Source organism: Haemorhous mexicanus, chromosome 5, assembly GCF_027477595.1.
Source record: "Haemorhous mexicanus isolate bHaeMex1 chromosome 5, bHaeMex1.pri, whole genome shotgun sequence".
Classification (NCBI taxonomy): domain Eukaryota; kingdom Metazoa; phylum Chordata; class Aves; order Passeriformes; family Fringillidae; genus Haemorhous; species Haemorhous mexicanus.
This window is the reverse complement of record NC_082345.1, coordinates 54,559,693-54,631,781: the sequence shown is the minus strand read 5'-3', so window position 1 is coordinate 54,631,781 and position 72,089 is coordinate 54,559,693. Positions and strand designations below refer to the sequence as shown.

The window sequence follows — 72,089 nt, the reverse complement described above, 5'->3', positions numbered from 1 at the left end:
TTTTTTCCTACCTGCATTCTGAAACAATTTTGCATTCTTATAGTGCCAACAATTTATACAAGCTAAGTCATTGTGACAGTAATAGAATGAGACTATTGTCCTCCAGGGATCTGTGAAGGTTATTGCTGCAATCACAACAGGGTTAATATTACAGGGTCAGCCAGTACAAGCAATTCCTGGTTGTACAAGAATTTACCTGTTGACTATATAGTGCAAATGAGGTCTATCTATATATTCAGCATGTCTGCTTAGGCATTTATTATTTATTTGAAAAGTATGAACTATTTTACTTTATGAACACTGGAATAAAAATTGAAATGAGTAAAATCTCTGCAGATAGATAATCTGCAGAACAGATAATCTAAGAGGAGTGTTTTAACTTGGTTGCAGGTAAATGGGGAATCAAGAGGTGAGTATCAGTGGTGAGTGACAGCTTCTTCCTTTCTGAAAGTATAAAATTGCTTACTGTGTTTATTTGCTCCATCTTAGAAGTTGCTGCCCCCTTCAGGCATAATAAAGCTTCATGTAAATAATTCTATATAATGCTGTTGTTTGGTGAATTTGCTGTATTTAAAATATATATCTTTGGGTTCTCAGAACTTGGCAGACAGCTGTCATATTACAGCTTGGAGAGCCTTAAGGAAATGAATTGAAATATTTAAAAATGGAAAACATAAGGTGTTGAAGATAAGAAACCACAGGCAGAAAATAAGCCTTCCTCCTTTCCCTCCTCCTGCCTCTAATCTTACCTGATCCAGGATGTTACAGGCATTTTCAGTGCATCACATACTGAATGGTTTCCTTTTATGCTGGGTTTTGCTTTTGCGTTACTGTTCTGGGATGATAACAACGCTTTGAGGTATTCTTCAGGAATGTTGAAGTTTTGGATCTTATAAAATTTCCTACAAAACTCTAGAGGTATTTGAACTGGATCAGACTCTACAGAGAAGCCAGGAGTTGTTACAGGATATGCAAAGGCAGTAAACACAGTTTGATTTTACAGGCAGATTTCTCTAAAGCCATGTAGTCTCTATATCAGCAGCAAAAGTGTTAGGGGGTCAGATTCTGATACATGTACCAATCCACGTGCTGCTGTCATCACCATCCTGTGGCTTCTTCTGTGGGTGCTTTCACCCACTTGGAGGGTTGTGTTATAGAAAAGGAAAGGGAGAGTAAAGCAATGACTGTCAAGTTATTAATGTGTTCTCATCTGCCTTGAATGGCAAAAGGTGATACCACTGCAATATCCAGTGTAAAACCTGAAGTGCTAAATGTGACTGTCAGTCAAGTTTTATCTCAGTTTTGGAGGACTTCAAGCTTCTTTAGATTTTACTCATTTATGCAGGGAGAAGCAGTTATATTCTCAGCACTGAGTACTAGTGGTACCACAGTAAGATGCAGCCATTTCATCATATATTTCCACAGGAGCTAAATTCTTTTTCTTGCATACAGATTCTTTTTCTCCTACTCATCCTTGAGTTTGGAGTACAAATTGGCAGTCTGGATTTGATGTACGCACACATACTCTCACAGAACATCTGTATAATTTACATTCATTTCTAGGCCATCTTGCATGCATTGAAAATAGTTATAACCATCAATTCCCTAAAATGGAAACTGGGTTTTAGTGAATATTGAAAGAAAAGTCACTTATGTTGTTTCTTAAATATGAAAGCAGAAGTTTTGCTGGAAAGCATCTTGTAAAAAACACCCCAAATATCTGTATTTGCAGTATGGATGCAGGAGGAGACTGAGCGAATTAACAGAACTCTTACTGGAGCTAAAAGAAAGGCAGCACTTTATGCACTTCTGGAAGAGGAGACAGAGCTCATTGCTTGCATTGGGATGCACAAACTAAGTGCCAATCTGGAGAATCAACAAAAAGCAATACTGCGCTTTCTGGGTAAGGTCAGTAATTACTCTGATCATAAAGAATATCAAAGTACAGGAACAGACACACCTGCAAAGTACAAGAAGTACCTTTTGTAGTTTTTAACAGTTAATCATGTGAATGCAAATGTTAAAAATATCCGAATTATGTGGTTCATATCAATACAATTCAGTAAATTTCTTTTTTCCAAGCTGAGAATTTCATAGCTGCCAGACCAATTGAAGGCCGAACAGTGGATCATTGCTGCTGTTAACTATAAAAAATATAAACAATACATTTAATTAATTATAATAATATAAATATGTTATCTTTAAGGAAGTAAATTTGTCATTAATTTCCAAAATGAGTATAGGCCTCTGGTCATCATATGTCTGTCTTTAAAGAATCTGTTTCCCTGTATAAAGAAGAATTTGAATCTGATGTTGAATTCAGTTATTAAATCACTGACTTTGGTTCCATTAGAACTTTAACTAACTTAGTTCCATTAGAACTTTGAGATTTCATTCTTGTATAATCTTGGGGATGATATTTAAGGGAAGTGTTCTTCAGTCTTTATTAAAAAAAAAAAAAGAAAAATCTTTCTTTCACAAAGATGATTTAAAATGGTATTAAATTCAGTGGTATCTTAATGTAAAATACAAAAAACCCTTGTCCTTTTAGGTAGATGTCCAGCCATTGGAAAAAAGTAATAGTTTATTTTCAAAGTATATGACATGATTATGAAAAGAAATACTGCAACAGAAATTGGTTTTAAGTATCTAATTTTTTATTATTATTATTTTAAAATTTTGACTATTGAGGGCTCAAAAGTAAAAATGGTGGTTTTGTCTAGAAAGAGACTTTTTTCATTCTTTGTATTACTGATGCTGGGGAACTGTATGTGATTTGATAAAATGTATTACATTTCTTATTATGAACAAGTTGCTTATCTGAAATGCTGGTGGAACTATTACCACATTCATTGCTGTGGTATGACTGTTTTCTGTCTTACTGCTTTCAAGAATGAAAAAAAGCCAACCAGAAAACCAAATAATTAGGATTATTTTCAGAGCCTTGAATAATTTCTATGTTTAATGTTTGCTTCTTCTACTTACAATCTGTTCTGTTGCCTTCTTAGAAAAAGAAGCCTGGAACAGTCAAAGCAAATGTATTTCTCTTTTAACTGACTCTGTCATTACTTTTCCCATAAGGACTGATTTCCAGTGTCCTACCTGTACAGATTGCTTCCAGCACATATTCTGACAAGTTGTACAGTTTTCTTACATCTAGAATCAGAAGCAAAGCGTTCTTCAGCACAAGAACTCTCAGTGACAGTTGATGTTTGGAGAATCAGGAGACACATCAGAGACAACTGATATTTTGTATTTCCAAACAGAGAAAAGACAAGTGGAAAGACTGCTTTTCCTGAAGCAGTTACTAATAATTTATTTATTCCTACTTTAAATGTATAAATTATGCTTTTCATGAAAGGGACTGTAATCTTTTTAGTTTTAAAATTTATTGAGCTTCTGAACCAGTGCAGCATTTCATGCTTTTTATCATGTCAGCTGTAGGATTTTGAGTGTTGTTTTAAACTGTTGACATAGCTAGTTCTAACTCAGAGGGAGAAAAAGTAACAATTTTTGCATTTTAAAAAAAGATAAAATAATTTTGTAAATCTCAAAATTAGATGGATGGTTTGCTATGACTGTAATAGTGCAATTTAAGTACTTTAAATTACAGTATGAAATTTATTTTTGAGGGCTTGATTAGGGATTATTTGGTTTTTTCTTGAACTTCGAGCTGGTAATGTCGATCTGGACACTTGCCAGTTAAAGCTGCAATAATATCTTTCACATCTGAAGACTGCAAGCTGCAATAGCCAAAGTGGCATGAAAGTTGCTTCTCCATGGAAACCTTTGTTCCCTTCTTTGCTACTTTAAGCATGTACCTCCACAGGCATGTGTGCCCTTATGAAGGTTGCTACTGGTTGTGTGTGCCCTATGTTCTAGGGGGTTCTTTATGCTGAACTTGTTTTTCCTCAGCATTTGTACTTTGGAGAGGAAGCATTTGATTAAGCTTTTGTACAGCAATCATATTGACTTAATTTGTGTAACTATTAACTTTTGCTCAGTTCATACCTTTTATGCTTTGTACTATATCTGCACAGATCCTATGGAATTTTTTTTATTATACTTACCTTTTTCTCTCTATCTGTGGTGGTGTGTTTCTCTCCTCAGGCACTTTTTCTGCTTTCATGCATTGGCAGCAGAGTGTAGTTGTAGTAATACAGATAACAGGATTATTGTAAATTCCACAGCACTGCCAGCAGACTATAAGACAAGAGAAAGCTGGCAGAAGATCTCAAAGTTTTAGTTTTTCTCCTGTCAGTCTGGAGCACAGAAAAATAGTCCTGAAAGCAGAGAACTTGTGATTCTTTCTTTTTTCAGTAAAAAGCTGTATATTTTTTTTATATTTTAAAATTTTTTATGTAATATCCAGCTATGAAAAGGTAGTAAGAAAAAATATAGAAGTTACAGATTTATTTTTGAAGAATTAATTATAATAGAATTGGTCTGTATTAAGGGTCATTTGAAGAATGGGATAGCAAGACTACTTGCACATATTGGGTTTGCAAATTATCAGAAAAATCTAATTTTACTGACTATTTCTTAGCATTTACTCTGGCCATTGATTCATTCTAGTATTAGCAAATGACCTTTCTCTGTGATTGTGATTTCCTTGAGGAGGATCAAATGTAGGTACTGAATTAATTACTATATGGAAAAGAGTGATTTGTCCCAGTCTAACTTACAAAGGATTGTCAGCATGATAGACCTTCTAAGTTGGTCTGAATTTCATTGTTTGCCAAGTGTGGGGTTTTCGTTTTGTTTTAGAGTTTTTTTAAGAATTTCTAGTATTGTACAAAGACAGTGAAACAAAATGAACATACAGTAGAATGCTCCCTATATATGACAGAGAAAAAAATTGCCTTGCTCAAGTTTTGCAGAAATTCAAAGATTTCACCAAGTAATTAAGAGTTGGTTGGTTGTTTTGGCTTTTTTTAGCTAATGTCTGGTTTTGCTATTGCATTTCTTAGTTTTGGCTCTGAAATGTGACCCCTGGTTAACAATATCTCCTTTAATTAGATTTCTATCCCCACTGATAATGTAATTAATTGTCATTAATTTGATGTTAAATCCTTTTTAAAATTATTTTTTCTTTCTTTTCCTTACCTAACTATTTATTTAAAACTGAGGAAAAGTTTTGATTGTGGGGATAACTAATCATATCTCTTCTAGCTATCTAATATTCTTGATGTTTTTATTACTTATCACCATATCAAGTCTATTTCATCAAAATAATGGTTGTGTCAATGCTGGGGTCATGTCCAGAACACTACTAGACATGTGAATACTGCATAAAGTGTTCCTGTTGTTAGGTCACACTGAGACTGCAAGGTGAAGTTCGTGAGTGTTAGTGAGTACTTAAGTTCCAAATATAGTGAAAGAGAATAATTGAAACATAGAAAAAGGTTTCAAGTACCTCTCCCCATTAAGAAAAGGAAATGGAGTTAAGTAATGATGGGAGAGGCTTTTGAAAACTCTTTTTCTCTTGGAGTTGGACACCTGTCTCTTTATGTAACAGTGTTATTTGTAACCAAAACCCATCTTCTGGAAAGAAGAAAATGGTTGTACTTTTCAGACCTTGTGGGGCAGGTGACATTATGGAACTTCTTACTGTCTATAAAAGTTAAAGATGTACAAAGATAATTGAAGCATAAGGCATATGGCATGTGGTTAAGTTAGCAAACAAGAAGCTAGGTGAAGTGTCTGGTAAACTGTAAACACATACCTTGCCCTAGCTCTAACAAACTGTATTCCTTCTGTCCTTCTCTGCAACTTGTATAAATAGAACAGTTCCCTGGAAATATTTTTTACTGCAGTAGACTTTAAGGTCTTAAATTTTCAATCTTTACACAGTCAACAGACCTATTGATTTTTACTGATAGTTTGATGGGATTTATGACTGCAAAGTGAAATACAGAACAAGTGTACTCTAACACTACTGTCAGTAAATTCCCTTTAAAGAAGTAGAGCATATCCCTGTAGGAGAATATTATTTGCTTTTAATATCCTGTAAGTCAATTGTCATGACCTGCTGCTTTAAATAGAGTGTGCAATTGAGTGCTTGCTTTGGTGGACGAGGTGTTGTATCAATATCAGCTATAGAATTAGCCTTTTGCATTAGTCAGGCATTAATGTTAAGTCACTCTTTGCTAATGCAATTGTTCAGCTGGTGGTCAGATTTTAATAGCTCAAGTTCTACAAATTGTTTCTGAAGTGTGCACAACCAAGGAGGTGGAAAGCATTTGATGGAAAAATCACTGAAATGGATACACAGAACTCGCTCTGTGGCAAAGAACTACTAGAGATCTACCGCAGCATTAACACAAAGGACATCCCAAAAGATGAGAGAATATCTGTGCTGTTAACACTCAAATGGACAGTGAAGGTAAGGTTTGGTTTTCTATTTATGTTTAGCTTGAAGCTGTAATTTCCAAAGGTGCTGTCACTTAATTATGTTGACACATTAGCAGTGCTGCTGCTAGCAGACAAGTGCCGTGATGGTGAGCTAGAGACCCTCATGTACTACCTGGTGTGTGAGTGTAATTTAAATTCCAGATATACTCTAAATTCCTATTTCACTTTATCATGTGCATATTTGTCTTCAGGTTGTGTTAGAATTTTAACCCCGTGGTTTTAGACTTCTTTGTATATTAATACATAATACAATTTTAGTACAAAGTTTTGTTTCCTACTTGATATCAACCTTATGAGAACCATGGCAGGGATATATATGGCAGCTACCATTTATTTTTTCTTAGTTCTTTGAAAAATCTGTTTAGAACCTTATCTATCTATTGGTTTGGATTACCAATTTTATGGGTAGCAAATACTGATTTTTTTCTTCTTCTCTTTGCCCCCCACTCCCTGCTGCCACTGTTGCTGCTAGTGTTCCCAATGAATTAGAAGCTGGTTGCAATTTTTTTTTTTAGTCTTTCATATTGGTTTCATTTATTTATTCATGTACAAAAAGAATGAGTTTCAAGGTCCTTTCAGGGTGATACTGTTGACATCAGCCTAGAATAGAATGCTGCTTCCTGGTCTTATTAAAACAAACAAGCATCTTGCTGTTTGTTTTACTAGTGCTGGTATTTGATTTAAAGTCACTATGGCATTGAGAGCACTTCTGGTTTATGAACTCTTGCCCATCTTAACACAAGTCAATATTGCTGTAGTGAACAAGTGAGTTTCTGTAAATTAGCACTCTCTTTTACCTGAGAAATCACTGAACTCATTCACCTCCTGTGTCTCTCTCTGGAGAATCTCCTGCCAAGCACTGGAAATATTGAAATTCCAGGCGTACTGTCGAAGTCACCCATGCTTCTTGTGTGGTGGATTTTTGGGGTTTTCTTGTGGCATTTCTTTAAACCCATCCATATTACACCTCCAATCATAGCCAAAGGCAGGTTCTTAGGGAAATATTTCTTTGAACTTTTGAAGATTTAAAATTTTGCACTTGTTGAGTACCTCTGCTAAGAATCTTCTAGTGCTTCCAGGCTTACAGTTCCTCACAACTTTGGTATACATATACAGGCCCTATAAAACAGAATCTGTAAACATTCTCACTTTTGTAGTTCTACAGTTGTTTCACTGGAGATTTTTTTTTCCCTGAGAGACTAACGAGTTCTTCTATGAACATGTTCTTATATGAACATACAGAGGTATGAATGGTAATGTCCACAGATTCCATAGGTTGCTTTCATTTTGTTGAATGATTTTGTTTGTTTCCTTTATTGTTGTGTAGTTTATTTTCCTTTTTCTCTCTTTTTTTTTTTTTTCAGGAACATGAATGTAAATTAACACAGGAAATAGTGGCATTAATTGACCGGGAAATTGATCTTATATCAAGAGAGGTGAAAGAATGCAACTTGGAAGGACTGAGGAAAAGAATTTGTACATTATTTCTCCAGTATATCAAAACTCCAGAGTTTAACCCTCAAGTTGCTGGGTTAATTAAGGTATTATTCTTATTTTGCAGCCTGACATAGTGGCGACTGAACTAAGAGAAGGGGGATGGAAAATATTGAAAGCTTTTTTTATTTTATATTTTGCTGTAGAATTCGTGGAGGAGTCCCTCAGGAAGTAAAATGTAGCAAGTACATAGGTTTCACATAAATAAATTTATATTGTCCTATTAGGAAGCATGGGGCTTAGACATGGTCATAAGCACCTGACAAGTGGCTGGCAGCACTGAGAGAGCCCAGGAACTCTTGTGTCTGAAATAAAAAATCTGAAAGCTATAAATGGTAGATCTCATGGGATGGTATCAGTAAAATGTAGTAGCAAAGCAGTACCAATCTACTGAGAGAGGAAGTTGTGTTTTTTCTACTGGTCAAGAGGCAACATGCTGTGCATCCAAAAAGAAACAGCATAGCCTATGTCAATGTCTAGTGAGCTTGCACCTAAGCAAAAACTGTTCCAGGCTTCTGTTGCAGAATCAGTTGCTACTGTGTGTGAAGAAGATGTAGTTAGTTTTGTGTGAGTGTTTTTCTATTCTGACTACATATTACAAATAAAAATATGATTCACTATCATATGTTGCTGCTCTAAGTAGCAATGTCTGTTTTGCATCTATCAGAAGAGCATTCCTCATACAGTGGTCAGTGTTATCTCAGGAGTAGAGAATCTGTCAGATTTAGATGCAGATGTTAGATTTAGAACCAACTTACAGTTAATGTTAGACTAGGCTCATTAGCAAATGTACCATAGCAGAGACTGAAGATTACCAGATTACTCAAACTATCCAGTTACAGACTCAGTCCATCTGCACAGACTACACTGCATTCTTTTCAGAACCCATGAAGGAATATGAGAACTATGGGGATGAGAAGGTCACTGACAAGTTTAGTCTATTTTCTTCCCTGTGTTGTTTCTCGACATGTGGGTCTGATGAATTTGTATTCTTATGCCAAAATATTAATATGCCCATAATCTCAGGGTTTTATCTTTGCCATAAAGGGCAGATTCTACATGAAAAATCAAATGTGGAGAATTTAGTTTCTGTTTTCTCTGTGTTGTCATCTTTCCAGAATAACTGAAAATCTGCATACATAAAAGCATCAGGAAGAGCACTGCAACATAATTTTTAGGATCTTCATATAGCTTATGAATTGACTGATTTATATAACGGATTTTAGCAAATGCAGTAAGAAAATACAGTTACTCTTGGTATCCTATCCAAGAAAAATCACAACACTTTATTGGGTATTTTAAAATAGATACTTCTAGCTTTTACATATTAAAATACGTGCATGAAGATATGGAAGACTTATCCTGACAATGTTTGAGTAACAAACAGGTAATATACAAAAACACCCTGTAGTAAATAAACTTTTTTTTTTTTTTTTTAATTTTAGGTTCCACAAGATCCCTTAACGCTTTATAAAAACGTTTACTTCTGTCATAGCTGCGAAAAGTACTTAGCACCTACCGAGTTTCCCATTCCTGCAAGTTCCCACACCATTGGCAGATGTCGCTCGTGTTACCAGCTTGATAATGAGGCTCGGAAACGAGAAGCATATTTCAAGTACAGACTTATACTAGAAAATCTCAGGAAGTCTGAAGTTGATTATCAGGATGATAGTCAAATTGTTTTCTTAGTTCAGGTACTGTTGGAAAGAGCACTGCAACTCATAGAAAGCAGTGACTTTGACTATATGTCCTCTGTTTTGTGTATGTTGCAGACAGGTTGAGAAATGGGCTAAAAGCTACAGCAGCTTCCTGTGATATGTGATGTTCCACAGCATAAAGAAGCAGCCCTTAAGGTCTTGAAGCATAGGTGTGCTTTAAAAGGTGGTTTGCAAGCTATGCACTAAAAGAAGTCTAGCTAACAGGTCAAAGAATCAGATGTTCCAACAATTATGCAAAAAATATATATGTATATCAAGATGCTCCTTAACCAAGTGATCATATGACATGTGCATAGAAATATTTTTTAACCCAAAGCTTTATTTGGATTTTCACATGGGTGCAAGATTTGTAGAATGAAACATGCTTCTTCCTTTTTAACCCTGTTTTCTATTTCAGCTTCCAGACATGCAGTACTTGATTGAGAACATATGGAACTGCCAGTCAGCTCTCAGTGCCTGCAGTGACCTGTATGAGTTGGTTATGGTCAGGTGGGATAAGCAACATGAGTGGTCTCCATGGAACACTATTCTCCTCACTAAAGAAGAGGCAGATGCACATCTTAAGCTGTGTAACCTTCAGAAGGTAAATTTCAATGGGCTTTATTTATTTATGTTTTGTTTTAGTAGAATCCTGTGACTAATTATGTTGGGCCAAATTTAGTCATTACACTTGTCCATGTTTAAATTGGCTCATTGTGACTATTTAAAGGATTGAATCTGTACTATTAAACAGAATGGACAGTAATCCAGAAGGCATCTAGCATGTACAGCTCACTCCATGTACCTAAACTCTGTCTTGCCCCAAATTTCCCGCCTGAAATGCAAGAAGCCGAGTGGCCTCACCCATGCTGCCTGCTGAGAACAGTGCCATGCATGCTCTCTCTTCCTTCAGATCAGATCAGACGAGAGCTAGGCTGGATGAAAAGCATACTAAAGACTAACCATAAACACTGTGTCCATTGTGTGCCTGTGCTCTTGCATATGCTCTGGCCTCATTAGTTTCTGGTCTTCTAAATTTCTCATCAAAAAGAAGAATGGTTCCTTGTCTATAACTTGTCCATTTGTCACCATAAAATTTGTCACTACTTTCTTACATAAATATCAGCTAAGTATCCTTTACAATGTAACCTTATAGTTTGCATTTAAGCAATAGAAACATAATTTCTCTTCTGAATTAAAACCACTAAAACCATGTCTAAAATATGTTGAAATGTTTATAATGTCTTAAATATGAAGCAACACACATATTTTTAGATATCTTAATTGTATTTATGGTATTTGAATTTTTTTTTTCAGACTTACGAAGCTCCATTTATTTACAAAATAGAACAAAAGCATATCCGGGCAAAAAACTACTTTGCTCGAATTCCTGCAATGTCATCATTTTTGCACAGAAGTAAGAATCAGTCTAATGCAAATTCCTACCAGAAACATAGTTCCTTGAAGTTAAAGAAGTGAACTAAATTCCTACATTTTAAAGAAATAAACTTTTTCATCAATACCCTAATTGTATTAAACAGATCAAAATAAACTTCTAAGGATAAAATAAATTGATCTCAATCAGTTAATTTAACTGCATTTCCAGTTTTGTAACCTCATTTAAAAAAAAAATAAAATGTTGTTAAAGAGCTTTGTAAATTCTCAGTTTTTAGAGCAATGATTATTTTTCTGTGTATTCCTGCATTGCTTGGAACATTTTGTCTGTAGTGTAATATTCCTGTTGGGCAAATTCTGTTAATTCTCTGTCACCCTTTAATTAGAAAATTAATACTATAGCACTGTATTACATTTATTTTTCTTGTCTTAAGCACATAAGGCAGAAACCCCCCCAAGCCCTGGATTTTTACAGAACAATAGAATATATGTAGCTTTCCAGATATAACCACTTTGCTCTTCAAACATTTGTGCAAAAGAAGAACTTTACATTTTGGAGCTCATCTAGATGGTCATACTGGAACTGCCAGCATGTAATTATTGTATCCAAGATTATTGTATTTATTGTATTTATACACTGTAATTATTATAATTTGAATACTATAATTTAAATATCATAATTTGAAATTCACATTTCAGACTGTTTGAAATATGTTTAGTTTTGAGGAGTTTGTATTATTTGAAGAGGTAAATTCTCTCCATAATTAAAAAAGTTTATGTTTGATCACAGTTACAGAGAAAAACATATGGTGTAAATTCAAAAATCCAACACAGAGTTGCAAGGTTCTTCTTGAAACCTCTATTATAAGATGTGGATTTGACCCAGCCTTTTGTTTTAACAGATGAAACTACATAGGAAAAAGCAGTAGCATTTACAAAGAGAAATAAGCACAGATTTGGCAGCAAACAGCTGAAAACTGAATTGACTCCTTCAACAGAACATGAACTGTAGAACCAGTATCTGGCTGACAAGTACATTTTATCATCATTGGAAACTTTCCACTGATTTTACCATTGAATTCAGAATTTTAGTTTGTTTAAGTTCTGGATGGTAGTTCAGTACTGAACTAATTGTAGAATTGCAGCACATGAGCATTCCAGCTGGCTTATGTGCTTTCTGACATCTGAGCCTTAAGATAGGAATGGCTGCTAAGTCTGAATTTCCCCCAGAGTGATAAAAGGAGTTTTGAAGTAAATTATGGGTTGAATGGCAATGAGTCACATAGATAGGAATCTGCCTCTTTGTAAATTTTTTTCCTTCCTTCTTAAGCATATTTTAAAAAAGGTAATTTAAAACTCCAGAAGGATGATTAAAAAAAAAAGTAAGGAAATAGTTCAAACAAATGTGAAAAGCCAGTAGTCCCTTTATTTCAATGCCATGTGGTGTTGGAGGTTTCTGGAAGCCCAGAATCATTTAGGTTGCAAGGACCTTTAAGATCAAGTCCAACCATTAACCTGACACTGCCAACTCCACCATTAAACTGTGTCTCCAAGTTCTACATCTACATGGCTTTTAAATACCTCCAGGTGTGGTGACTCCACCGCTCCCCTGGGCAGCTACTTCCAAAGCTTGACTACCCTTTCAGTGAAGAATTTTTTCCTATAATCCAACATAAATCTCTTCTGGTGCAACTTAAGGCCATCTTCTCTTGTCTCTCTAGACTCTTCAGTAGCTTCACTGCCCTTCTGTGGACATGCTCCAGCACATGATTCTTTTTCATCATCCTTAGGCAACAGATCCCTCCTCCAGATCCTTGGTAGAGACATCAATCAGTACTGTGCCCTGGGGAGCACCACTGGTGACTGGCCACCAGATCAATGTGAACTCCATTCACCACCACCATTAGCTCTTGCCTGGCAGTGCCATTTAGTCACACTGTGAAAACTTTTGTGTAAATAGTTAAAAATTTGTGCTGGAAGTACAGTGAGTTGGATCTTGACTAATATTTGGAACATGCTTTTCCACAAAATAAGCGTCTTCTAACTAATGTCATCCTTCAAATCAGTGTCCAAAAAACTCACTATTTTTAGGAGTGAAGAAAAAAGGAGAAAATATATGCAGATATATTTGTGAGCTAAATTTACTTAGTGAAGCAAATTAAAATCCCACTCAATAGGCTCTTCTCGTTCCTTTTTTCCAAAACATTTTTCACTTCAGTCGTTCCCAAACTGTGGCTTGTGGCAACATATTAAAAAGGAAAAGTCAGTTTGCTTTCAGTTAAAAGTTTGTTCATAAGTGATATGGTAATCTGAGAGAAAACACTCTGGTTATGTTTCAAGAAGTTTTAAGACCGTTTCTGTAAGGCAGAATACAGAGTATACCCACCAACTGCACATCTCACTGGTGTGTGTTGGAAGCACACAGCAGTGAAGAGAGGGCAAAGCTCAGGATGTGAGGACGGGGCCAACAGCGATCGGAGCCCGTCTGGAACCCGGGCGGAGTCCTGTGGTTTGTGTCGCCAGGGCCATGGGGAGGAACAGGAAGTGAGGGTATAAACCATGTGGCTGTGTTCCACTTATTGCCCAGAAATGTTTTGTACAAACCAAGCACACCTCCTACCAGCAAATATTCCATAAAATGCAACTGCACAGAGTGGAAGGTTTGACCACAGCCCCACCAACAGCGCTTTGCACAGCAGTGGTTAATAAGGTATAAAATGTACCTCAATTTTGTACCTCAGTGGGGGTTGAGAATTTGACACAAAATTTTAAGGGACGGATTGACAGGCTTGTCTTTCTTGCCCTCCACAAAAAGAATGCCTTTTGGTGAGTCTTGGATTGTCGGTTATGCTGAGTATTGACACAGGAAATTAAATGTGTGATTGCAGTCATATTGTTAATGCAATATATTCTGCAGCAGCTGCTTTTGTCACCAGCAATCCCAAAGAAGCTACATTCAATAAACCATGGATTTGTGAACCCAGCTGGCTCTTATGAATGTTATCAGACTTGCAGACTATTTGTGCATCTGACGTAGGTCCTAGGGTAACAGTGTGTGAATTGGTTAGTGTGTCAAATATTGTCCTTCTGCAAAACTGAGTTCTGTTGAAAATTCAGCAATTCCTTTATTCTGTCTAGGTGCTTCTGTTTCTACCTCTGTCTTTGAGGTCTGGTTTGCTGTCTTACCTGTACACACCCTTAAACAGACAAACACACACTGGCTTGTTAAAGGGAACAGATGGGATTTCTAATATATCTCTGAGGATAAGGGGAAAAAGTACAGTTAAATTCTGCGTTATGTAAAGGTAACATGGAGAAGAAAAGGAACATGATAATGTTTTATTGCTACCCTTAAAATTATTTCTTTTCTGAGAAATCAGATTTCAGATTGAGTTGATTAACAAAATGCCTTATATTCGGCAACCGCACTATAACAATATACTGTTATTCAAGGCAAATGGATTTAACTGATCTGGCTACATGTGCTCAGATTTAGACATGCATGTCTTCTGACTTCTATTTTTGTTATCTTGTACAGTTTTCATTCTGCTTCCTTATTTTTCCCTTAACACAACTCATTTTAACATAACTTCTTTTGTATATGATCTCTAACATCCTGCTGTGATGATGAGGAGGCATTTGTGCCCAGAGCCAAACATGTGCCCAGGCTGCTGCTGCATAATGTAGTCACAAGGTGTAGAAACTGCTCAGTGTTTGGCAGGCAGAAAAAAGCATCCCAGAGCAATTTGCTTCTGGGCATGAAGGAATTCTCTAAGACTATTTTGTTCTTGCATGAGTCTTATGAAATACTGAAGTCCTGTCACATTCTGAAGTGATTATAATTTGCCCCTGACTTAAGATATTTTTGATTTCTGGGGCAGCATGGCTCCGTGCAAAAGATGGCTTAACAATTCTGTGTTTCAGTGGCTCTGAATGTGCCATTTTCTCTCTCCCTTCTTGCTGGAATCTGCAGTTTGTTGCGGATTTCAAACCTGTCAACACCCAAATGTGTGGCGCCAGATCTCAATACATGTGGAAAAATTAAGCTGAGGGACATGATAATATGTAGCAGGGGAAGAAGATAGAAGTTCTGCAGAATATATTTTGTGCGGTACAGAAAACTTTTCTGTAAACTCCATTTTGAAGTTACACAACTGTTATCAGCCTGCATAGGACAGGAGTTTGAACTTCACGACTCTCCCTTGCACTTGAAGGTTAAAGGAAACTGACAGTGCTTTCGCTGCAGTGTTTTACGAGCTGTTTAAATCACAAACCTGAAAGTATTAGAAATATGAGTAACTCCCAAGTTCAAGCGAAGGAAGTTCATGTTCTGAAATTCCCCCTGCTGCTGGAGAGCAGCGCCAGCCCTGAGCGCGGCTGGATCCGGCTGCAGCAGCCCGAGCGGGAAGTGCGGCTGTGCACACGCTCGGACCTTCGCTGTGCCGGAGCCATGGCTCGGCTGTGCCCCGCTGCTCCAGCCCTGCTGCTGGGCTCCCTTGCCCTGCTGCTCCAGACAGCTCTGGCCGTGCATCATGTGCCGATGCTGCTTTGGTCTACTCGGAGGTAAGAGATCGAATCGAAGTGTACCCCCCTGCTTATGCTCTTGCTCTGTGTGTGTCTGCACAGAATATAGTGTGCCATCGAATATGGTAAATCAGCTCTGGGCAGTAAAATTATCCAATAAATAAATTTGCACCTCGGCCATCAAACAAGCCAACAGATTATTTTACCCATTTTTATTTATAATTTTAATGTTCTGAGCTGAGCAGTAAGTAAATAAATTGTGCTTTATTCACTCTAAAGCATCTTTGAACTCTACTGTTAGAGATGTTATGGCTTAAATCCACAACATAAGGCAGTGACACAAAAAAGGAGCTGACCAACAACTCTGTTGTAGTTTTTTAAGCCTTAGATTTCCTAACTTCTGAACCTTGACTTTTCACTTTAATGTTCATTTAAATACCAGTTCATAAGTACATTGCTGTATGTATATGCATCAGATGTTAGAAACAACTGCAGTCTTGACAGATCCAGAGACACATGAAATTCAGGGGTTTGCATATACTTATAAAATAGGACTCTGAAGCTGTTTTGAAAGAACCAGGGATAGACCAGGTTCTTTTTGAAAGAACCATGAATAAAATTCCTGGTTCTTTCTAACCAGGAATTTTATTCATGATCACTTTAAGGATTAGTACCATTACTTTACCATTAGTACCATTAGTACCATTAGTACCATTACTTGGATTTCTAGAAATATGGCAGGCTGGGCAATTCAGTAGTTTCAGGTGGATACTGAATATGTAAAGTTGTAAGAAAAATTTATTAACCACTTATTAACCACCTTTGCTCTATGTTTACTCATCTTTTATGGATTTCCAAAATCGGAAATGTTGCGTATGGAAGTCTGCATGTTTTGAAAAAGTTTGATTTTGTAGCTTTCGCTTTGTTTTCTCGCCCTAAAAGAAAAAAAAGTTTCAATATCAAGGCAATTTTATATTCAAAATACTTAGTGATTCACCACTATACAAGACAGGCATTCATATGAGTGTGCTACCCCTGTGTAATACCCCTGTATTTAAAAGCAAAGTAAATGTTGGATAGCACTGTTTTTAGGTTAAAAGTGCTTTGAAACATCTAAGAAAAGATCAGTGCTTCCTTTGTCCTACTTCCTGGTTTATATAAAAAACATACCTGCTGTATATATAAACAAGATCTTATCACTTAATCCCATGTGGTCATAAAAGCAAACTTTCTATCAAGATGCAATTAGCAGCTTGTTCTACTGCAGATTTTTCTGGTTTATACAAATCCAGAGCTGAAAAATAGGATACTGGACTGGCTAAACAATTTCATGTCTCAGGAACACAGCCTTTTGTAGAAGTGTTCCTCCCACCATGATATTTGCATTTTGAAAAGTAAAGTTCTCGTGTGGCCAAAATTAGTTCTGGTGAAGGTCTATGAAGCAACTGAAAAGAAGTTTTTCGTTATTTCATAAAACAAAGTAACACTAACAACAACTTCCTGTTCCTAACCCCCAACTCTGTGCTTTATGTTTGGTACTTCCCAGTGATGCGAGGTTTGCAGTGTGTCTTCCACAGGCCTACGAAATTTGGAAATTACTATTAAGAGACTTAGGAAAGTTTACTGCAGAATTGCAGTAATTATGGATATCTATGGATATCTATTAATGCTCTAGGAACATGTCCCACCAGTATAAAAGTTGAGCGATTCATTAATCAACAGGAGTTGTGATTCATTGATCTATTCCATCACTCTTTCCCAGGTTATCTGTTAGGATTTGATACTGAATAGTTGAAGGATACTACATTTTGTTCTAATTTAGAACTAGCCAGTGTTTGCCAAGCCATGTCTCAGGACAGCTGTATTAGAGAATGTGACAGTCTCTTTTATGCATTATTACTATACTGTATTCATGCTATTAAAGATTATGTTAGATGCCAGATAGAGTTGAAACTTACAGCTGACAAACACATGGAGTGCACAAAGCAACAGGAAGTATGATACCAATTCTCACAGACACATTTGTAAATCAAATACCTCTTTTCCTCTAGAAAGTAAAATGCAGATCCCTATTTGGAGAAAAGTGTTTTTTTAAAAAACAACATTCTTTCTCAATTCAACTAGGGAATAACTCAGTATGTCACACTGTCCTGTTTTTCAAAAAAGAATATATCACTGGATGTTCTTCAAATAGCTTTGGTGTGGAAAATTTGACCTTTATTTTAAATCAGCCTTTAAACTAATATTCCCTGGTTGGGTTTTTGAAGCAGGGAAGGTTGAAAGGCTCTTCTTACATATGATACACTGAAAAAAATTGATTTAGCCATTTTGAACTAATATTCAGAAGAATTTCTTTCCCTCCACAGATAAAGAGAAGGAGTTTGAGCAAATAAATTCATTTAAAGTAGCTTTTGTAATTGTCCCCTCATGCGTTTGTTTTAGGAATGATTTTTGCCTACAGTCTTTTAAAATATATTACTTCCTTTTTGATGCTATGCTTATATAGGGAAAATAATCTTTTTCTGGCAAGCCCAGGTTATAGGTGACTTTGAGAAGGTCTTAATGCAAATTGGTACATTTGCACTGTTTCCTAAACTACAGGGACTTTACTAATAAATCTACTGAATGAAGGTGTAACATAGAAAGGAAAATTTTTTTTGTAGCTATAATTTTATTGGATGCCTATGGAGACACTGTGTGCCAGCATGAAAGCTATTTTACTTCTCCTGAACAGGGGAAAACATGATTTCTTACGTGGTAATCACAAGGTGACTGATAGAGACAACTGACAAGAATAACGTGTAGGAAAGAGTTCTGAAGCCAGCTACAAAGCAAAAATGTAATCTTGAGTTAGACTGCTAGAAGCCTTGTTTATCTTCCCATCAGCCCTTCTGGTGGGTCCAGATACAGGAAATCTTGAAATCTTTGCTTCCGTCAACCTAATTGCTCAAATTCCAGAAAGAATATTGTTCAAGAAAGACCATAGTGTTGTCATGTCAGAGCAGTGAGGTATAAGAAAGAAGCAAAATACCAAGCTGAGCTTGCTTTCCTCACTTTCTTTAGGGCATTGTTTGACTGTTGGAGGGAAGAGGGAGCAGTTGAGTTTTAAGTTTCCCCAAACTTAAAGGTTCCTTAGGATTCCTTAAAGCTGTGTGCTCCTGCACATGTGCATTAGCAGAGATGCTTGTCATTTGGAGCCCTGCTGGTGATGTGGCGGGGACTCCGCTGCGCTTGGCACGTGGATGGCTGGAGGAGGCTGTGTGTCTCTGGGCACAAGAGTTTGTGGGAGCAGTCAGCAAGAGCAATCAATAGGTGTGCTGGCCTGCTGCTGGTTCCACAGCAGCTTCTGTCTCTGAGGTGAGCAGTTCAGTGGGATGAGCTGCCTGGCTGCGATCAGGGAAGCTCATCCTCAGTGTATCCAGGAGCCCCTGGCACTCACAGATCTCCATTTCATCCTGCAGCTCCCAGTAAAGCACGCAGTAATGTCCTGACCAGGCAAGGAGGCTGGTAGGGGCTGGGGCACAAGTCTTGTGAGGAGTGGCTGAGGGACCTGGGGGTGTTTAGCCTGCAGAAAAGGGGGCTGAGGGGAGACCTTATTGCTCTCTGAAACTCTCCAAAAGGAGGCTGTAGCCAGGTGGGGGTTGGTCTCTTCTCCCAACTAACAAGTGATTGGATAAAAGGAAACAGCCTCCAGTTGCACCAGGGGAAGTTTGGGTTAGGTATTAGGAAAAATTTCTTCACTGCAAGTGTGGATAGGGATTGGAACAGGGAAGTGGTCCAGTCAGCTGGAAATGTTCTAAAAACACGTGGATGTTGCACTTAGGCACATGGTTTAGTGATGGACGTGACAGTGCTGGATTGACAGTTGGACTAGCTGATTTTAGAGGTCTTTTCCAGCCTAAATGTCTCTGAGGTTCTATTTCCTGTCTGAACCACACTAAGAATATTGTTGCACCAAGCAGACAGCAACAGCTCCCTCAGTGAAGGATGTAGCCTTCTCTACTGCCTTGCATACTGCTCAGCAAACTGTTAGAAAGCAGCAAAATAAATGCATGCATAATGTTGTAAATATAAATATTAGGCAAATGCTGCATTTTAAAAGAATTATTAATCCACTGATGTAGATTTTCTTTTTATGATGATGAAGTTACTAAAGTTGACTGCTTGAAAGTTAAAAAGTGTCACAAAAGGTGTTTTCAAGGTTAGATAGCTAACAAGAATGGCTTCAAGGAACAGGGAATTTCTTAGAAGCAAGTATGCTTTAAAAAAGGATCATTAAACTTCTGAGGTTTTGAGTTCACAGCAAAAGCCTTTATCATTGTGCTGCTGCAAATAATTTCATTTTGTTTGATGTGCTTTTGTTACCTTTTAGTCTTAATTGCAAGTCCCCAAAGCTCTCAAAAGCTTCATTTCTTTTTTCTGAGATTAAGTATGAAATGTATTTATTTAGGGTTTTTTTTTAATAAATATACCAAGATATACCAAGTGTCATTTTCTTTCACACAAGCCGTTTTTTATCATCTCTTAATTTGTTCTATCTGCTTTTTCTTTAATATCATTAGTATTTTGATGTGGCCATGCAAGGCACAAAGTCAATATGAAAGTCAGTTCCTGAAGAGTCATTCAGAATCTTTGGGACTTTCTTTGTTTTCAAATATATTCATTTAAAAGATTATACTTAATTTTTTTAAATTGAGAGGTTTGTCTTCTCTGAAAAGTTGAGGCATGCCTGTTGCAATTTCTCAGTTGTTTATGTTCATAAATATAAGTTAATGTGGGTTTCCAAATACAAATTACCAAAGTGAAGATGCTGAGTAAAACTAAAAAAATCAGATAATTTCAACCCACAAAAAACCATTTCCTTAATCCCAGCAAGACTTATTTCTAAAGCTTGTAAAGGGATGGGCAAAAGTTCTACTAGAATTTAATTTTCACATCTCCAGCACGTTGTCCTGAAGGAGTCTTCCACATACAGAGTCTGCTCTCATGCTTTCCCAAACCCCGGAGTCTGAAGCGAGATGGGGATCATCTGGTGCTGCAGGACTCTGCTGGTTTGACCTCTGCCATGGGTGCAATTTGACACTTTCAATTCACTTTCAATCCTGATTGGAATTACAGGGAGGACGTGGAATGCAATTTAGATTTTGTTATCCAAAAAACGGCATTGAACCCAACATATGTGTTCATTAACCCTGTTCTGCCTCTGTCTTAAAGGACTGCAGAGGTTGTTCTCATTCATAAAAGCTTGCTGTGCAATGGTCATTTGCAAACTGCTTTGGGTTAGAAAATGTGACTTTTATCTCAACTTGATCAAATTGCAATCAATAATAAATGATGTTAGGGCACACAACAATTGCCTATATTCGACTCATTGTAATTAGAACCAGATAGAGTGTCATCAATTGCTGAAACCTGTTTTCTCAGGTTTTAGCAGTTGATGTGTACCTGGGCAAAGATGGAAGATTATGCATCAAGTTCAATTTGTTTTTCCAAAGACAATTTTCATTAGTCAAAACACCTAGGATAAAAATGTTCATAAAAAGTTTCATCCCTATAGACCCATAGGGATGCATACTGTTAAAATCCCAATGAAGTGTTGAAAGAATAATGCCACCTCTTGATTTGCCTGTTTCCTGTAGCAGCAGAACTAAAATAGATGAGTTATTTCTCTGTCCAGTCCTCATAGTGACAGGTTGGCAAAAGAGTTGTAAGCTGGGTGCTTTGAGTCATTCCATTCAGAAGAGCTCCTGCTGCTGGAAAGGTGGCTCCTGCTTCTGTAGAATGGTGCCTTCATCATGAAAACCTTAGGAGAGAACCTGTGACACTTCTACTAACAAGAGTTCTATTAAAAAAACTAGTTTAAGACAACTTGTGATCTAGTCTGAGTTCTACTCCTCCTGACCTCCATCTGTCAGCACTGCAAAGTGTTTTGGGAGTTGGGATGCCATCTGGGAATTCTCTCTGAATGTTTTCAACATATTCTTCTTCATTGTACTTAGTAAGTAACTTTTTATGGAAAGATGCAACTCTGCTGTTGTACACAAACAAGAAAATAGAGAGAGACATTACCCCTATTCATTCTTACTCTAATACAGTCAATTTGATACAGGCATAAATGAGCAAATTCTTTTTCTCTTGAGTAGAATGAAAGTAAACTGAACAGCAAAGTTGATCTTAAACATGATGATTTCATTACCTCCAAGATGATGATTTCATTATCTGCTGCTGCATATTTAAATAAAGGTGTCATCATTGGCAGAAAATTCTACAGAAAAAGGAATTATTCCTTTGTAGATCACAGTGGGATCCAGACGTTGCCGTGCATGAAGGACAAATTGTCTCAGCACAGGAACTGACAGCACTCTTGCAACCTCTTTTTACCCAGAACTCCAGAAATCTTGTCTTGTTCCTGCAAGACAGGGTATGTAAACAATTTTTTTTCCTCACCAATACAAAAGTCTGTACCTAAATGAGATGCCGTGGCTCCTTTTCACTAACCTACTCTCTTTGTTTTTCAGCTTAGCATAGATGACTTCACATACTTCAGTGAGTCCTATGGCAACAAGAATCCATTTCAAAATGTTCAGGCAAGCATTTATCTCATTTATTTATGTGCAGTATTTAAAAAGAAAAAGAAAGATGTAAGAAAGGTGCATAGAGAAAATAACTGGGAAAAGGGCACTGAGTTGCAGAAGTTTTCCAGTTTAAATTATTGAGATTATTCAATTTTAAGCAGTTGTGTTAAAGGAAATAAACTGAGTTTGCAGATACATGCTTTGTAGCTATTATATTTTTAATGACTGAGTTTTCCCAATTCATCATAACTGACAAAATTGCTTTTAAATATGCTGCAATTTTCTATTGTAAAAAACAATATAAAGTTCCAGACCAACACATCAAAATTCTGTTTTGAAGCCATAGGAAGAAAAGGACTTATAGGAACTAATAATTTTTTTCTTATTTTCAGAATTCAATACCTATTTTGGTTTTACAGAAATTGAAGCTTATTCTGGGGGTTAACTCTTTTATATTAAGTAAATATATCACGTGATGCTATATTGCCTTAATCTTCATGAAAAAAATAATGCTAGCTGATGAACTTGAAATAAACTCTAGGCACAGAATTTAAGATGGAATATTCTGAGTCAGTCAACAGCTTCAAGTTCACTGAGAAGGTTTATAGAGCATCTATGGTTGTACTTACATGACAGTTTATTGAAATGTAATTAGACAAAATGTTCACTTGTGGAAGTCATAAAGACATTCCTGGAGGCAGTGCAGGATGAACAGAGCTATTAGTAATGTAAATGGTATCAGAGCACACAAGGAAATGTAAATTCCCAAGCACCACACAGCAAGCACTATATGTAATTAAATACATAAATATTCAGATAATACCTGTCTCTACATCTAAGAACCTCACATCTTCCTTGTATAAGTGGAACTGGAGATATTGATCTCTTTGTCATATAACAGCATTTTAACGCTGATGCTGGAAGAGAAACAATTATTCAGAGTATCTACATGGGTTTTCTGAGGAATGAATGGGAGTCATAAACATCTGTACTGTGGGGATCAGTGGCTGTGTCTGCAGGCAGATGCACCGGTTCTTCTCTGCTATGTCCTACCTTCTCAGGGTTTAACATCTCTGCAAGGCTGTGTCCAGAGGAAATTTTTGTTGCTGTCTGACTACAGAACTGGTTAAATTAGCTGTTTGACATGCATTGCAATGCATGACATTGAAAGTTCCTAATAATGTGGTGGGTCTTATTTAAGTAGGCCCTCCACGTTTAAGAGGCATATCAAAGTACTTAAAACATTCTTCTTTGCCTTGTAATCAGGACTCCATCAGCACTGTAGATAGAGATTAAAGGCTTTAAAGTCTAGAGATAAGGCCAGAGACTGATGGGTTTAGAAATCAGGTGGTATACAAGGGGATTGGGACCTAGTGAGGGCTGGGAAAGAGTTCCTTCTCTAAACAAAAGGTCATGTTTAAGTAAATCTTTGTCTGTATCTGGCAGGTCAAACACTTATACCCAAGTATTTAACAATCTGAATAAATGTCAGCAACTGTTTTTTTTCTGACGTTGCCTCTGTTCCCTCTCTGTCTTGGAGCTGAGAAATTTTTTCCGTACTACGGCTTCTTTAAAACTGGAAAGTTTATTTTTACAATTTGCTCACCTTAACTACAGCACTTCCTACATTTGTTCTGTTGGATTTGGCAATCTTAATGCTTTTCCAGTGTAGTTTGATGGAGGTGAGGTGAGTGAGTTTGTACATCTCATTTTCTTTCACGTGATGCCCTTCCTTCCTTTTCACCTGGATGCCCATAGAGAGAGTTTGTCAATATCTATTGCATAAGTTTTAGTTCTCAGGGCCAGAAAAGGAACTTTATAGTCATCCATATTGGGCATACCAGAGGCTACAAAAATTTGCTGGGTTGCTATCGTATTACTTGAACACCACTTGAGATACTTTGGGTAAGAAATCAATTCTTAATCCTGCTATGAAAGATTGCAATAATACTCACACAACACAGGACATAAGTGAAGGTCGAGTCTGAAATTAAAATCTTTGGTGTTCCATAATCAGAAGGTTTTTACCTACACAGTCTATATTACACAAGTGATCAGTGAAGCTATAATAAATGTTCCATTGCTCTCAAGCATCCTCCTTTATGAACCTCAGAAATGCAAACTTATTCATAAACCTAAGCTGGAGATTTCATTTAGAATGTATAAGAGCATGTAACAGCATGTGTTCTACAAGAAGAAAATGTTATTTGAAAAAGAGTTATAGACTTGTAAACCCCAGAAACATTTGCAGATATTTGATTTGTTCAGCTGCATTAGCAGCTGTTCTGAGATTTTGGTATCAATGGGTTTGCATGCAATAAAAGAATCTTATTCCAGTTAATACAAAGGAAATCTTATAGGTAGATAATTTATCTTGACCTTTCAAACAACTTCTAAATTAAATAATAAAATACAGAGATTAGCATTTGGGGAACTTCTTTCTCAAGAAGTCACCTACCCTACAGACTATTTTTCTTTAATATTAACTTTGGCTTTCCCTAGACAATCCTCAGCTCCTTAGAACGGCAGTGTATATTAACACACTCCAATTAGTGGCCAGCTGTGCATCTACATAATTATGATTATTGTAAGTCATTGCCACTTGTAGTCTGATAACTCCATCCTATCCTCACTCAGTGGTCATAGACTGAGCAGTACTATTTAGTCACGTGTGATACACAGGTTCTAATAAAATTTTGGCTGTCTTTATTTTCTTTCTTCTAGTTTTATTATATTATTTTTTGACAAGGGAACCTGCACAGAACTGCATAATAATCAAGATAAAAGTTCATCATAGTTTACTCAGTGGCATGATGATGTTTTGTTCTCTAGCCTTTTCTAAAATATTATTAATATTCGATTTTTTTTCCATCCTGATTACTATCAGTCTCTGAATTACCATTTTCAAAGAGCTGCTGAAACTCTCAAGATTTCATTACTGAAGGGTAACACTTAGTTCTGAGTCTAAGACCTATTATTGTGTATGTAAAATTAGGTTTGTTTTTCTATCACCCTGTACTGTGCTAAATCAATTTGCATTGAATCTTATCAGTTACTCAGTTGACCAAGAGGCTGTGCCAGAAGATGCTTCTGTAGTTCATCAGTCAGCCACTGCCTTTACTAACCTGAAAATAATCATCATAATGAGCAAGTTTCATTAGCTCAATATTTATCTTTTTATCAGATAGTTTAGGAACATATGGAACAGAAGAGACCCCAGTGCAGTAACAGGCATTTTTTATAACCCTTGCTTGCTAAATCTTTATCTATTCTTTAGCTACCTTCATGTGAAGACTGCCTCTCTCTCCAAAGCAGCTCAGTTTCTTTAGTAGTCCTTGCTTTAAGACTCTGCCAAATGCCTTGTGTGGGTCCAAGTAGACTGTACCATCCAGAGCTTCCTGGCTGCCCAATGACTCCTTCAGATATCTTCAGCAGAACTGTTTGGCAAAACTTGTTTGGGAAGGCCACATCAATCTTTTTGTTATTGTTGTAGTCTGTGTTTTATTCTTTGGAATGCTTCCTCCCATGCTTTGACTTCAGGTTTTCTTCTTGACAATCGCTTGGATCTGTCTGTAACCCTCAGGAAAAAAAAAAAAAGGTGTCATGTTTCCCACTAAACAGTACAGCATGGGGGTTTTTTCAACAATACTTCCTGTAGCTGCAACACACTTTATCACATAAAGTGCATCAGATCAATTTTCATTAAAATTATAACTTACAGGTTTATGCATACATTTGAAGGGCATGGCTACAGTGTGAAAGTTTGTGGGATAAATAATAATTGGAAAGTTAAAATTAAACCTTCCCCTTCTTCTTCTTTTCCCCTTCCTCTCTTTCCTTGTCCCTCTCCTGTTCCTAGCTACTGTGTGGTTTTCAGTGGCAGAATGCAAAATCACGTGTTTCTCAATATCCTCTTCATTCTCTGACCCCTTTTGGAGTTTTTGTGTTTTGAACAAGCACAGTAGCTGAAATCCTAAAATGTGCAAAGCACCGTCTGGGTATTGTAAAGAAAAGTGCACAATTGCCAGCTGGCAAGAAGGACAAAGAGGCATGGGATCAGATTGCCTACCTGAGGCTGTTGAGTTGATATCCAGCTGTGTCTACCCTTCAGATGAAAAGCAGCTGAATACCAGTGGCTGAAAGCTGAGACAGATGGCAGTGCAGCACTGGTTAGAAGCAGAGGCACAATTAAGATATTACTCAGTAATGATACATTTTATATCTTATTCTACATTAAATGAGTAATCTGCTTAATATCCTTGGTTGAAATGACTGCTACCATTCTGAATGCTGCTATGGGACAAGGGATTAAAATATTGAAAATAAAACAAAATCATTGAATTGCTCAGAATTTGAGGTCTAAATTCAAACCTGTAAATAAATCAAAATGAAATGTTTCATCTTTTTTTTCCAGTAGGTGCAAAAAGCACTACTCAAAGACCCATACACAAGATCAGTGCTTTCTGCTCTATTTTAATTTCTGCAGTTACTTTTCTCTTAGTCTGATTAGGTAAATCAGACAGTGCCACATAATCCTACCTTATGAGCATCTATAGAAATATGAAAGTACCTATAGCCTTTGCCTAGGAAGGAAGATGTGAGCAATTAGAAAGGATTAGAGAGCAGGTCAGAAGAGCAGTCAAGAACAGACAAAAAGGAAAAAATGAATAGTAGGAGAAAAGTGTTAGGAACACCACAACACTTGCATGGGAGGGAGACACAGAGTCTCTGGGCAGCAGAGCAGGCAGAGATTCGCCTGCAGCCCGTGGTGCAGCCCATGGTGGACAGCTGTGCCTCTGCAGCCCATGGAGGAACACAGGGGAGCAGAGATCCACCTGCAGCCCATGGAGCACCCAGTGCCAGGAGAGCTGGGTGCCTGAAGGAAGCTGTGACCCTGTGGGAAGGCTCCTGGCAGGACCTGTGGAGAGAGGAGCCCAGGCTGGAGCAGTCAGTTCCTGATGTACTGCACCCCATGGGAGGGACCCACCCTGGAGCAGTTCATGAAGAACTGCAGCCTGTGGGAAGGACTCTCCTTGGAGAAGTCCATGGAGGACTGATTCCCATAGGAGGGACCCCATGTGGGAGCAAGGGAAGAGTATGAGGAGTCCTCCCCCCAAATAGGAAGAGGCAGCAGAGACAATGTGGGATGAACTGACCACAGACCCCATTCTCTGTCCCCCTTCTCCACTGCAGGGCAGGAGGTAGAGAATCATGGGTAATGTTGTGCCTGGAAGAGAGGGGTGGGTGGAAGGTGGTTTTTTGTTTTATCTCTATTATCATACTCTGATTTGATTGTTAATAAGTTTAATTAATTTTCCCAAGTCAAGACTGGTTTTTTTGTGTGATTGGTTAGTGAACTCTCCCTGGCCCATGAACCTTTTGTTTTCTCTGCTTCATATAGTTGAAGAAGGAAATGATAGAGCAGCTTTGGTTAACCCAGGGTCAGGGTTAACCCACCACAACATTAAATATGGGCTGCATTAATTTTGATAATTTTCAAATCTTCGTCTTGCATTTTGTTTCCCCACATATTTCGGGTTAATTTTATTATCAAGAAAAAATCTTGGAAAGATGTTTTTTGACTATGCAGGTTTCAAATTTAAAGAATGAGAATGTTTTTCAATTAACTTTATTCAAGTATCTGTATCAGGAACTCAGCTATCAGATTTATAAATAAAGTGGATGATACCCTGATGCTTTATCTGAACCAGTTCAGCCTGAGCTTTATAATTTGTACTTTGAGTAAAAAGGTGGAAAGTATGACATGAATTTTGTTTGTATGAGTCTGGAGGCTCTGTAGATTGTGAAATCTGCAGCTTTTTTAAATTAACAATTACAAATTAGACATTTTTCTGTACCATGTGCTGTACCACCAGGATGTACACAAATGCAGGATGTTTTTTATGCAAAGTGTGACTTAACTGAATGGAGCTGCTGGAACTGGAGGTGTCTGACACTGATCTTTCTCACATCCAAGGGCATTTAGTTAGAGTCATTTGAGCTTTGCTTCTGGCAGTGCTCATAACAGCTACACTCTTAGCTTGAGAACGTCTACATTGTCTAGTTCTCCTCTTCCATACATCTGGAAAAGACAGAAAAAATTTGGTGTTACTGAGTGCTTTAAGCTTGCTGCAAGAAAGTTCAGGAGCAGCCTACATGCCACCATCAGTCAAACTGGTGAGAATTCACATGCTGGTTACTGTGGAGGTCCCTCACCTTGAATGCTAAATTAAGGATACATTATAAAAAATGTTGTGTTAATTATTAAGCAACTGAATATTAAGCAGGTAAATAAACATCTCATAAATTTTTTACAGGAAATTCTTCAGTCTTCTCCTTCATCTTTAGTTTTGCCAGCTGTTGACTGCGAGGCTACCAAGTATCTCCTGAATGTTCTTCAAGAATCAGGAGATTGGAAGTTAACAAATGTAACTAATCTCAGTGTCTCTCAGCTGGAAGTGAATGCGTCCAACCCAAACTTACTGGTGGTTCAGCTACAACCACTTGCCAGGTAGGGGCTTATCACGAACAGAGCTGACCCACATATGTGCATGATTTTTAGAGCTTTTGGAAATGTCAGTTGTATTCAGGAAATTTAAAAATAATAGACTGCAAGTTTGTAGGGCTATCAAAATTGTTTCTCTTACAAGGATAAATTCAGTGTTTCTCAAAGTCCCCTGATGTGCTTACCAGGTGTAATAGATGAATTATGTTGAGAAAGGCAGTCAGGCATTCCTATTTTGTCTGCCTCATTATACGAGAACAAAGGAGCAGCTAATAAAACTAAATGGCAACACACTTTTTAGCAGAAAGGCTCAATTATTTTACTCGACACATGCTTTACCTGCAGAATTAATTGCTAGAGGCATCTAGGGGTCAAAAATACTGGCAGGATAAATTAGCAAGCAAATAAACATACAGACAAACCTGAAGCTAATAAACAGCCTCCTTTTCCATTGCAATGGAAGGAAGGGGAGGGTTATAATTCTTCATGTTTCCAGCTCCATGAGGGCTGTGATCTAACAGAGAAAGGGAGAGACTGTTCCTTCAGGTGAATGTATATTTAGAAAATATAAGGTATGGTTGCTGAGCTCCTTCTGCTTACTCTTCTTCCCAGCTTGTTACTTGGGCATTTGTACATGTTGGTGTAAGGTGCAGATATCAACGTGTCCTACACAAATGCAATTCTAGCTGTCACATCACTACACAAAAAGAGGCATGATTACAATTTTAAAGAGCTCCTGAACAAATGTTAAACAAGGGACCAACACCAAAAGGAAAAAAGCTCCTCAGAGGCTGACCAAAATACTGTCAGTAGTATGGCTTCTCTGCTGCCTAGGAAATTTGAGGGGTTTAAGAATCAGCTGAAGATGTGGTCCTTACATTTTTAATGGCTTTGCAGAAGAAAAGGGTCATTAGGAGGAGATGAAAGAAAAACAGAGGGACTGACAGTAATCCTTTTATCAGTCAGTATCTTCATACATTTCTGATTCACATCATTCTTGCCTAGGAAAGATTTTTAATTATTTCTCTTCCCTCTTTTTCTCTAGTGATTTAAAAGACATTTCCACCCTGGAAGCAATTGCTGAAAATGGTAAGTAATAGTACCTAGACATAACTAATATTTCATCATTTGTGATTTCACCTGAGCAGGTTGCATTCTCTAGCTCGCAGGCTTTGCTTTGCTGCTACCATTTAAAGGCTTTTATCCCACTCCCTTTCTACAGTATTTATAAGCTCTGGTTGTCTTCGTTTTAATCAGACACTAGGTCTCTGTGACATGAAATGTGAGCTTGATAAATTCATGTCTGCTTTAGGCATGGACCTGTGCTCATTCTCTGAGCCCAAGCCCTGCATGTCTGTGCAGCTTGAGCTGCCTCCTTCCATCTCACCTTGCACACTGGCAGCTGGAGGTGCCAGGCTCATCTGGCAATTCCAAGGCTTTGGTTTCAACAAAGGGTGTCTGCATGAATAGGAAATGTTTTTTCTAATCTTTATAAAACAGTACTGGTGGCCTTCTTTGCCTTTGATATCAGTTTTTTATTGATTTTGCAGTGTATTAAACATTACTTGTCAAAGTTGAATCTCTCAATATAAATACTATAAAAAAAGTTTCTTGCCTAGCATCTGGTTGAAAAAGAGGTGCCATACATGAAAATGGCACTGACAGGCATCTCAATGCAGAGCTTTCACTTCCTACTCTAAATTAGAAATCAAATTGTAAAGTGTGCAAATCACTGAAGTGATAGTTTTGGAGGTTTACAGTGTAGTAAAGAAACAGTGTTCTTAGTGGCTATGACTGTGTCTGCTCAGAACTGGGGTTGTAAAATCAGCAGCAGATTTGAAAATCGGGGGAAAATACCTTAGCCGTGTATCCTTTTCTGTTTGTTTTTGTTCTAGTCCAAAATGAGTGGGTTTTATACTAAAACAAGCAGTTGGGTTTTCATCTCTGAATTGCAGAGGAGGTATTTTTCTATTTTCTTGTCCCCAGAGCATACTGGGTAGCTGAGCTTTGGCTTAATGTTGGTCTTGGCTAAATAGTGGCTTTGTCTTTGTGGGACATTTCTTTCATCAGCTGCATGGATTCAAGAATAAGCTTCCCAAGGCCTAGAATCATAGTATCATAGAATATGCTGAGTGGGAAGGGACCAGCTGGGATCACTGAGTCCATCCTAGCCCTGCACAGCACACCCCAAGAATCACATCATGTGCCTGACAGTGCTCTCCAAATGCTTCTTGAGCTCTGTCAGGTTTGGCCCTCTGCCACTTCTCTAGGGTGCTCTATTGCAGTGCTCTGGGTAGGAAACCTTTTCCTGATATCCACCCTAACCCTCCACTGACTCAGTTTCATGCCATTTCCTTGAGTCCTGTCACTGGTCACGAGTGGTGAGATCAGCAGTGTCCACCCTTCCTCTTCCCCTCATGAGGAAGCTGTGACTGCAGTGAGGTTTCCCCTCAGCCTCCTCTTCTCCAGGCTGAGCAGACTGAGTGACCTCAGCCACTCCTCGTAAGGCTCCCTTCCCCCTGCCCCCTTCACCCTGCTCGTTGCCCTCCTTTGGGCACTCTCATAGCTTTATATCCTTCTTACATTGTGGCCCCCAGAACTGCCCCCAGCACAGGAGGTGAGGCTGCCCCAGCTCAGAGCAGAGCAGGACAATCCCCTCCCTTGCCTGGCTGGCCATACTGTGCCTGATGCACCCCAGGGCAGGGCTGGCCCTCCTGGCTGCCAGGGCACACTGTAGTCTCAAGCAGCTGCTGTCCCAGGCCACTTTGTTTTGGGAAAGCAAAGTTAAGAGGTGGGAAGATGGAAGAAAAGACTATGCCAACTTTTTGATTGTTATCAACTAGATTTTAATCGGGAAGAAGGTGTGCGGGTTAGGGAAATGTGCCACTTTGCTTGGCCAAGTACAGAATCTGCGCTATTGATCCCAAGTAGGCACCTAACTGAGGTGCTCTAAAACATGGTGCACAGTCTGAGCTCTTTTCTTTGGAGAATTTGAAAATACTTCATAAGAAAGGTATAGTTCTGATCACAGGCAAACAAGAAATCTGTATCAATCCAGTTGTCATAAGGATGTTCACAGAAGCTTCTTTGGATGAAGGAGTTACCTCTAGAATCTTCCTGAAGGCAGGAGTTATAGACCTTACTGGTAACTATAGTTACATGTATCTCCCTTCTGAAGGGAAATGCAAATAACATGTTATAGCAGAAAGCTATTGGTTGCTTTATTGAAAGAAAACCCAAAGTCAATCTCTGCATTTTTATACATATTATTATTTTTTTGTTCTGCAAAGTTTTGCTAAGGCTGAAGAGAATTTCCAAAATCTGTGAATTCAGATTACAAAATCAATGTTATATAATGTCTTGGATCTCCACAACCAGTGTAATTATGGCAGTAGTTTTTAGGCAGTTGTTTTTCTGAGTAAGTACATTTCTTATAGTAGATTCACTTAGGAATAATTTTGAGAAGGAAAAATTCACATAGCTATGATTCTTTACTGTTAGGAGGAAATCAGTTCAGCTGAAACCCTACAGAAAAAAATCAATGCTTGAATTCTTACAAAAGCCAAATATTTTACTCAGCCAGGATACCATAATTACAGTAAATAGAAGTGGTTAAAGAGGATAATAATAATATAAACTCTTAATTTTAGCAAATTCAGATAAAACACAATTTCTGTTAAGTATCACCTCAAAATCTGAGTAGTTTGTATGTCCAGGTTATAAAATCTCCATCCACCAGACTGGTAGATGAATGAGAAGTGGGAAGGCACTGAAATAGTAAATGTGAGTCTGCTTGCTTGCTTCTCAAGCAGTCCCAATAACAACACTAATTATGGCTCATGAGTCACAACTATTGTGCTCCTTATAAGCAGATGTTTGTGTTTCTGCACAAATATTGAAAACATTTATCAGTTGTAAGCATTTGTTGCAACTGCCTGTGGTTTCAGAACTAGAAGAGGATCTTTTGTGGAGGCATCTTTGGACCTCTTTGAAATACCCCCTCTTTCTTACTTGACTTCTCCTTCCTTTTTCAGAAATACCCCACTGCATTTCTCCTTTGGCCTCCAATGTAATGAACAGGAAAATTTTCTGTGTCCTGTTGTGGGTGCAGAAGCAGGCTTTAAATCCACAGAAGGCAAAACAAATATTGCTACTAGTATTATACATATCATGCCCCACACTGAACACCATGGTTTGAGTGCTGTTTCTCAATGATAGTTACGTGTATTTTGTAATTCACAGAACAATACCACTTACATTTTAGTATTTATTTATTAACTGATCACTTGACTAACAGTATATGCATCCTGCATATACTCTTCTTAAAGAAAGAAAAGAAATCTCTGCAGTGATTTCTCCTGCTCCTGCTTTTAATTGCCCAAAGTTCAAACTTTTGGGTATATTTTCCATGGTTTTACTTTTCAGTTTCAAAATCACCCCTTTTTCTGAACAGTTGTATTTTCTTTTTAAATCATCTCACTGAAATTGTGCATTTTTCAAGACCCTGGGAGTGTCCTATCCCATTTGTACCTAGATAGAATGAGCACTTAAGTTGCTTAAACAAACTGAATAAGCTTAAGCATCTAGCTCGTTACTTCTTCAACTACTGTGGGATTTTAGCTTTCTCAGCTTACCAAGTTTGTTGAATTATACATGTTTCCATTTGCAGACAAAATAATTGGAAGAGTGACCATGGATCTGCAGGAACGAGGGATTCATTTTTCAGTCATTTATACTGCAGTGAGACCTTCAAGGGTGAGTAATCGTCAGTGCCTACAACTGTCAGATCTGTATCATCCAATAGCTTAATGTTTACAGGAGAAGTCTGTAGATGATTTTCAAGATTATACAGACAAGCAATCTATATTATATGAGGTTTTGACTAGAAATGATTGCATGAATTTTCATGGATGATAGCTGTATCACATAACTATTGAAGTTTTACTGTTCTGGGAGACTATAAATTTGCCTTTGTCCATAGAACTTATCACTATTTTTAAGAGCTGTAAGTTAATGTTTTTTTTTTCAGTTTAACTCTAGTGGTTTTGTAGTGAGTTCTATGTGGAATGTTATCAAACTTCCTAGTGTGGCTGGTTAGTATAGGCAGAGTACAATTAAATAACTGAAGGCTAGTAAAGTATCCATTTTAAAATTAATGGGTTTAATTTCTTTTAAGCAATACTTGGTATTTACAACTGCAAGGTTAAGTTTTCACCCTTGCTGATAGAATATAATTTTTAGATCACATCATATCACATTAAGTAACAATGGAGGATAGTTATTTATGCAGAGTTATCTTTTTGTATGACATACAGGTTGCAGTTGAAAAATATTAAATTTTTAATTTTAATGTGAATAAATGGAAGACAGTCTTGCCTTGAGAAAAAAAAAAGAGTTCCCATTAAGAAGAGAAACATTTGAAAGATGGGCTGAATCCTAAAAAATGCAACTTGAAAGAAACATGTCTGTTTCAGAGGTAACACAATCTGAGCTCCTAATATGATAATGGACTCAGAGAATCATCATGGCAATGGCCTTCTTGGCCACCTGGGCACTCACTGCATCATGTTCAGCTGCTGTCAACCAACACAGCCGCGTCCTTTGTGCTCACATGGACTCCTGAGTGTCCAAGTGGCACAGTGGGTCACTAACTGCTTCCTCTTGGATTGCAGGGCTTCTCTTCTGCTCCCAGACCCTTCTAACAGCTCAGCACGTTGCCCTGAGGATAAACCACTCTTGCTGTTAAAGACTGAGGCATAGAAAGTACAAGTACCTCAGCCTTTTCCTGGTACTTGGTTTCGATGTTCCCCCCTTCCCCACGTCCAAGGATAGAGAATTTACTTAGCTCTCCTTTTGCTGTTAATTTATTTATAAAAACACTTTTTATTATCTCTCACAGCAGTTGCCAGACTGAGCTCTAGCTGAGTTTTTAACTTTCTAATTTTCTCTCTACATGGCCTTACAACACCCTTCTACTCTCCCTGAGTTGCTTGCCCCTTCTTGGAAAGGTCATAAATTCTTTTTTTTTTTTTTTTTTTTTCTCTGATTTCCAGTGAGAGCTCCCTGTTCAGCCAGGCCGGTCTTCTTCCTGCATCAGTTCCTCTTCTGACACATGGGGATGGCCTGCTTCTGTGCTTTTAAGATTTCTTCCTTAAAGTGTGTCTAGGTCTCCTGGACTCCTTTGTTGTTAAGGACTGTCCAAGGCAGAGGTTTTGTTGACCCCATTCCTCACTTCACCAGGAATTGCAAACTCTACCATTTTGGGGTCGCTATGCCCAAGGCAGCCTCTGACCGCCCCATCTCCCACCAGCCCTTCTCTGTTCACAAGCAGCAGGTCTAGCAGGGCACTGTCCCTGGTAGGCTCTGTCACCAGGTGTGTCAGGAATTTATCTTCCTCGTGCTCCAGGAACCTCCAGGACTGCCTCTTCACAGTGTTGAGTTTCCAGCAGACATCTGGAAGGTTAAAGTCTCCCAGAAGAACAAGGGCTAGCAATCATGAAACATCAGCCAGTTGCTTATAGAAAATTTCACCTGCCTTCCCTTGGTTTAGGCAACATGAAAGACATTTGTGTGACTGTCTAGATCTAGCATGAGAAGTGCCAACAGGATCTTGAGAGGCTGGAAGGTTTTCAGGAGGCAGCACAATGAAAAATGCACTGCTATTCTTATTACAGGAATAAAACCTTGAAAACCTGTGTTCAGTGGGTGTGGAGGGAAGCCCCTTTATCTTATCCAAGAGAAGAGTAAGAGGCCACTTAAATGGACTTCATAAATGTTCTTTAAGTGGAGGAGCCCCTCAAAGGTGTTCTGTGTTCATTCAAAAATAGTATGGGGTTTTGCATGGAGGTAGGATCTTGAACCTCTGATTAATGCAGCGAGGTTACTGCAGGCTCTGGGGCAAAAGCTGATTCTACTGAAGAAAAGCAAGGACTTTCTTCAAAAATTCACCCTGGCAAATTAAATTCCAGAGACTGGATTTTGGAGACCAAACTTAGAAAAAAACCCAGTAGTATGAGGAGGCAAGCTTACATTGATATCTTGTGTACTGTGTTTATTTGTGGCAAAGGAGAAAATATTAGTCCAGAAATTGTGGTCTGCCTTTTCTTCTATTTCTTTTTCCAACAAAGATCAAAAATAAAAATAAAATTGACTTTGTTATTGTGGCTCTTTACTGTTTGAAATCAAAGGCACATGGGCATTCTTAGCTGAAAATTGCATTTAGAACAATTGGAATGAAAAATATTTTTAATTAATGAAAAATTGGAATTAAGAGAAGGAATTTTTTGATCAATTTTAAAAAGATTTTAAACCTATGCATATTTCAACAGGCTTTCCAAATTAAAGTAACTAAGTTTGAGCAGCTGAAGCACTTTCAAATAATTAAAACAATGTATTTTAAGATATTCTAAATTTTTAAAATAAAAGCAATTTAAACTTTTCTCAATTTTATAAATTTAATACTTTATAAAACCATTTGAAGCATTTTTTGGCCCCTCACAATAAGTTATTTCAGTGTATTCAAGGTTATCAGCTTCTGCACAGAGCTAGACAAGCCAAAGCAGAATGTACTTTTGAGGGTTCATCACTCTGTGTATTTGCATATAACCTCTCCTTGGTATGTATTACATATCTTTTGCTGTGCTTGAACTGCAGAAGGTATGAACTGTTTGGTAACTGTACATGAAAATACTGACTCCCTTTGCTTAAACTATAAAGACTATAGTTCATGATGTAGAAGTTACAGGATCACTCCCCAATTATAGCCAAGATCAATATATATAAGAAGTAGAAGGCTTTAATCACAGTGAGAGTGATTTTCAGATGCACTATGTAAACTGTGTAGCTTTCATTCACTATGGAAGATTTTGTATTCACTAGTGGCCTTATTCTCAGTGATGAAGGAAATTAGCTTTAGGTATTACACTTTAAAAAGAAAAGATAATCTCCTTCTATATAGGTAAATTAATTTTATACAATAAAGCTCCCAAAAAAAGGTGGTTTTGTGATGCTTCTCTTCTGAAAGCTCTACCTCCTTGCTCTTGGGCTGTTTATGGCTTAATAACACCACTGTGTCATATTCGTTAGTTCTTCCACTGCCTCAGGCAGAAAAAAATAGATGTGAGAAATGCATATATTAAAAAAGGTTCCAAACTGGTGTTGGCTTCACAGAAAGTGAATTAATGAGCAGAACTCACCTATGATTGAGCATCTTTTCTGATTTGATGAGCAAGAGCTATTTGGTTTAGTCAGTGCAGACACAGATGCCTTTAGGCTATTATAATTATCAGTTCATTACCCAGTGCAGGATGGAGATTTGCTCAGACTGGTTCTTGTTCTGTTCCAGTTTCAGCTGATTGGAGGGCTAGAGCACCTCTTCTACGAGTAAGGGCTAAGGGAATCAGGATTGCTCAGCCTGGGCAAGAGAAAGCTTCAAGGTGAACTAATTGCTGGCTTTCCAGTACCTGAAGGGAACCTACAGGAAAGCTGGAGAGAGGCTTTCTTATGAGAGTGTGAATTTATAGGGAAAAGGGGAATGGTTTTAAACTGGGAGAGAGTAGCTTTAGATTTGATATTAGCAAGAAATTCTTTACTGTGAGGGTGGTGAGGCCCAGAAACAGGCCAATGCCCCATCCCTGGAAGTGTTCAAGGCCAGGCTGGATGAGACCTTTTGCAACCTGCTCTAGAGAAAGGTGTCCCTGCAAGGAGCTTGGAACTAGATGATCTTTAATGTGCCTTTTAATTGAAGTCATTCTATGATTCTATGATTTGAAGCTCGAAGACAGAATTAAGACACTGAAAGAGACACCACTTGGTGACCTATTTGAAATGATTTCACTAACCAGTTGATGATTCCTCCCACCATAAAGGAGCTGCCTTCCTCCAACAAGGCAGCTGCTGAGTCTTGTGGCTCATGTTTTGAAATGCTTTGCCTCGTAGGTCTGGCTGAGTTGGGATGAGTTGGGATCTCTCTGGCTGAGTGATTTGTATCACCTAATTCTGGGCAAGTGAGGTCTATGTCTATATCTGAAGTCATTAACTAGGGTTCTCTTTACAATCAAGGGGTTTAGGTTATGATCCTTCGGACTGTTTTGTAGCAGACGGCTGCAGGATGAGATGGAACTCACCCTTAAAGGAAGCCATCATACCTAGGTTAGATCTTGACATGTACATATAGTCAGACAACCCTCACTCAGTATTTCTCTTTTTTTTTTCCATTAAAAACCAGAAACTTATCTCAAGTATGAGGACTGTCTAGCCAAGACTTTCTTTCCCTTTGAAAATAATTTGATATCTTATTTTTCTTTATGAGAACCAAACCCCTCTGCAGTCCTTGTTCTACGTTTTCATCAGGAGTTCTCATGCATATATGAATTTCTGTGTTCTTGAGGAGTTTGATCATGGTCACCTCTTTACTTTGCTTTCTTCTGGTTAGCTTTTTGGCTTATGGTTGTAATGCATAATTTTACCTTGCTGCTGTAATTGGAGAGGTTAAAAAGGATGCAATGATTTAAAGACAGATACGCTTCAAATCATAAATCCTGTCAAGTTCCCCATCCTTCTGATACTCATAGGTGTTCCTGTAACATTTTACTAGTTTTCATCTGAAACTGCAAGACAGCTTTATAGTTGTTATCTCTTCTCAGTGAGATTGAATGCTGAGGGACCACATACTGCTAAAAGGAAATTTATGGCTACATTCCAGCTGATACTCATTTTGTTGACTCCACTTTTTACAGATGCATTGTGAAATGCTGTTTAAATTTTCTGTACTGCCTCCACATTTTCAGAGAGCTTCGGTTACCATCAGCTTTGGACTCCATTCTGCAAGCTGTCGGCTCTAGCTGGTGTTTCTGTGTGCTGAGTCTTTGATACCGCTCAGAGCCAAGCAAGAGTTACAGAAACTTTTTACAGTCAGAAGTAACATTGGAATCTGTCACACAACTGGTTGCTTTTGACACTTAAGAAGTGTCTCTTGGAGATATCTTCAGGTGCTATTGTTGTGCACCGCAGCTGAAAGGAATCTGATAAATTTTCATCTGCTTTGACAAGTGCTTGTTCTTATGTTTTCTTTGTTTCTGCCTTCCATCTAACACGTTTTAAAATGCATCATATTTTGCTCTGCTGCACCTTCCACTTACATCCAGCTCCCCTGTTTTGTTGACTGTTCAGTTTACCACTCTGAGGAGGCTAAATGCTGCAACAGCCACCCCACTGACTTCACAGCTTCTGGCTAATGGAATGCTTTTGGCCATTTAATATACTCAAACATTACATAACATGAGCTTTCCCATGAATAAACATTAGAAAGATGCCTGTAATGCCATTTGAGGAGCTGCGGTGTAGATTAAATATCCTCACATATCCTTGAATACAGGAATTGCCTTATTCATTTAGTCTTCTATTTTTACATTTGAAGGAGCAACTGTAGTTTGGCACAGTATAATAAAGCATTGGTGTTTCCAGCCTAAAAGAAGAAGAAAAAAAAGGAATTCCTTATCCTTTGGTCCTCTCCTCTTCTCACTTAATGAATGCCATTATAATAAAACACAAACTTGTGGGTGAAGAATGTACATTTGATTATTTTCTAGCAAAGTCAGTTTTGAGATTTTTTTGTTTTCTGACAGAGGTAGAGTATTTTCAAATAACTACAAAAGAACTGCTTGAGGCAGGTTGAAGCCAGTTAGTTGTCACTCTAGATGAACAAACATTTAGCCAAATTAGTTTCAAAAATGAGTGATGAAAATGTGAGAGATTCTTGTTAGCAATTCTGTATGATTCATTCGATGTGTTAGTGGGGAATTCAGAGAAATAAGTAGTGTTTTGCCTTTAACTCTAGACTTTGCAACAGAGCGAGTTGATTCACTTACTTTAAAGATTTTTACAACTTTATCTTAAATTTTATATTATATTTGTATATATATATATATATATGTTTATGCACTTCACTGCTAAATGAGGGGCAGCATGGAACTAAGCTATTATTTTTATCTGATCAGAACAGTTTTTTTATTTTCAGATGCTAAGTTTTTAAGGCATAGATGAAACCTGTACAGATGTTCCCTATAGATCAAATCAGAAAGTTGTATTTATTTTGCTTTTAAAACTAAGCACCAAGACAACTGGGGTGGAGAAGGTATGGGGGAGAAGGATACATGTAAGGATGAATTGTGTCTTAGGACTAAAATTTACCATAAATTGGTAAAATGCAGGCATAAAAATTGCGATGAGTATTCTAAAAGACACAGCCATATATAAGCAGAAGTCATATACATAATAATGCAGAATGAAATTAAGGTATAAGGGTAAAATAGGATAGATTAAATGGAATATGTAACTGTAAACAAGCATATTTACATGACATGTTGGTAGGCATACTAAACACTTTCTAGAAGGAGAATGCCTAGGTAAAAAAAGTATTGGAGTGACAGAATAGAGCTGTAAAGGACTGATGCTGTGTCTTAAAGTAATTTTGGATTCCAGGGGACAAAGATAAATATTCTGAGAATCCTGGAGACCTAGTCTAAGAACAGTCTTTGAAGACCGAGGTTGAATGCAATATCCAAGTGAAATGTCTTTAAAATAAGAATTAAAATAATCCATCTATCTGTGATTTGATAAATTGCCCAATAATCTCCATTAATTATGTTAATTGACACTGCTTATATCTGGAACACAAACTGCTTCAACACAACATATTAAAAGATCAAATTATATGTCAAAAAAAGCATTTTTCCCCTGACTCCCCTCCCTACATGGAAACATCCCAAACTGAGTCATAATTAACAGACTCAAAGAGGTGAGGCTATTAAAAGTAATAGTCACACTTCAAAAAGCATAGTTCTGTATGAAACAGAAAATTAAAAGAAATATATATTCTTGCAAATTTAGTGCAGCATCATATGGCAGACCTAAAGAGATTCAGAGGAATAATGTGCACAAGACCCAAAAACTATTCATAAAAACACATTGGACAGGAATTCTTTCAGAGAGTACTGGATCTAATAAAAAAGAGGAGTGCAGAAAAGTAAGCAACAATGCAAAGCCAAATGGCCTTTGTGTTGATCATTGCTATGGTAGAACATAAAGGAGTTCTCACTTCAAACATTTTTCAATAGTCATTGAACCTCAAAACATTTCGCTGCTACTCCATTAGCAATAGAAGATATTTCAGAATAAATAAATAAATAAAATTAATTGTGTCATATCATCAAGGTTATATATTATTCACCTAAGTTTAAACTAGAATAAGAAATTGCCAAACTGTCACCATGATTCCTAATTTACAATTTTTGAATTACAATTTTTATAATGTATATGAAAACTAAAAAATAGTTTAGCCTTCTTCGCAAGTGCGACATGGTGCTTGAAAAGAGGCTCCATATGTCTGGAGAAATACTTCCAGGAAACCTACCTTCCATATTGACAAAAATGGTTGAAACTGTACTCATAAATATGTGGATCTATGAAGAAAATACAATGTGGTTTCAGTGTTCTCTAAGAGGCATGGGATGTGCAAGTAAAAGTGACTTTGTTGCTAAAATAAAAAGGGTAAAAAAGTAAAATCCTTAGAGGTTAGCAGAAGTAAAATCTTTAAAGGTAGGAAACAAAGGATAAAAAGAAAGGATTCATGTTCTCAGTGGGGAGTATCTGCCAGTGGAACTCTGTGGGGATTGATGTTGATGCCTGTGCTGTTCAGCAGAGTCATTAGTGTGGAAAGGGGGCTGAAATCCAAAGGTGCCAAAGTTTGTTGATGTACTGACAGGCTGGAGGAACCACTCACAGCACTGCATTACTGAGTGGTAAAAAGACAGATACAATCCAGTCTGAAGAAAAGTAACATGTAGGAAAACCTTAAATATGCATATTACACTGTAGTGAGTGGCTGCTATTTCTCAGAAGAGGAATTGCAGTACAAACATGGGTAGATCTCTTGGAACATCCCAGCAGTCAGCAGTAGGATGAATCGCAGGCAGAGTGTTGGAAAGGAGGAGGGCAAAGCAGCCTCAGTTCACTAAGCCCTTACTGAGTATAAGTCTGCCAGTGGAATAGTGCATGTGGTTCTGGCCACCCCATCTCCAAAGGGTACAGTAAAACTACAGGATTAAAATATTTCAGCTGGGAAAAGTGAGGGCAATTCAAGAGGGAAGTAATAAATAAAACTGCCAGTTGTGTGGACAGGCTGAACAGGAAATATTACTGGTCTTTGAAAAATATTTATGACAATCACCACACAGATTGTAACATGGAATTCAGGGGCACCAAAGCCCTTTAAGGAGAAAAAGTGAACTATTTTTGGATGACAAAATCTCACAGATTTCAGTGATTACATAAACTAATGGAAGAAAGATAGGAAGGATGGGTGGAAAGAAGGTCCTATTTACATGTATTCATTTAAATACAATCTTCAGCCCTGAAGATTTCTAACCCATAGATTACAGAACTCAAAGAGGGCATCCTAGGACAAGTATTGTTTTTATTTACCCTTTCCTTCTCTCAGCTGCCAGTTACTACCAGGAGCTCTGGCTGTGAGCTAGGTGGACCTTTGCCCTCGCACAGTTTAGCTGGTCTCATGTCTTGGCAGTGGAAGCTTGGGATATTGACATAGCATTTCTCTGGAACAGGAGTGTGAAAAGTAATATGTAACTTATTTAACTAGAGGCCAAGAGCCAGAAGAAGCAGCCAACAGAATAGGCAAAGCTCCACTATAAGAAGCTCATGGACTTTCCTCCTCATGCTTGCCTATTAGGTTGTTGTAGAACTGCCACTTCTGAAAATGAAAATAATTGCCACATCATTAAAAAAAAAAAAAAGCCTACTGCATGTAAATAATTGTTCTGCTGTCAACCAGGAAATCCATAAGGAGAAGTGACTGTGTCAGCTGAAAATCGGGTAGGTGGCAGCTCAGGCTTGGTGCAGTCTTCCCTACTTTCAGTACAGTGATACAGGCTGGATCCTTGTGATTAAGCAAATTGCCTCTGGGAGCTCTGAATCTTTTCCCTGTTCATTGCTACTGGTGAGCACAGAGACTTGTGTCCTCAATGCCTTCTCCTGACACCAAAGCCCGCTGGCATGATGATCTTTTTGACATGTATCTCCATACATGTTCCCATTTTAGGGAAGCACAGGGTTAGAAGGGGGAAAGGATTACATCTACCCAGAGGATGACCACTTATGTGAATCCCCCCGTGAGACACCTGGGGCTGAAGAGCCAGGAGCTGAGAGATGTGTGGCTGTGTGGTTGGGTGACCTCTGCATGGGATCAGAGCAAGTCTTACCCTAAATATCTGCCTGCAGTATTTCTTGTCTTCCTTCCCTCCATAGGAAATTAAACTAAAGCTTGTAAAAGAAAAAGCTGGCGCAATCATAGGAGTGCCCTGTGCACTGAAAAAAACATTTGTATCCTGTATTGTTTGTTTTTGTACTGCAGCCTCTGTTGTCTATGCTAGAGAAGTAGCTGTTAGAGGAACAAAGATACACTTTACTATCAAGGACATAAAAATTTGCTCTTAATCAGTAAAATTCAGATCACATGTTCTGGGAAGTGTGAGATCTGATGGCAGAATAACAAAGCCCTAAGTTTCAATGCATCCAGTCTGTAATACAGTTCGGACTAGTTAGAAGAAACCTGGATTATTTAATTTTAGTTTCAAGTGAAATTTCTTTTTCTGTCTTTCTTTTCACTTTATAAAAATTTCTGAAAAAAATATTTTTTCTATGTGTAGTGCCACCAAAAATTTTGATTTTGGAAGTCAGTGTTTTGTGGTAGGAAGACATTTTGTTGTGAAGTTCTGGATCTGCTATATTTGTGCATGTAGCAGCTGTGTTTTTCTCTAATTTTGAACTCTTACCCTGAATGTTATTCCCTGAAGTATTAGACTGTTCAAAGCCATCAACTAGTGATTTTCTGCCATTTGGAAAGGTAAAGAGGGGCCATCATTATTCATACATAGTCACTGTGTATACAAAACAATAGAATCATTAAGGTTGGAAAAGACCTCTGAGATCACTGAGTCCAACTGCCAAACTATGCAGCCATTTAAACTCCAAAGTGCAGCATGCATTTCTCTAAAGTTAGGATAAAGAATGATAATTTCTTAATGAAATTTTCAAACATATTTATGAGTTTAGCTGAGGAATATATCTTTCCTTTAAGGATGGGTATTGAAATGTTCTCTCTAAAAGTTACTTTTATTAAATCCTAAAGGCTTTTCCATAAAAATCTCGAACCTGGAATTGCATGCAAGTCTCTTTTCAAAGTTTGTACATTAGAGTGCTAAGCCTACAAAGCTAAGGAATAGCCAGGGTGTTAATAAAAGGTTAAAAGAATGTTAATGCAGTGTTTTAGTATTGAAACACAGAGCTTATTAGTTTCTAGGGACTGTTTTACCCATTCCTGCTAGATGACAACTTTAAATTGAAACCGATTTCAGTCTTCTAATACATTATATCTTTCTTTTTACACAGCTGTCTAATTAGAAAATAGACTGATTAAAGAAAGGTGTGGCACTAATATACTTTTAGGAAATAGTTCTGCATGGTCAGACCCCTGTACAGTCACCTGTGCTAGCAGCATTGAAAGCACAGCAGAGCTGGAGGCAGTGTTGGGAGAGCTCTGGGACTTGCCAGTGTCCCCCTGGACTGTTTACGGGGGAAACTGGAAGAGAAGAGGCAAATTTGCCCTGCATGAGGTTGACAAGACATTGCTTCTTCTGGGATTCCACCTAGTATCACAGCACTGTTCTGACCCTTGCAGGCCTGTAACTCCCTCCAGCCTTGCACCAGAGTCTCTGGAACTGAGTTCCTGCATTACATATGTCCTTAGTGGCACTGGTAGATGAGAAAAAAAGGCAAGAAACTAATCCCTTTCCTGAAAAAATGTCACAGACATATTTTTTAATTTGTTGATGGAAGAATTACCTTGAAAGCTGTACATAAAATGATGCCTGACATCAAATTTGATATTACATGGCATATTTTGTTCTTGTTCTGTCTTTTCTGTTTTATGAAAACCTCAATGTTTACAATTTTATTGAAACACTGCAGCTATTATTCTATGATTTGATTTTTTATTTAGACGAAGTGATTGAGTGATTTCCTAGGTTGATATTTAATGAATCAGAAGAAGCACATTTTACTTTTTAGTGCACTACAGTATGGAAGTTAAACCTCAGTTATTTTAACAGCCTGATTTCTCTTCTTTTGGGACTTTCAGCCAAATCACTTGGAATCAGCCAAATCACTTGGAAAATTCTGCAACAGAGCAGAGTGTTTCTTGCCTTATGTTGAGCAGAACTATTGGAAGGTCAATGTTGGATTCTGCTGTGCTTTATTGCTGTTAAAAACTCCTTCCTTCTCCCCAATACATTTCCTTATGAACCTAAAAATATTCCTTGTTCCTGATCCTCAGTTCTCAGGATCTGAACTTCCAGAAGGAGTAACTGACTGTGGTTGAACAAATCCTCAGCCAGGCTTGCCATTACCTGGCATTGAATCCTGGATATGGTGTAAGAACAGCAATAGGCATCAAGCTGCTAAAGCAATCCCACAAGAATGGTGGAAGGAAGTTGCTGTTTGTTTTCTGACAAGCCTCACCTTATAAATTTCCATTTTCCAAAGTTTCATATCAAAGCATCCTGACAAGGACCCATAACTAGCAGACACAGAGGTGGTAGTTCCACCTAACTGCTGGGAAAGATTGCATGCTTTGGTCTCATTTTGGTTTATTTGATGTGCTAGAGACTGGTGGGAGATAAAGGAAATTATGAAATTGTGGTTGATGACATTGGCTGGAATATTTAACTAGGTTTTGGTGGAAACACGTCTGTTTTGAGAAAAAACTTGGAAAAGGAAGAAAGGTTTGTCAAGAGAAAAGCATGGAAATCTTAAAAAAAAGCATGGATATTATTTCTAAGATTAGCTTTGTCTAGACTTTCTGATGTGGATTTCATTTATATATACATATACCTTCCAGCTTCCATATCCTACTGTCAGAAAAATTATATGCATATTAAGTGCAAGAAAGCAGAGTAGAAATTAAAAACCTTTTAATAGATTTTCTCTGAAAAAATGCTTGTTTTAACTTCCCTGTCAAAAGATCCAATTTGCTAGATTTATTGGCCAGTTTTGCAGATTAGTCCTCCAAAGTCCTGCAGGATCCAAATATTAAGTAGAGAAAGGGAACATTTTAAGGTTCTTCAGATTTTTAATTTCCCTGTGACTAGCCTACATCTGGGACAAACAGTGCTGGCAAGTCTCCCAGCACTGTGAGTAACACACTTTGGCTCCTGTCTGCATTTTTCAATTAAGTAACCCACCAGACCCCTGTGTAACCTCTGTCCAACTCTCACTGCATATCTGTTCCATTTTATTGCAGCAGACACTGCTCCATCCTTTTTCACATCTCCCATAGCAACTTGAATTTTACATATGGACATAAGAAAGGGGGGAAAGCAAACAGTTGGAAGTGGGTATTCCCCTAGCAGTCTAAAAATTATGCAAAATCTGTAGCTTCTTTTATCTCTATGGCAGAATTGCCTGAAACAGGGCCCAAAATCTAATGCTCAGCCTGGGGACATTGGCATCAGCAAATAGTTCTTGAATGATACATCTGGTAGATTCCTTTCAGGAATAATTTTGTTTTACAAGGCAATTTCTCAATATATTTTTTCTCTCTTTTGTATATTGCTTGCAAAATATGATCACTAAAAAGGAGTAAGTAAGTTCTAACGCTTTTGAGGATGACCAATGCATTGTTTTCATTGAATTAATTGTGTTTGGGTTATTTGTCCTAACTGAAATTTAAGGTGACAAATGTAGTAGCTCCTTCCAGCTGCTATTCCAGCTTATACATGTTCTGTTGTTCTTTCAGAAATCAGGATATTTTTGTAGAAAATGACAATTTCTTAGGGTAGATGAGAAAGTTTGGCATAAAAATCCATTGAAAACTGTAGCAAGAAAATAACAGGAAATATACATTTCTTCAGAAAATGGGGACTGCATTTACAGACGTTCTTGTGTGTACCATACGCTGTCTGATTTTAAAGCCTTTCAAGTGGAATTGAATTGAAGTTTTAACAAGTGCTCTGCTCTGGGCTCTGTTGCTTGTGTGGTCCCTGCTCACTCGTGTCTCTGCAGTGTTGGTGGCACAGAGTAGTTCCATTCCCTGTAAATGACAGTCAAGAGATCTTTTATCTATTCCAGTGCTGCTACAGGACAGGCCTGTGAAGAAGCAGATCTAGCCATGAGTATGTGAGCTGATGCTGCAGGTCGTGTTTATGCATGGATGGGTTTGGCCACTGAACTGAGCAGCGTAGCAAATACCATGGTTTTGTTGTCTCTTCTAACAGAAGGTCTTGAAGTGCTTGCTCATGACTTGGGTAATCTCCACAAGTCACAGCCGTTCTATCAATAATAAAAGAGAACATTATGTTCTACACTGAGATCATTATCTCTTACTGTAAGACATGCATTTTGACTTTTAACATTGATGTCCTGGCCTTGTTTTTGTGAAAAACTCTGAGTGATGCATGCACAAGCTGAGTGTCACAGTTGCCAGGCCATTTGGCTTGCTGCTAGAAGTGTGCATGGTTCAAGAGGGAAGCCATCAGATACTAATGTGAGACAGTCAGGTTGGTCATATATGCAAGGCACTGCAATAACCATAATCACTGTTAATAAATGAATGCACATTTCTGTGCATTCTTTTTTACCTGCTTCATCAGAGTAATAGTAGAGATGGGAAATAGAGGTCAAGGATTCCTCTGGGAAAGTTAACAATTTGCTATTGAAATTAATTCTGATGTCTTGTTTAGGCTTACAGTACAAATACGTAAAATAGGGTTGGAAGGGATCCTAAAGATCGTCCAGTTCCAATCCCTGTGCCATGAGCAGAGACACCTCCAAGTAGACCAGGTTGCTCTAAGCCCCGTCCAACCTGGCCTTAAACACTTCCAGGTCTGAGGCAGCCACGAGTCAGCCTAGAGAGGAATTAAGAAACAAAATCCCAAAATGTTAGAAATCATAAAAAATGTAGACAGTTAAAACTTTCAGAAATAGAGATAATTGGTAACTCTGCTTAATGTTCTAGATTTTGACAGCTTAAAACACTGTTATGCTGCAGTCTTCTACTGACAGGTGGAAGAATGAAGTCCAATCAAATATATTTCTGTTTGCTGCATGTGTGATTTTGTAAACTTGACACCATAAAGAACAGTTTTACAGTTATACCAAATTCTAATGCTTGCCTTTGAAATTGCTGACCTTTAGCAGTGAGATTGCCTGCATCACAGATTCGTGATGCACTATCCTTCAGGAAAATTATGTATTAGCAGAAGTGGTGGTGATGCTATCCATAGTGAGACCATGAGGCCATATCAAAAAGAAAGCATGGAGGAAAACTGATCTGTTTGTGTGGGAAGGAATATTGAAATGATAATTTCAGAAAAAGCACATTTGATATGTGCTGATACTTGGCTGGGATGTGTATGCTGAGTGGCTTCTGGTATGCCACAGCCAAACCCTAGAGAGAGGCATGATCTGCCATTTTGCAGTACCCCTCCACTGAGCACATGTCAGCCTCCTAGTGTCTTTTTTTTTAAAGGACATCTTGCAAAAAATAAATTTTGTTGGTCCCTGTTAAAGCAAATGGAGAAAATGCAAGCATACAGTTCTTTTCGTGGAAAGAATTACAGTTGGTACATGATATGTAGATTCAGCTTCATCTACCAAACCCCAAATCCAGTTCAGATAAAAGGTATCTGTCTTTGTGGTATTATTGTAGCAGTTGCAGCACCTGCCCTTCCTTCCTTGGGCTTTGCCCTTCATGATTTTGGGCATCATCTGTGATCCAAAAAGATTCTTTGTCCTCATTTTTACGACGTATTTTGAACTTGTCTCTACATGTATTCCCTAAATATTTTCAGGTTTTTTTCTTCATTTTTGCCATGCTATGCAATGCTAATAAGCAAAATCTGGCTCTAATACTGCACGTTTTTGTTTTTTTCTTAGTAGAAGGTAGGATTCTTATGTAGTTTTGCAATACTAACAACTGGCTTAATCAGGTTATGACTAAAATTGGAAAAAATGTCATTTGCCATCCAAGTCAGATATATACAGAGAAGACACTGTAGTGCACAAAATAGTATGGATGTATGGAGTAAACTAAGATTTAGCCTAAAAAGAGAAAAGGAATGGACAAGGGAATGGACCCTTCTGCCTACTCATCTCCCTCCTTGAAAGTACAGAAATACCTTTCCAATAAGAGCAGCAATCCCACAGAGAGGATGTGGTCATAAATCTATGCTCTTAGAAATGAAAAGGAGCAGCAAGCACCAGCAGAACAGTTTTCTTATTCTTGGTGTGCACACTTTAATGCAGCAGTAAGAAGTCAAAGACCAAAAGATTGTAACAGAAGACACAAGTGTCTGTTGAACTGATATTCAAAAATCCCATGTTGTAACCAGTTTAAAATATCTGTTTCTGTTGTTCATTACCATTCATCATTTAAGCAAATGAAAGTTTCATTTTCACAGCATTTTGTATGATTTTCAAATGTGTTTACAACTGTTTGATTTATATTTGTTCTCAAGTGTCATTTCAAATGTATAAAATGGCCCCAAATCTTTTTTCTTGTCTCTAGCCACTCTGTGTTGGAAGAGCAAACAAAATTGTGGCAACAACAACAAAACAAGTAATTTTGGATGTAAGGTCTGTTTGCTTGGAAAAAGATTTGTATGTTGGTGTATCAAAATGTTCCCAGACCTGCTTCCTTTCTTGTTTTCAAGAGAAATGATTCTGAATTGGGAGGCTTGAAAAACAGATCAAAGGGAAGAAGTTTTTCAGGCTACCTCTGTTGCAGGTTCAGTTAGTAATTGCAACATTCCATTGTGGTCTAGGAAAATGTAATTTCTTTGTTTTTCTTTTCTGTACATTATTTAATCAGGTCTAGCTGTTGTTCACTGCATGACTGAGATCAAAAATGCCATTGATAAATTCAGAGAATAAGACAGTGATTCACACATCCCTCAGTTCAGACTACCTGAAGGAGAAGAGCACATAGAACAAAGAATTAAATATGGTGTAATGATTGGCAACACTTCCACAATACATTGTTCCTAAATAATCTAATTTGATTTACAGTAATGCAGTGTAAATATAATCCATTTGTCAAGGAAGTGTCCTGTAATTTATAGCTTAGCATGAAATATATGACATTGGAGGATGATTTTGATTCAGTAAGCTCATGTTTGTGCAGGAACAAAAGAAAAAGAAAATGTTCCTTAAACAGAGAAACAGGGGCATAGTGGGGAAGCTCTCAGCTTCCTGGATGGAGCAACTGCTGTCCTCAGGTCTCCAGTGGGTCCCAGGCTGGGCTGTTTCCTTCCTCCTTCCAGCCTGAAGACTGAATTTTTAAATATCTCTCTCTGATTTCAAGCATGCCTGATTCACAGAATATCTGACTTGGAAGCAGATCGAGGGATCCCGTTAATGCTCGTTTCCCCAAGTTTTGGCACCATCTCATTGCTCATCACTGGACAGCCAGGTTTTGTTCCTTTCCCCCTTCCAAGCTCATTTAAATCTTTGTCATCAAGCCCCCTGGTCTAGAGCTCTTCTTGCCCTCTGAGACAGGTGCATCCTGTCAGGTGTCACTGGAGCACATGTTGAGTAGATAATCCCATGGTCAACAAATGCAAAATTTTTCCACTGACACTGACCTTGGAGCCATGCATTGATCTGATGGATCTGCCTATGCCTATCAAACTAGTGAATCTCTTTTCCTCTGAAAGCCCTTATTTCCAGGTTTACACTCTTTTGGTTCATATGCTTTCTGAGAGAGGCAAGGAAATGTGTATGTAAGAGCCTCATGGCAAAGTACTGCTCAGAGAGCAATAGAAATAAAGCTGTAGTATGATTATATTTTAATAGATTTCTTTTTATTTTGAGGTACTTCGACCTAATCCCCAAAGTTATTCCAGTCACAGTATCCAATGTAGCATTGTTTTCAGCTCTTAGCAGGTGGTTTTTAAAGCCCTCTTTAGATGATACATGGGGCCCACATAGTAAAGTCAATAGTTAGACAGGATATAATTTAGACTTCAGCTTTTCCTCTTAGTTTGAAATAAAATGATTACATTTCAGGAAAGTCTAAGGAAAGATTTAAAGTTTTATATCAAAAGTTGAATATTTTCTTTTGTTGTACCCTCTTCTTTTAAAGAGCATGGTATTCATTTAAAATAATACTTGTTCTGATGTATTTGAAAAGGCACTGTTCTGAATTAAAAAGAAATTCATAAAGTATGCATGTATGGGAGGGGAAGACTGCATTCTTCACTAGAGCATTTAGTCAGAGGGTTTTTGTGCAGCCCATTCTGCTTACTTGATAGAATGAGGTACCTGCAAAGACAAGCTGTAAATAACAGATGGCCAGTAGTGTTTACAGAGCAGCCGTTCAGGTGACAAAATCTTCTGGGGCTCTTCTCCACCGGCAGGTGATAAAGTGATATTATAGTCTCTGTTTCAGACTGGGAAATTACTGACTGTCATTAAACCTGTCATTTTATACTGGTTACAACATTGACAGTCTTTAAACCCATGAAAGGTAGTTCCAGGCAATAGCTCCACATCATTACAGTTCTAGTAATCCTTGTACCCTTTGTGATGCCTTTCATTTCTTGTACCCTAAAGTCATACAAGGGTAGAGGCCACTTGTAGCATACAAGGTTGTAAAGCTGACATGGGAATCAAAAATAGGTGGAATATTCCAGATACGAATAGGGTAAGAAGTGAGGAGTAAGATAAGAACAGAATAAATTTGTTGTGTGGTAAGGTAAGTTTGCTTTAACTGTTGATACCTGTTTTATCTGGGCTGCTTTACCTGCATTTTTTAAAAGCATTACCTACTAAGTGGAATTCCTGGAGATATCCAAAATATTCATGCAAATACCCTAAATTCCTGGAAATACCTTAAAAGCAGATGTGTCTCTTGTAGGCTGATGTTCACTACATCAGCCAAATGAGTGAAGGTCTTCTTTTTCCAGAAGCCACCAGAAGAGTCTAAAAATAAGCTTGCTGTAGCTAAGTAGACTGCTCTCACGCTTGTTAAAATGAAGACTGCAAAAACAGTTACTGCTGCTTAAGTGGAGAGTGTCCCTGAACTAGCAAGATGAAATTTTCTCATGATATTATTGCAGAAAAAAGAGGAGCTAATTTCTTTTAGTATTTTCTTCTGGGAAAAAAAAATTCTTCTACCTGCCAGCACAAATGAATGCTACTATCTTAAGGCAACACTACCAAAATTTTTTTACATTTGTTTGCCTAGTGTCAGTGGTGCTTATTTTCACATGTGGAGAGCTGGCCTTGGGAGCCTCATTAGCCTCAACACCACCAGTTAAACAGACAGACAGTAACAAATACTGAGGTTGAGTGAGGATTTAAGAACAGGTGCTCATGGTACAGGATGGTGAAGGTCTGTTTTCAACTGAAAAGACTGTTACAAAGGGATGAATTGTTAATGTGTTGGTGTTCCAGATTTCTAGAAAAACTGATGTGGTGGCGGAATTAAGACGACAATTAATGGCTGCTGAGGAAGAAGAAAGTTCATCATATCCTCCTCTGAATGTAACCATTGGAAATGATACATGCATCCTTTTTTATGCTAGTAATTTCAGCCTCAAAGCCAACAGTTCAGTTTTAATAGATTTGACAAATGCAACATTTTTAACACAGAGTGTGGATACTTCTGCCTCTGAGTGCTCTGACAGCAACACAACGTGAGTAGCTCAAGAAATTTCATATCATAATACATTTAATTCCAAAAAATTTCAGAAATAACATGTAAAATCAGTGCTATTTTAATTGTCTTCTTCTAAAGCATCCAAAACTTTAAAAAAATGTATTCTTAGAAGAAAGAAGTTAAGTCAAGACCACAAAAACTGTTCAGATGAGGCCTGTTATTTTCACAATTTTTTTGTCTTATGTTCCCCGCTTCCTTGTTTGTTTGTATTTGGTCCAAACAGGTTTCCCTGTGCTCCATCTCACAATCACAAAAGTGTCCACTGGCATTAATGACACCATCATTTCATTCCCTTAAAGGGGAGTATTGCCAGTTACGAGGTAGTAACTCAGCTAGAAGTACATTAATGAAACATGATCTCTGTTTTCCTTTACTCTGAAGCACCTGCCCTTGGGTGAATAAAACCCTAGAAATATTTAGTCATATTTTTCTATGTACTGAACCTTTGCTATATGACTTTTGTAATTGCCTACTGATTTACAATATATCCCTCAAATTGAAATGTCATAATGATCTAATTAAAGCTGAATACTCTAACATTAAAAATCTGTTTCTTATTCTTAGACTGTCATTAAAATACACAAGACCAGTGAATGGAATCAGCAGCCTAGAGATAAGGTAACTTATGATTTATTTAAATAGATCTTTTGTGGTTTACAATGCTTGTTAATAAAGTAGGAACAAAAATAGGGGAGAAGTTAAATGAAAATATTTTTTAAATTATTATTTGCTTTCTCTTCTGAGGAGTCATGATGCAGGAAAACAACAGTGCAGTCTTTATATAGGAAATATATTATTATTCTCAGGTAAAGTTCTGAAAAAATATTGTAGGCAAACATCCATACTGTAAGGTACTGGTATATGCAGCTTCCTGTTTTACTAACAGGATTGTTCTACAGTTCTCTCAGGTAAATCCAACTGTGATTTGTAAAAACTTTGAGGTGTTGAAGTCTACCTGCATGGCCAGGGCTGTATTGAGTCCTAATGTGGATTGCCAGTGCACTCTGTTAGTGCTAGCTTGTAACCACAAGGGGTGCAAAAAGTTTTAGTCTTTACTGGTCCATGGATGGTGACAAGACCATAATTCTCCTACCATGGCAAGAGGGAAGAATAGCTAGGGAATTGGAAGACATGGGAAGAAAAATCAAAGGGAGAATCATAGAATTGTTTACATTGAAAAATATCTCTGTGATCATTGAATCCAATATTTAACCCAGACCTGCCAAGTCCACCACTAAACCATGTCCTAAGTGCAACATCTTCTAAATATCTTCAAGGGTGGAGACTCAGCCACTTGCCTGGGGAACCTCTTCCAAGGCCTGGCAACCCTTTAACTGAAGAAATTTCTCCTAAAATCCAACCTAAACCTCCCTGGTGCAATTTGAGTCCATTTTGTCTTGTTGTTTTCTTACTAGGAAGAGGAAACTAAACCCCACCTCCCTAAATCCTCCTGTCCCATTGTTGTAGAGAGTGATAAGGTCACCCCGGAGCTTCCTCACCTCCAGGCTAAATATCTCCAGCTCCCTCAGCTACTCCTTGTGGACAGGACTTGTGCTCCAGCCCCTTCAACAGTTTTTTTGCCCTTCCCTGGACACGCTCTGGTACCTCAATGTCTTTCTGCTGGTGAGGGGTCCAGAACTGAACACCAGATTCAAGGTGTGACCTCACCAGTGCTGAGTACAGGGGGACAATCACTGCCTGGTTGCACTATTGCTGATACTGGCCAGGATGGCATCAGTCTTCTTGGCCACCTGGGCACTGGCAGGGTCATGTTCAGCTGCTGTTGACCAGCACCTCCAGGTCCTTTTCCGCCAGGCATCTTTGCAGCCATTCTGTGCCCAGCCTGTGGTGCTGCCTGGGGTTGTTATGACCCAAGTGCAGGACTTGGCATTGTTGAACCTCATACCATTGGCCCTGGTACATCAATCCAGCCTGCCCAGATGAATGCTCAAATGAATAGATACCATTATTTACACTGAGACAGAAAGACATTCTGTGTTAAGGTAAAAGGATCCCAGAAGAACTTGTCTTGAGGAGAGTCAGCAATGTGTTTGGAGTGGTATTCAGAGTGCATAGAGACACTTGTATTCAGTATCAGAGATGATGACAGGTGGCAAAAAGCCAGACATACATCTCCCTTCTCCCTCAACCAGCTAGAGCTTTGCAAGAGAACATACTGTACAGATAAGATTGCTGTTAGTACAGTATTTTTACTTTTTTGACTTTAAACTTTTGACTTTTTGAAGTTAGCTGTGTATAGGATCCCTGGGACTTATCCTTGGTGATGGTGTCAAGCATGCCTTGGTCTCAGTCATGTAAATTATCAAAGAGACACGTATTTCCCTAAACACTATGGGGAATTAAGAAAATATTTTCCTTGGATCCCATTTAAAAGATACTGATCTCAAACCAAGACTCGACCCAAGTTGTATTTTTCCTTTTACTACAAGTCCCAAAATACCACCTTCTCTGGTGCTGTCCTGATGCTCTTCTGTCTGCTCTTTATGCTCCTATCCCACTCTGATAGAGACAGGCCCTCCAAAACACTGCTCTGATTCTCATTCTTCATCTTTGCTCATCCTAGCACAAGTCTTAGCTGGTCTGCTGTAATCTCTTTCTGTCTGAATGAATGTGGTTGTTTCCTACATTTGTCCTGAATGCAATTATGCTCCGCATAATATCATCTTTTTTTAGTAAAATTACAGTTCCAAAAAAACAGTACAAATCACAAAGCATCCTCTGGAGCGTGACACTGTGCTTCAAAATGAGTTCACAGCTAGATCTTAAAGGTGTTGTTTCCTTTAGTAGTCAACAGGCTTCACTTAACTGTGCAATGGCAAATTGCAAACCTTGAGACAGTACTATAGAAACAAAATTCTTTGGCAGTTGAAACATTTATCTTAGATTTTGTTTTTTGCAGCTGGCAGAAGATTAAATGTGATGTTAGTGCACACATGGATTTAGTGAAGGTTATTTAGAATTATATTTAGTAATCTGTTTGTTAAAAAACTTACAATTTTAATTAATTATTGGATGAAAAAATTAATGCGGTCATGAATCTGAGTTGCATCTGGAGAGAAGAAATTTGAAGGAACTCTGCAGACAAACTGTAATTTAAATGAAATTCCAGTACAAAAGGTGAATGGTTCATGTTTTCTTTCTTTTTCAGGAAAAAAAAATTATATCCTTTGAGTCTGTTGTAGTAGAGGCAGAAATATTCACAAAGTCTTTCTTGACCTGTGCCTCTACTTGAACACATTATAGCTAAATACAAAATGCATAAACAGCCCTTGAAGCTGGAATAAGAAACTCAGGCTCCACAATAGGTGAGGACTTGAAAAGATAGCTCAGGTAAGGTCCTGGATGTTTTCATGCCAAGCAAATAAGAGTAGCATTGGCTGGCTGTGTTTTGCAGGAGAATTTGTTTTATTCCATTGGGCCATGTGTGATACACGTTTTAAATAGACCTTCAGGGCGAATAAACACAAATATATCTAAATAGATCAATTTTTATTTATGACACAGGTGCTTAGAAATATAAAATTCAATAGAGGAAGAATGTAAGGAGTAGCTTCCATGGTAACCGTTTCTTGGACCTTCACTATGCCTTGGCCTGTATGTGGGAGATAGGGACTGACTGTCTCTGTACTGCTTTTTTCCCCTCTCCCCTTAACCTCTTAAGCTGTTTCCATCTGGACCTACAAGTTTCCTCATTTTTTGCTCTTTCTATTCTCCCTCTTGTCCTGTTGCACATGGGGAGTGAGCAAACAGCTAAATGTGTGCTTGGCTGCTGGCTGGTATCAACCCATAGCACCTCACTTTACAAATTAACAATAGTTCTAAAGACTCACTTGATTATTTTTAGTTTTCTGTTGGATTGCCACTTGGTGGGACAATGCTGTCATTTTAGGCCTCTGTTAGCTACCATAATATAGCAGTGCATGCTATGGAATGCAAATAATAAGATACATGGAACAGAACCAGAACAAGCCATTGACTTTTTTCATGATTCATTCACACTTTATTCACCTTGTGTATCTCAGCATGTCTCTTGTCAGAGCTTCTAAAATCCATAGAGATATGTTGCAACCTCTGTTTTCCCCTCTGGTTCATTTTGATTTTGATTTCTTTTTCAAGATTACACTTCACTAAGATCATGGTCTGCCTTAACAAACAGGACACAAGCCAGGCAGAGAGGTGGAAAGAACAGAGCTGAGAGCCATGACTGCACTTTTTGCCTTTGTAAAGGCCTTTTACTTAAGTGTAGGATAGCATATCTTGAAAGTGACTCCAGAGAGGACCATGTTCATTCAAGTAGCTCAGTTTATTCTTCAGTAAAGTAGGTTCTAAATTCAGCAGCATGAGCAGGATCCAGAGGCTGCCCCCCTTACCAACACCAGTCTATGCCCACGTACAGAGCAGCTGGTCACATCCCACCTCCACTGACAGCTGCAACTGCTGCTTCATCCTGTGCACACACACAGCTGGCACCTCCCTCTCACTCTCTCTAGCAAGAGCCACAGTCTCACTCATCCTCCTGCACTTGTACTGGGAGATGAGCTGTAAGGGAGTGGCTGTGGAGTGTTGTGATAGTGTTAGGAAAGCAAGCTACTGCTTGCAGGAGTGGGAGCAGTGGGCAGTAGTCCTTTGCTGGAAGAAACACCATCTCAGTTCTCTCATGAGCTGATCCAACTGTTCAAGCACTTGTCTGTCATTTTCTCTGGGAAAAAGTGTCGAAGTGAATGGGAGTGCACAACATTAGTGTTCCAAATTTACATTGGTACATACTTGACTGCTGTTGTCAGAACAGAACAGAGCTGACCCAAAAACCGTGTTTTAAAGTCTTTTGCTTAACAGTTGTGTTTCTCTTTGAATATTTGAAACAGTAATTCTAGCTGCCTTCCTCTTCAGAAATACCTCTGCTTGTAATGATTAGCCACATGAGTCACGATCAGTGGTGGTGGCAATCAGAGTTCATACAGTTATCTGGCACAAAGGCAGCCTGGCCCATGACCAGGAATTTTTTGTGCCACTATACATAAAGTACCTAATGTCCCCAATGTACATAATTGTCTCTAATGTTTAACATGAACGTAACATTTCCTTAAGAAGCCAAGGTACTTTCAGTTCTGCAGATAAAACCTTTGTTTTCTCTCTGCTCTGTATCATTAATTTGCTATAATGTGCTCTATTTGCTGTCTACTCATTTGAGAAAATGTTAAACTAAATTAAGTAATTCTATAGATTTTTGTTGTTTGAATGCCTTTTTTTCTTGTAGTTTAATGAACTCTATTTACATCCATTATCAGTTAAGCGTGTGCCTGTTGGAGGCTATTCACTGTTAGCTGTTTGGAAAAATGCCAAGGATAACAGCCTTCATTACTAAGCTAACTGTGATCAACTAGTTAACCAGTTAGAATATTAATTCTCATAAGTCTGCAAGTAGCACAGCATTTTAGTCTTTGGTGTAATATGAAGAGACAGCATTCCCTTCAAACTCATTTTAGACTGTACTCACATACATGGCCTTATAAAACTTTTTGTTCATAAGGTCAGTTTAAAAGAAATTTCCTTCTTTACCACTTGTCTCATCTTATCAGCAAAAGTACAGACCACACCCAGCCTTTGTGGTTGTCATAAACATTTAAGTAATCTTCTCTGTGTTTATAACTGGCTTTCAGCTAGTGCCTATAGCATTGCTACTGCGGCACCAGGGAAATTCTGTCCAGATTGTACTGTACATCAGGAAAAGGTTCCTTTCTTCTAGCAATAATATCAAGGTTTTAATTTTGTAACTGTATAAGAATAGACTATTTTCTATATATATCTGTAAATGTGGACTGGATGGAATTAGTTTTTTTGTTTTTTTTTTCTTTTTCACTGATGCTTGCAGCTTAATGTTTTATGTTCAGGCTTAAAACATAAAGAATTCCATAAGACAAAACATCCTTTTCTCACTTCAGTGACACTGTGTTCTGGAATTCCTTCTGAGCATTTTGAAACTCTTGACATTTCTGAACTTACCTGAATCAAAAGCCACTGATTATTAATAATTTTTTTTAAAAAAGCATTCTTTGTGATTAGATTCTATGCTGTGTGGATGACACAATATTGAAAGTAAGTAATTTCAACAAACATGCAATATTCTACAGAGAGAATATTTTCTCTACATACATATACGCTACAGAACATAAAATAATATATATTGTGCCTCATTTAAGATTACTATACTTTTTTTTCAAACCAATCATAATTTCATCTTAGTTATGACTTCAAATTTTAAACTGAACATACAGCGTCACCCATTGTGGACACACATATTAGAATATTTCATTTTGTAGCAAGTCTTACTTATTGATAAATAGATTTCTCTTCTTAATCTTTTGTGGTTACCAATAATCAAAAGAAATCATCAGCAAACTGTGTAGAGATACACATGCATAGACCAAGTAGGGTTAAAGTATCAAACAATGTACACTAAGGGTATAGGCTTATAATTTCCTTATGAAATAGCCTGAATAGCCTAAAAGTAACTGTATAAAAACTGGTAAAGAGTAGCACATAGTCCTGATCTGTACAGGAGCAGAATGTACCTCTGGATGTTCTTGGTTATGTCTGCTGGGAGCTGTTCAGACTGCATTGGTAGTAACACAAATTCCATGATTATAAACTGCTGCAATACTACACATACACAGATGCTTTCAAAATTATAAAATATTTTTTTGTGCATAGCCTACTTCAAATTGTGAAACTAGATCTGACAATCCTTCCTGACCCACCAGTGAGAGAAAGCTCTGTCTTCTACACCAAATTCAGACCTTTGCAAAGGAAATTGCCATTTAGGCATTTGAGCCAAGAAAGAATTGCAATGATAAATTAGAATGGCTATCATGCCTATACATATCAGAAAAGCAATTTTCCAAAAATCCCATAAAATATTTATTCAGAGCCACTGCAGTCCTACTGACACTTTCTCAGCTTCTCATTTATTATAAACTGTTGGTAACTGATGAAATACAGCACTGGCAGAGGCCCTTGAAGAATGAAACTGCATTTGCTTCTTGCCTGCCACAGTTATAGAAAGCTGTGCTTGTGAGGTGAAACTGTAAGTAGTAAACACATTCACAGAACTTCTTCACTTGAAACCATCCTAATGACATGGGAGCCCATGCCATCATCAACTGTGATGTTTTCAGCCAGCAATAGTGAGCCTTTATCGGTTACTTTATCAAAAGTATATTAATTTTTTCCTTCTAACCTGTTGATTTTTTTCTTTTTGTCCTCTGTTGTGTTCCTAGGTTTTTAATGACCAACAAGTTCTATGAAGTCTCGGCTAGAAGATGGTCCACTTTAGATTCAGTTGAGATTGTACAAGATGGAGAAAAGTTAGCTAAATTTATTGTTTCTGGCATCTCTGCCCCTGCAGAGTATTCATTTCATTGTCAGCTGGTGGGAACAAGCAATCTCTATCCTGCAAGGCTGGATAGAGATCCATCCAACAATGAGGCAAAAAATTGGGATGTTTTCATTTCCAAGTTGCAAGTGAGTATGCTTTGCCATTTCAGAGATAACTCCAAGTACTATTACTTGCTATTGTAGGTGGTGAATGACACACATTCATAATGCCCTTGCTTTCATTCCAGCCAGTGGGAAAACATAAAGGAAAAGCTGTTCCCCTAGGTGAGCTATTCAGTAGAGGGGTAAACAAGACGCCAGTTGCTGAACAAGGAAAACATGAAAGCGCAGCTTTGAAAAACATAACTATGAAGTTGTCCACAGAAAGAAAACCCAATTAAACCAAATGTGCCTAATCAGGCAAAGAATGGCTAAGTCCTGATGCCTGTTTAATGAATTGGGCTGCTCTTGGAAACAGGGGCCTCTTAGGTGGGTGGCTTTATGCAGCTTACTTTGTTTTTATTTGATTTCTCTGTGCTTTGTTTGCCTAGGAAAGTACAGCTTAGTGTGGCTGCTGTTTTGGCTGACATGGACTATCTGAACTCCTGCAGATAGAAACAAAGCCCAGTGCAACTAGATTTAATGGGAGGTTTGCCACGGACTTCCATCAGGAATGGTACTTGTTCCTGCATGACCCAGAAGGAAAGCAGATGGCTTTTTTTGAATGACACATAACTCTACTGCTTATTTAGTAGTAGTTAAGACTACATCTGTGAGGTATAGATTGTTACACTTTTACTACTTTGAGCTTTGCTCTTGACTTAAGAGAAGCATAACAACATTTATATCTTAAAACAATATTTCTCTAAGGGATCTCTTTGATGGAAGAGATCATTAAAATAATGGGAATAATTCCAAACTGTACTCTATTTGTCAAACATGAGCTAACCCCTCAATAACTGGATACAAATGCTGATATAATTGTATTTATAATTTTGATAACAAACCAAATCTCAATAGTCTGACTCCAAACTTGACACTTCTGCTTAATCAATGGAAATCTCAAAGAAAGAGCATTGGTGCTTAGATTTATTTTCCACAAATTCCAGTATTGTGTCTCACCATTTTTTGAGAAACAATGTTGTAATACATACCAATGTTGTGAAGGTTCTTTATGAATTTTTTTTTTGTAAAGATCTGTAAATACCATGGTTCATGCAACTGTACTTTGCCTAGTAAACTCTGGAGTTAGTCTTTCACATCACTAAGATATGAAAGGACATGACCTATGAAATTACAAAGTGTATACTTGCCACCTATCTTTCCTGTCAGTTTCTATATGCGCTGATATTACTGCCTTCTTAAAGCTTCAATAGGCCTTGCTCCAACCTTAGCAGGCATCCATTCACTGTGGTCTTAACCAAGAGCAGAAGTGGTGGTGTCTCACCTTCCTTATTGATTTGGAACCGCAGGTGCTTCCACTTTCAGACAACAGAAACTCCAGTTCCTCTTGAGAAAGGGCTTTTTTTTCTGATCAAATCCTAAACATAGAACACAACCCGAAAACTCCCAGTCTGATATTCTTCTCTGGTGTGAGAAAACAGAAGGTCACCATTCTGGGCTCATGTCGAAGTTCTATCTGACCTAGATCATACTTTTCCAGATATCTTCCACTGATACATACTGAAAGGTGATCTCAGTATCAGTCTTTGTTATTGCATAAGGTTTAGAAACCCCCAAACCCTATTGCATGGTGAAAAAAGCATGTGGGATGTGCTCAGTAGTTGCAGCCAGCACAAAATCTTGTTCCTGAAACTGAGAAACATGATTTTCATGTCAATTTTATGCAATGAGTTAGAAACCGTGATCCAATGCCAATCAAACTGGCAAAATTGCACTTTGCAAGGCTGGGTCCTGGAAGCTGCATCACAGAATTAGAGGGACAATGCTGCACAGGGAAGCCTTGCACAGCTTGTTCCTGGGTAAGGTTGAACAGGTGTAGCCTTTAACTTCAGTTCTGGAGCTGTCTCACTCACTACCATCTAAAAGAAGCTCTGTGGGATGCTGACTCGGCACAGTCACAGCCTAGGATGTCACCAGACCTCTGCAGAGCACCTAAACTGCTCTGGGTTTGGTTGTTCAGGAATGGTTCTTCTACCATGATACCTTTTGTGTTTTTGAGAAACTCATATTTGTCAGTGACCTAAAGGGGGAGGCTGCCAGCAAAACCACTGCTTTTCTTTAGTATGTGTGGTCCAGAAGTACTTTGAAACCCATGAAAAACTGCCAAAAACTTCAAAATCAAGAATATTTTGATTCTTTGTAGCTAAAATATCTCAAAGTTCAAAAATTAGAAGTTTGGTGTGCACTTAAAAGCCATAAACCCAGCATATTTTACTTGAAGTTTTTGTCATAGACCATATGATGAGAAATCTACATTCAAAAATATTTTAAAATTAACAGTAAATACAGACATGTATAATCAAGACAAATGTCTGGTCTAAACACCAAAATCAAAACTTCCACTGGACAAAGGCCTGTATGCAAAAGACTTTTACATTCATAAATATTAGATAACTACATGTAACTATTTTTAACTTTTCTATATATGCTGCTGAAATTCTCTTTTTTTTTTGCCTGGTATCTAACACCCCCACAGAAATGATAAAGCTTCAGAAAAACAATAAAATAACCCAGCATATTCTTTCTTGCCTTCCTAAAAGTAGACATAGCATTTTAGGAATGTACAATTGAATCTTTCACCTAGAGGGTTCAATAAGCATAATGCTGTTTTAAAAATATATAAGACCACTAGAATTGAAATAATAAATTTCAGTATTTCTGGCTCTAAATCAGGAGTGGCAAAGCCCTTCAAAACTGAATATACCTGTTAAGTACTTCAGAGAGCCCTTGTAAATGTGGTAGGAAATGTGTATTGTTTTCCAGAATGTCAATCCATTTTTTTGAGCACAAATGTGATAAATCATCAAATGTGATAAATCATGACCTTCTGTCCATTTTTATTGTCAATAGGTCTTTCAGGCTACATTTCACAACTCCTATTCACATTCTCACTTGTGGTCAAAGCAGTGGCTTAACAAGCAAAGGCTTTTGCAGTCATGTATTCTCTAAAGCTGTGCAAATAGTTGTCCAGCCCTGCAGCTTATGTTCACTAATCCTGCTTTAATCAGAAGTCTGAGTACCTTTGGTGAAAGCAGACAGTCTTTGAGAGTTAGCTACCATGATTTGACTTGAAAAGATTCTTCTAAAAGGTTGAATTGCTAAAATTGTCTTCACCCCCACATTATCTAAAGAGCCTCTAGTTCTTCACATTATATCAGTTATGAGCAATGACCACTCTGGAAGGTCATTGCTCATAACACACACATTACATGAACATTAACTTTAGGGACCTGAGCCATGCCTGAATACAAACCCAGAGTGTTTGCTGGTGTCTTTGTTGCCTGGTAGATTTGTTTGGTTCGTACCAACACCTTTCCTAGGAAGTACAAACTCTTTTATTACCACACATAAACTCAAGCTTTCCATTTATTTTATTGCACATCATAGAATAATAATGGTGTGGGAACACATAAAAGTAGAAATCCATGACCTTCTGTTTTCTTGCTTATTGCTGGGTGAGAGAAGTTATTTAAATAAAATAATACTTTAAAAATTTTATTTGATAGTATTTTAAGGAAAATAGTAATTTAACATGTCATTTCTTTACCAGTGGGTTTATGATATTTGGTGCTTTCCTTACACACCCATTTCAAAGATGCTGTAAATTATAAGAATCCCATTCCTAATTTTTATAAAAATATTTAAGAATGAATCAAAATGAATCAGATTAATTCTTTCCTTCCTATTCTTCCACAAGTTTTGTTTTCTTCCTTCTAAAGGAATCAGTGCCTATGCCATTATGTGCATGCTTGTAGAGGGGAGATTGTCTTCCCTTTCTGCATAGTTTTCTAATCCTTTTATTGGTTTGAACAAAATTTTTAGGAAGTCGTTGGTCTCAAAGGCATTCAGTTTGTTGATATTTTTGTGCAATTGGGATCTAGACAGAGAATATATCTCCAAATTGGCTGATTTTTCTGAGGAAAATAATATGGTCAGAGGACAGTCAGTGGTAGACATTGTGAATTCAGTCAAATCAGAGATATTACAGACTTTTCTAACTGCTGGAAAAGTTTATATAGGTTTTGTAAGTTAATAGACAACACATATCCCATACCTCAATAAAGCAAGCCTTTCCTTCTGTTTTGAGTCTTTGAATTACAAAGGAGGGAGGAAGAAAGATTTCACAACTTTTTTCTCCTTGAACTCTAACTAAAACTCAGCCAAAAAAGATCATCTTTATTAGATGTGTTTTAAAGTAAGTTCTAGGAATTTTGTCTATCTGCTCTGTCAAGGAGCTATTAGCTAAAACTCTCAGACTATTTCAACAAATCTCGTGATCTGAGGAGCCTTAACTCTCATGCCTTTGAGTGCTTTGAGTTTCCTGGCTCTGAAGTGGTCATAGAGCTGATGATCAGTGAATACTGATAATACTGGTTATATGACTACGGAATACTGATCAGAATGCAGTAGATGCAGAATACTGACCACACGTCCCCTCTGGGACTTTACTTCGATAAGAAATACAAATTTCTGAAGTGGAGAACCTACTGCTTACCAAAGAAATGGATTCTACATCTTTAATTTCCTTGGTTAAAGGAGATCTGGAAAATTGTTTTGCAGAAAATTTTGTTCTCACTCTTTTTTTAATGGGCAGAGAGTATGACTGATAGTTAAAAGCTGTGGGGCTTTGTAATTACCACATATATCCTGAAAGTAAGGACTATGCTTAATTGCACTCTTCTATCTATCTTTCCTCATTTTCAGATTCAAGGCTTCAACATCATAAACAACCAGTTTTCCTATGCAAGTGACTGTACAGGTTTCTTCACTCCTGGAATTTGGATGGGCTTGGTGACATCTGTAATTTTACTGTGGATCCTGACCTATGGCATCCATATGATCATGCAGCTCACAACAAACAGCAGATTTGATGATCCCAAAGGTCCAGCTCTATCAGTTCCTCAGACAGAATAGCCATGGTTTGACTTCATGCCGCTGTGGCTTTTCCCGGTCTGGTGTTCATGATTTTTATAACCTTTTACTTCAAAATATGTTTAACTTAAAAAGATATCATAGGAAAACCAGATAATGAAACTAAATATAAAAATGATCCTAGTGCTTGGCAATGATAATAATTCTATCTGTTATTATGATAATTTGTTAACAGCTTTTTGTGTTGAGGTTCTGAAGTGAGACTGTAGATTACTCTCTCTGGCTATTAGAAAGACCATTAAAAATGTCCTTCAGATTAACTTCTATTGGCAAAGAAAACATATCAAAACACAGGTAATTTGGAAGGATAAAATGTTTTATGAGAAATTATATAGTAAAAATATTGGTCTCTCTAAAGGCTCTTTAGTGTCATGAGGATGCTACATCTTAAAAAATTTTAACTGTGTTTTGAAATTTTTTCTCTTGAGTAAAACATTCAGAAATGTGCAGAACTAATAAAGTATAAGTCACTAACTAAATGGTCCTGAGGAGTCCTTTCAAAATACATCACTTTGTTGAGGTGGGGTATCACAAAGGAGAGTGGGTTGATTAAGGTTTAACTTCCATCTACTCTCATCTTACACTTGTGAGAATTGTGTTGAGTAATGCTGACTTGAGTTTGCTTTAGCAATGGACAGCTGATGAGAGGGCAGTCAGTGGCAGATAGGTCCTTGTCCAAACTGATCACAAAATTAGATTTGATGTCATGGCAATGAATGCAAATTTTCAAGTTGAGAACCTGCTATAATTCAATGTGCTAGTTCAGACAGCATCTTAACAGAGATAAAGTCGTTTTCTTAGCGTCTTCCATTTTCCAGGCATCTTTGGAAAAGTTATGAAATTCACAAAAAAAAAAGGAAAAAAATATTCTATAAAATCATTAGAAGCACTGTGCCAATGTACTGTTTAAGTCTGAGCATTTTATGGTCATCTCAATGCTTCTAGAAGTCTCAAAACATTCACAGTGTTCTATATTCTTCTGCAATTAATAGAAACACTACATCTTCTATTGGGTAATCTGTTTATGGAGTGGATTACTGAATTTTATGTAGAACTAGGAAATAGTAAAAGAGCAATAGTAAAATGGTAAAATGAGACTTTTATTCTTTCCTCTGGAATGTTTTTATGACTGTGCATGTTCAATTAGTAGTTAAAACCCCCTAAAATACCATTTTGACAAAATTACATTTGTGAAATGAGAAAAATTCTAACTTTTCTGATCTTGATCCATGTCGTACTACAATGATACAGAGGAAAGACAGTTAGAGTCAACTATTTAACTAGACAGACAGTAGTTTCTATCCATCATTTCTGGGTGTCACACTTTTATTATGCAATCCAAAAAGTAGATTAAATGTTGTCTGAAGCTATTCCTTCTGAATCATTCAATCCTGACCTGTAAAACAAAAGGAAAGTGTCATATAACTAGCAGAGGTGTCTCCTGTGCTGTAATATTTTTCCCAAATGCTTTCAGGACCTCAAAAAATGCATTTGATCTACACAGAACCTCTGTGTTAGAAAGGCATATTTTCTTTGCACAAATTAGTTGCCATGAGACAACTGGACTTGTTCTATTAATTCTCCCTTTGAAGCAAGTATTAATGTGACAACAGAAAATTGACATAATAGTCATGTCACTATTGCTAGAAGAGGGAACGGCTGCGCAAAGGACTTGATCCATAGAAAACTGCTTTTTTAGGATTTTTATCTAGCTTCAGTAAAATTTGGAAAAGATTTTGTTGAACAGTGGCAATAGAAGAAGAGCTTTACCAGGCCACCTAACTTAGGATTCTCTCTCCAGCAGTGGTACGAGTATGGAGAGCATCTCTTAGTGCTCCCTGCAGATGTTCTCCATTCTCCACCATTTAGCTCAGGCACTTCTACAACCAGAAGTGCTGCCTTTGTATTTAATATCTGGGTGTAGCTATAGCCCATAAATTTGTCCAGCCTGCTCTGAAGCCTGTGGGCTCTCATACAGCTTACAGTGTCCTGATTATGGTATGGCACTGGGAATGCTTCTGCCCTCTCTTGCTTGCCTGGGATGGACTCTGGAGAAGAGGGTGGGGAAACAGTCTCATACTGACTGTACCATGAGGAAAAGATAAGCCTCTTTCAGAAGAGCTGTTTGATGTGTTTGGTATTACACATTCCAAGGATAAGGTGAAGGCATTTTTAATGGAGAAAAGCTTTTTCTTCCTCCCTTCTCTCACAGCAAGGATACCATTCTTCGGCAAGTAGGGCCTGTGGGGGCAAGTAGTGGGTTTGTATAGTGACTTGGGATGTCTTTGTAATGGAAAGATCAAACCACAGGCTTATCCTTGTGATGTCTGTGCTGGAAAACATGTCAGGAAAAGAAAGGAACTATCTACAGTTCTAGCTGTCCTGTGGCCAGGTGGACTGGGCTCTGGGGACCATGGCCTGTCTGTCATGGAAAGGAACTGCTCTCTGCCCACATGGAATGGGTTCACCTTGGCTGGCTGGCAAATGCCCACCCTGCTGCTCTGGCCTCTTCTCCCAGGGGCCACCCCTGCTGACAACAACACCTGGACACAGACATCCAAAACCCCACCTCAGAGGACCATGCAGGCTGCTGGAGTGCCCATGCCCTCTGAAACCCCGTGCCCATCACACTCCCTGTGGCTGGAGACAAGGACAACCGATCACTTCGTTCAGCAGGGCTGGCTTCCTTCTTTGTAAATAGGGCTGTGCCTCAGAAAATTCCAGGAGGATTTTGCACCTGTCTGTGTTTGTTTCCCTTTCTGAATAAAGTTGAATCCCTGACAGGAGCCTTCCAGTTCTACGTACTTCTGATTTCACAATTCAGCTTAATCATAAAGGTACTTGTTAAAACATGCCTGCTTTGGGAGCTGTTCCAGACAGAATATTAGCTCTGTCTGAAAAAGTGTGAGCCTTTAGGACTTCTACCAGACTTTGCTGAATTTATCAGAAGTAGTAACTTCTCTGTGTGCTAGCTCATTTCTCTACCAGTCTAAAAATATACAGTAAAGATGAAGGGGATGATGGATAAGAGTATGAGTTAGAAAAGTAAAAGCTTTTTTTTTTTTTTCATTTACATATATATATAAATTAAATTTTGTGGGGAAAAAAAATCAGGAACTTTATAAAACTGCAGCAAAACTCAAAAAATCAATTTAACTCTGAAGAATCAAGAGTTAAACCAGAGAAACCCCAAAACTAAACACAGAAGTCCTGAAGAAATAAGGTGTTTCATCACAAAGTGCAGCAATAATGATCTGTTGAAAGGGATAGCTGAGATGGAGCTAGAATCTGAACCTCCTGATTTGTGTCCTGGTCTGTTGGTTTCTTTTCCTGTGAAATAACTAATTTCACAAATCCTACAGAAACTCATCAATGACTTATAATGACTCAGAATTATAATAGAAATAGCCCAAGAATAGTATTTTTATGGAGACAATAAAGGAAGACAGGTTATTCTATCTTCAGGGGAATACTCAATGAAACTCCACCTTTCTTTTTGTGTGACTAATATATAATAAGCAAATCTAAATTAGCTGAATTATTAGGCAGTGCCCAGGTGTTAAAGGGTTCTGTAATTATTTCAGCATAAACTGAGGTCAATCAGGAGAAGCTATAGAGGCTCAAAACAAGGAATGACCTTGATAAGCTAATTCTGAAGATAATCAGAGACACAAGAAGAAGTCTGAATGTTGGATACTGATCACTGCTGGCAAAAAACATAGCAGTGGTGGTGATGATTTTCAGGGCAGGTAGTGAGAATCTTATTGTTACACTGAAAAAGAGGAAGAGGCAATGCACACAAGGGGGGCAGGGGACTCCTTTTCCTGAAGGCTGTGTTTTAATCTTGCATTCTGTGATGGGTTGACCTTGCTTGGCTGCCAGATGCCCACTTGGCTACTCTCTCCCTTCTCCTCAACAGGACGAGGTAAGAAAATATGATGGAGAATCTTGTGGGTCAAGATAAAGACAGTGATACCATTTAGCAGTTACCACTGTGGGCTAAAAAGATTTATGAAACATTAATTTATTGCCAAATAAAATAGGTTGGGAAGTAAGAAACCAAAGCAACACCTAAAGCAATGCCTTCAGTCTGCACAACAGCCAAAAAATCTCATGGTGTCTAATACCTTCAGTAAAAACCCCTGATCTTCAGTTTGCTATTAAAGGTTCTTTTCTCAGGTTTGTTCATTACCTATTAAAAATAAAATAAAGGAGAAAAAACCAGTTTCTTTAGAACTCAGATTTCTAAAGGCTTAAAAATGTTTGAAGTACAGGGGGGTGGGGCAAGGAAAAAAAAAAAAAGAGATCTTACCAAGGGGTGGTTCCTTAAACAAGTAGTCTGTCCTCACCAGAATGCAGGCCAGTGTCTTTCTTAATCTTCTTGCTTGTGTAGGTGGAAAGGAGACTTGCAGCAGTGACTGAGCCCAAGAGCAAATCAGCTGTTATTGATGTCCCACAAATGAAGTGGCTTCCTTCTCTCCACCACAACTTTTTGTATACCTCCTGTGGAAACACAGGTTCCCTGCTCCAGATTATCTGGATTTCTGTATAACCCCTGGAGCTGGTATGTGCTTGAATTATTGTTGTTGGGCTTCATTTTAGACTGTCTTTTATGTCATTCATTATTGCTATAATAGAAGATCGTTTACTGAGTGATTGTATGCTTTCTGCTTGGCAGAGAGAAATGTAAGTGTCCAGTGGAGCAACTAATTTTCATTTATGCAAACTGCAAAAATAATGTTTGTAGTGTAAAAGAGAACCCTAACAAACGCTTTTATAAAAGTATTTTAGGAAGGTGGATAAGTTAAGGACTTTCTGATGTAATGTTTGAATTATAATTTTGTGTATCCAATTTACTTTGGGTAAATATGAATGCATATGGATAGCAGAGTGATCAGTTTAGTTATTTAACAGATATCTTTCACTGAAGTGTACTGGCATGATTTAAGATATTGCTGTCCCTACCTACCCTGCCTTTCATTCATGTGTATCTGTGCCTCAGCTGCCTGATAAGACCTCACTGCTGTGCTCTCTTGGTGCACCATGGTGTAATGTCTCAGACTGTGCACTAGAGTAGCAGAGATGCACGTTCTTGTCTGGGTCTGCCATTCCTGCTGCTGAGTGATAAAATCCTGCCAGGGGAGCAAGGCAGGTAGCTGTGAACACTGATGTGTAGCAATACACATCAGAGGAAAGGTCTCTGCTATAGTTGTCAAAAGGGGAAATATAAAGGATGCAAATAGCCAAATGCCTTGGCAGCATCAACATTACTGACAGCCTGAGAGGCAGGACCAGCTGCAGTTCAGGGAATGTGTTTATTGTCTCCGCATGCCTCAACACACTTCAGCTAATAACTGTATCAGGGCAAGGTCTGGAGTGCTCTGCTTTGTGTCCTGCTATGCAGACCCCTAAAGGCTGTCTATGGCAGAAGATAGTTAGAGAGCATCAAGATCCAGCTGTGGACACCTTCTCTCATTCTGTATCTTTGGACTGCAACTGAACAGGGATGGCCCAGGCCGCCAACAAATCTCAACTCTTCTCTCTAGTGAAAAAGAAGAAAAACAGATGTGGAAGGGGAACAGATCATCACCTCTTCATCCACAGTGAGAATCTTTGCCCTTCTGGGAGGTTTCCCAAGTCCTTGCCTGGAAAAGCAAGACTGAAAACAAAGGACCCAGCCACTTTCAGTAGAAGTATGCACACCTGTGTGATGCTGGGCTGTCTTGGAACATTGTTCAAATCTTCAGTTTTCTCTCCCAGAACCACTCTTTGGGACTGTCTGCAGACTAAGGCAGAAGTCACTGCTTTGGCTGCTCTCCAGAAATTCTGAGGTGGCTGAAAGGGAGTGTAAGGAGGGTACCATGCAGCTATATCACATTTATCTTACCACCAGTATGAAGCATCAGAATTAGACTCCAGAGTGCTTGAAACAGAAAGCTGAGTAGAAAAATCTGAGGTTTCATCTACCTTTTTATAACTAATTAATATTACAATACCAAAATAGACAGTCTGCTTTTGCTTGTAGAGCTTTCTTGGATATGTATTTACACTGCAAGAGTGGATTGGTTCCATCAGTTTTTATTGATTTGGATTTTCCCAGGAGTTTTTTGCTAGTGTACTCGTTCGTTTTGACATCAGAATTTACACCTTAATGGCTTACTGCTACCAATTTCTGTGGTCTAACAGGGATTAATAGATACCTAACTGGAGATAAATTAGTATGGTGGGGTTTTCATCTGGGTTTTGTTTTGGTTTGGTTTTCTTTTTCCTTAAATAGCACAAAAAATTCTTTACTGGATAGATAGGGGAATTTATAGTCCACTCATGTTTTGACATAATTTGAACCCATTTCTTCTGCAATTGCTTTTATAGCAATTGTGAAGTTCAAGGGGGCAGAAAGGGTTTATTGGGCTAAGCATGCTTCTGGCAATGGGTAAATGAGCTAAAGATTAATGATGACTTTTCTGAATTGTAATACTGAAACTCTCTATAAAACTGGTGTCTAAGAATCAAGAAAGATATAGATTTTTGCCAAATTAATTACTGTCTTCTGTTTGCTATGAAACTCTTGGTTAACACTTGATCTAGTTCCTTTTGCCAACTTTATCAGAAAGGTGAAGGCCTCCTTCAGCAGAGTCACTGTTCTCATCTGGATAGCTGCTGGTTTCACTCCAAAGGCTCAGTAAGATTGCGTGTTACTCATGAAGTAAATCTGCCTGTTGTCTAATCAGGAGTGTATGCATCTTCTGCAAATCCAGGGTTGGATTCAGGTGCTCTGCAATGGGACTCTCACTCCAGAAGCTCTTTCTGTTGTATCTGGAAGTTACATGGTAAACAAAATTATAGCTTGTGTGCTTCTCTGACAGTGTAATATATAGTGCTTCCTGTCTCAAAGTGTCAGCACAGTTCAACTGCAATAGAGTCTGTGCTCTAGCACTTTGCATTCTGAAGGGCATTTGCAACAGGGGAGATAATGCCTGCTATTTGTGTTCTAAGTGAAATAATTTCATTATTGTCACTATATGTTATTGTTTTGCTGCATTTGGGAGGAGGATGATCTTACCCCTTTAAACACTAAGGTCAATGTTAAACAATTGGATATTGGATATTGCTTTTAAGGAACCTTGTATCTTCACTCTGCTGGTGGTGCAGTGGTGGTAGTCATTTCATACCAGACCCTAATA

General features: G+C 38.0%; 2 protein-coding genes across 2 annotated transcripts in view; both read left to right on the top strand.

Annotated features, from left to right (window-relative positions):
- The window catches only part of IQUB (IQ motif and ubiquitin domain containing), a 17,776-nt gene extending 6,512 nt beyond the window's left edge, over positions 1–11,264 (top strand). Inside the window, exons 6-11 of the mRNA XM_059847207.1 lie at positions 1,733–1,908; positions 6,215–6,385; positions 7,779–7,955; positions 9,354–9,602; positions 10,024–10,209; positions 10,923–11,264. Coding sequence (XP_059703190.1) covers positions 1,733–1,908; positions 6,215–6,385; positions 7,779–7,955; positions 9,354–9,602; positions 10,024–10,209; positions 10,923–11,084 — 1,121 coding nt within the window. The 3' untranslated portion in view covers positions 11,085–11,264. The remainder of the gene's footprint in view (positions 1–1,732; positions 1,909–6,214; positions 6,386–7,778; positions 7,956–9,353; positions 9,603–10,023; positions 10,210–10,922) is intronic.
- A 4,118-nt stretch (positions 11,265–15,382) lies between these two features.
- On the top strand, positions 15,383–65,384 carry ATP6AP1 (ATPase H+ transporting accessory protein 1). Its single transcript, XM_059847206.1, has 10 exons — positions 15,383–15,563; positions 21,819–21,945; positions 22,043–22,111; positions 28,417–28,610; positions 29,650–29,693; positions 33,274–33,359; positions 52,131–52,372; positions 52,960–53,013; positions 59,694–59,937; positions 64,678–65,384. Exons 1-10 carry the CDS (start codon positions 15,451–15,453, stop codon positions 64,885–64,887), a joined length of 1,383 nt encoding a protein of 460 aa, XP_059703189.1. The 5' UTR covers positions 15,383–15,450; the 3' UTR covers positions 64,888–65,384.
- The last annotated feature ends 6,705 nt before the right edge of the window (positions 65,385–72,089 follow it).

Excerpts from the sequence above, each read along its gene's own strand:
- ATP6AP1 (XM_059847206.1), top strand. The coding sequence starts at position 15,451 with ATGGCTCGGCTGTGCCCCGCTGCTCCAGCCCTGCTGCTGGGCTCCCTT. Across the intron at positions 52,373-52,959 it reads TGCTCTGACAGCAACACAAC|ACTGTCATTAAAATACACAA; the intron begins GTGAGTAGCTCA and ends TCTTATTCTTAG. Across the intron at positions 59,938-64,677 it reads TTTTCATTTCCAAGTTGCAA|ATTCAAGGCTTCAACATCAT; the intron begins GTGAGTATGCTT and ends CCTCATTTTCAG.